This window comes from Perca fluviatilis, chromosome 11 (assembly GCF_010015445.1).
Source record: "Perca fluviatilis chromosome 11, GENO_Pfluv_1.0, whole genome shotgun sequence".
Lineage (NCBI taxonomy): Eukaryota > Metazoa > Chordata > Actinopteri > Perciformes > Percidae > Perca > Perca fluviatilis.
In genome coordinates, this window is record NC_053122.1 from 1,390,992 (window position 1) to 1,463,080 (window position 72,089).

Here is a 72,089-nt window from a genome sequence, read left to right on the forward strand (position 1 = left end):
TGTGTGTGTGTGTGTGTGTGTATGTGCGCGTGTGCGACTGTGCGTCTCTCTCACTGTGTGTCTGTGTGTGTGTGTGTGTGCAACTGTGCCTACAATAAAGCACGTAGCAAGAACCATAACGCATGTGAACACATAAAATATCTGACAATGTTTTTTAACATTCTTTACACAAGAAACACATTTCACATGTGAAAAATGATTTAGTTTATTCTTAAATCTTTACAACGATGCTTCACAGGGTTAATTCAGTGAAGAATCTCTGTATCATTATACACAGAAGTATTGAACAAAACAAAGTGACACACAAATACAGACAAACATTCTCATTGGTCGGATGCTGCCAAGTTCACATGTTTGGCTATTCTTTCTAGCCTTCTACCTTTAACAACAACAGTACTGTGTCAAACATGACAAACCTTTTGAACCTGGATCCTATTATCTCATGTTTCTGTGTCTAAGTGACTGATGGGAACAACAATCTTTGACTTTGGTCCAGTGTTAATTAGTTTCCGTCCACTGAAAGTTCTGTTGTTGCTGCTGACAGACTCAGATTATAATTCTAAGTGTCTGACAACATTATGGGATGGATCCCTACAGAGATAGACCTTTTAGTTAAAGAGTAAGATCCTTTTAGTTTAACATGAAACAGCCCCAAAATCACCATCACCAAACTCCACCAGACTGTAAAACAGGACTTTTAGGTATAGAGCCAGCATATCTCCACCAGACTCGATGTAAATAATCAGGACTTTTAGAGCGTGTATAGAGCCAGCATATCTCCACCAGACTCCATGTAAATAATCAGGACTTTAAGCGTGTATAGAGCCAGCATATCTCCACCAGACTCCATGTAAATAATCAGGACTTTTAGCGTGTATAGAGCCAGCATATCTCCACCAGACTCCATGTAAATAATCAGGACTTTTAGCGTGTATAGAGCCAGCATATCTCCACCAGACTCCATGTAAATAATCAGGACTTTTAAGCGTGTATAGAGCCAGCATATCTCCACCAGACTCCATGTAAATAATCAGGACTTTTAGCGTGTATAGAGCCAGCATATCTCCACCAGACTCCATGTAAATAATCAGGACTTTTAGCGTGTATAGGGCCAGCATATCTCCACCAGACTCCATGTAAATAATCAGGACTTTTAGCATGTATAGAGCCAGCATATCTCCACCAGACTCCATGTAAATAATCAGGACTTTTAGCGTGTATAGAGCCAGCATATCTCCACCAGACTCCATGTAAATAATCAGGACTTTTATCATCGTAAAACACACTTCATTCAAAGTGGACAGAAACTAAATAAAACTATCAAAAGCCGTCTTGGTTCATCTTTCCACTGTTCCAACAATCACCACTATGGTTTGGTTGAAATAAACCCTTAATTCACCCATTTACATGTGGAGATATGCTGGCTCTATACACGCTAAAAGTCCTGATTATTTACATGGAGTCTGGTGGAGATATGCTGGCTCTATACACGCTAAAAGTCCTGATTATTTACATGGAGTCTGGTGGGTTTAGCGCTAGCATTGCAGCCCAGTTCACGGCTGTCGGTTCCAGCATTCTCCCTCAAAACTGGACCAAATTCAAAGAGTTTTGTTCACATCAGTCACTTAGACACAAATGCAGAGCCAAATAGGGTTGGAACAAGGTTTGCAAAAACCCCAAACTACCCTCTAATAAATGTAAAATGTGACCTTAGAGCTCCAGATTTCCTGCACAGACTGTCACCACTAAGGCACCTGAATGTCAAAGGAATATTCAATAACAAAGAACATAGTCTACATAAATCAGTACAGATTAAAAGACATGAGTTTAACACCAAACTGCATGTTTTACATTAAAGTGTGAACAACTTCACAGTTATATACAGTAAGTCAGGATGCTGACATGGATTCACGTTAGAACACTTCCTCAAACTAATCATAAGAAAAATAAAGTCTCATTGTCCTGATGTTAATTATTAACAGCTGCCGTCGGAGTCACTAAATGCTGAACAAATGTTTTTTCATGCCTGCACTGTGTGCTCATGTTTAAGGCGACACGTGTATCAGAGGCCATCTAGCGTCTAGCAGGCAGGTACTGGACCGCGGTGCTGGAAAGCCCGTTCAGACCAAAGAGACCAGACGAGATGAAACCATTGACATATATAAAAGGATGAAACTTGCAACTTCTCGCAACTTGTCGGGCTGCAGCGTTCTGAGAGCTGCCGGTAACGAGACGAGTGTGCGTGTGTGTGTGTGCGTGCGTGTGTGTGCGTGCGTGCATGTTTGTGTGTGTGGTGTGTGTGAGCGTGCATGTGTGTGTGTGAGTGTGTGCGTGCGTGTATGTGCGTGTTTGTGCATGTGTGTGTGTGTGGTGTGTGTGAGCGTGCATGTGTGTGTGTGAGTGCATGCGTGCGTGCTTGTGTGTGTGTGTTTGTGCATCTGTGTGTGCGCGTGTGTGTTTGTGTGTGTGTGTATGCGTGCGTGTGTGTGTGTGTTTGTGTGTGTATGCGTGCGTGCGTGTGCGTGTGTGTGTGTGTGTGTGTGTGTGCGTGCGTGTGTGTGCGTTTGTGCAGTTTCCTCTTGCTTTCAGTCTTTGTGCTAAGCTAGGCTACACATGCCCTGCACCTTTCTGGAGAGGATCCAGAGACACAGACAACAACTAGGTTTACCGAAATGTTGGACCGTAGTACCATTGACAAAAGAGAAACATCTGTACAAACTACACAAGTGATTAAAACATTAACATAAAACATTGTAATGTGCCTTTAAAGTTACTGGAAAGTTCAGTTTAGTGTTGTTTTTATAGGCTGATGTCAGTGCTCAGTTTCATATTTGCACCTGGGTATAATGTGCTGTTCCTATAAGAGAATGGCTCGATACACAGTGAGAGACATAATGACATTATGAAATGCCGGACAGTAAATAAGGTGCACAGGAATCAACTGTCACCCTCTAGTGCACGGTTTAGTCCAAGACTGACTAGATATTCCCAGTAGACCATAAACCATCAAGGCAAAAAATATCACTTTTTATACTGAAGCCGAGGCCGTCCGTGTTTCCAATTCTCGAGATCATGAGATAATTAACTTGAGATCACATTTTCTACAGATTGAAAACAAATTAAACTGATCAAAATATAACTCCGAATGCTAACACATCTCCACCCAAAGCAGAAAAAAACAGACCGCTTAATTCTGCAGATTTTCATTCTGGATCATCACTGAAAACTGTAAAAAAAAAAAAAAAAAAAAGCACACACGCACGCACACACACACAGACAGACACAGACATACACACACACACTGCAGTTAGACCGTGTGCAGTTTGTAGCGGAAGCGAACGTCGGCGGCGGGCAGCATGACGCCCAGCCCGGCCCGGCCCAGGTCCTGCGTGGCTCGGCTCTGATCCTCCTCCAGCTGCAGATCGAAGTAGAGCAGCAGCAGACACAGGAACTGTTTGATCTCGTTGACGGCGAAGTACCGGCCGGGACACATGGAGGAACCGGAGCCGAACGGCATCAGGTAGTACTTGAGCTTCTGTCCGTCTTTGTAGAAGTCCGTCTTCAGTCGGCCGTCCTGAATGTAGCGGTCCACTCGGAACGACTGGCACAAATATGACAACAGACACTGTTAACACTGGTGTTATTCTTCAACGTGCTAACAAATAACAAGCATGCTTCCATACAACAACAACAACCTTCTGCAAGTAAAATGAATCGTCAGTTTACTACTTTATTATAATTGTGTGTGTAGTGCAGTCAGACCATGTGCAGTTATCCCATGTGCAGACAGACTATGTGCAGACAGACTATGTGCAGACAGACTATGTGCAGTCAGACCATGTGCAGTTATCCCATGTGCAGACAGACTATGTGCAGACAGACTATGTGCAGTCAGACCATGTGCAGACAGACTATGTGCAGTCAGACTATGTGCAGACAGACTATGTGCAGTCAGACCATGTGCAGTCAGACTATGTGCAGTCAGACCATGTGCAGTCAGACCATGTGCAGTCAGACTATGTGCAGTCAGACTATGTGCAGTCAGACTATGTGCAGACAGACTATGTGCAGTCAGACTATGTGCAGTCAGACCATGTGCAGTCAGACCATGTGCAGTCAGACCATGTGCAGTCAGACCATGTGCAGTCAGACTATGTGCAGTCAGACTATGTGCAGTCAGACTATGTGCAGTCAGACTATGTGCAGTCAGACCATGTGCAGACAGACTATGTGCAGACAGACTATGTGCAGACAGACTATGTGCAGTCAGACCATGTGCAGTCAGACCATGTGCAGTCAGACCATGTGCAGTCAGACCATGTGCAGTCAGACTATGTGCAGTCAGACTATGTGCAGTCAGACCATGTGCAGACAGACTATGTGCAGACAGACTATGTGCAGACAGACTATGTGCAGACAGACCATGTGCAGTCAGACCATGTGCAGTCAGACTATGTGCAGTCAGACCATGTGCAGTCAGACCATGTGCAGTCAGACCATGTGCAGTCAGAATTTGTGAGCGTGTAAACAAGAAGTAACCGAAAAACAAGTACGAGTTGGAAAAAATCAGCTTAATATGGGACTTTAGTTGATTGCTGGGTGCTACCTGCGGCTGGTCGTAGATGTCGGGGTCCAGGTGCATACTCTGGGGGTACAGGGCGATGAAGTCTCCCTTCCTGACGCCCAGCGAGCGCTCGGCGTCCAGCCGCAGACTGAAGTCCTCCTGAGCAACGCGGATGTTCATGGAGGCCGAGGACAGACGGAGACTCTCGTTGATGGCGCTCTCTGTGGACAGAAGTATTCAGATCCTTTACTGCAGTAAAAGTACTAATACTACACTGTGAAAATACTCTGTTACAGTAAAAGTCCTGCAGTGAAAATGTTACTTAAGTAAAAGTCTGTAAGTACCATCAGGAAAATGTAGTTAAAGTATTAAAATACTTGTAGGTCGTTATATTGTCGGCTAGTTTACTTTAGAATCAAACATCAGATTTTATAAACTACATTTAACTAGTAACTAAAGTAACTAGTAACTAAAGCTGGAACAGATGAATGTAGTGGAGTAACTAAAGTAACTAGTAACTAAAGCTGGAACAGATGAATGTAGCGGAGTAACTAAAGTAACTAGTAACTAAAGCTGGAACAGATGAATGTAGCGGAGTAACTAAAGTAACTAGTAACTAAAGCTGGAACAGATGAATGTAGAGGAGTAACTAAAGTAACTAGTAACTAAAGCTGTAACAGGTGAATGTAGCGGAGTAACTAAAGTAACTAAAGCTGGAACAGATGAATGTAGTGGAGTAACTAAAGTAACTAGTAACTAAAGCGTGGAACAGATGAATGTAGTGAATAAAAATAACTAGTAACTAAAGCTGTAACAGATGAATGTGCGAGTAACTAAAGTAACTAGTAACTAAAGTAACTAGTAACTAAAGTAACTAGTAACTAAAGCTAGAACAGATGAATGTAGCGAAGTAACTAAAGTAACTAGTAACTAAAGCTGGACAGATGAATGTAATGTAGAGTAACTAAAGTAACTAGTAACTAAAGCTGGAACAGATGAATGTAGTTGAGTACTAAAGTAACTAGTACTAAAGCTGGAACAGATGAATGTAGTGGAAGTAACTAAAGTAACTAGTAACTAAGCTGGAACAGATGAATGTAGTGGAGTAACTAAAGTAACTAGTAACAAAGCTGGAACAGATGAATGTAGTGGAGTAACTAAAGTAATAGTAACTAAAGTAACTAGTAACTAAAGCTGTAACAGATGAATGTACGAGTAACTAAAGTAACTAGTAACTAAAGTAACTAGTAACTAAAGCTGGAACAGATGAATGTAGAAGTAACTAAAGAAACTAGTAACTAAGCTGGAACAGATGAATGTAGGGGAGTAACTAAAGTAACTAGTAACTAAAGCTGGAACAGATGAATGTAGATAACTAAAGTAACTAGTAACTAAAGCTGGAACAGATGAATGTAGAGGAGTAACTAAAGTAACTAGTAACTAAAGCTGTAACAGGTGAATGTAGCGAAGTAACTAAAGTAACTAGTAACTAAAGCTGGAACAGATGAATGTAGTGGAGTAACTAAAAGTAACTAGTAACTAAAGCTGGAACAGATGAATGTAATGAGGTAACTAAAGTAACTAGTAACTAAAGCTGTAACAGATGAATGTAGTGAATTGCTAAGTATTAGTAACTAAAGTAACTAGTAACTAAAGTAACTAGTAACTAAAAGCTGGAACAGATGAATGTAGCGGAGTAACTAAAGTAACTAGTAACTAAAGCTGGAACAGATGAATGTAGTGGAGTAACTAAAGTAACTAGTAACTAAACTGTAACAGATGAATGTAGTGAGTAACTAAAGTAACTAGTAACTAAAGTAACTAGTAACTAAAGCTGGAACAGATGAATGTGGTGAGATGTAAAGAAACTAGTAACTAAAGCTGGAACAGATGAATGTAGAGTAACTAAAGTAACTAGTAACTAAAAGCTGGAACAGATGAATGTAGGGAGATAACTAAAGTAACTAGTAACTAAGCTGGAACAGATGAATGTAGCGGATTAACTAAAGTAACTAGTAACTAAAGCTGGAACAGATGAATGTGGAGATGTAAAGTAACTAGTAACTAAAGCTGGAACAGATGAATGTAGAAATGCTAAAGTAACTAGTAACTAAAGCTGGAACAGATGAATGTAGTGGAGTAGCTAAAGTAACTAGTAACTAAAGCTGGAACAGATGAATGTAGAAGTAACTAAAGTAACTAGTAACTAAAAGCTGGAACAGATGAATGTAGAGGGAGTAACTAAAGTAACTAGTAACTAAAGCTGGAACAGATGAATGTAGTGGAGTAACTAAAGTAATAGTAACTAAAGCTGGAACAGATGATTAAGAGGTCTAAAGTAACTAGTAACAAAGTAACTAGTATTCAAAGTGGAACAGATGAATGTGGCAGTAATTAAAGTAACTATTAACTAAAGCTGGAACAGATGAATGTGAGATAGTAATAAAGTAACTAGTAACTAAAGCTGGAACAGATGAATGTGAGAGTAACTAAAGTAACTAGTAACTAAAGCTGGAACAGATGAATGTAAGTAATTAAAGTAACTAGTAACTAAAGCTGGAACAGATGAATGTAGCGGAGTAACTAAAGTAACTAGTAACTAAAGCTGGAACAGATGAATGTAGCAGAGTAGAAGTAGAAAGTGACATGAAAAGAAAAGACTCAAGTAAAGTACAAGTACCTCAACATTTGGACTGAAGTACAGTACTGGAGTAAATGTACTTTCATCAAAAAGTATTTTTCCAGAAATGAGTCTTGTAAACAAACAGAGGGTCGTCTTATTTTCGGGACAATGTGATAATATCCCTGATGTAATATCTGTTTGTAGCTTTTTTGGACACTTTTGTCCCTTTTTTGACACTTTTGTTTACACTTTTTGTGACGTTTGTAATTTTTTCTGACATTTGAGTCTCTTTTTTTATGCTTTTGTTCGGCGTTTGTCTCTTTTTTCCACGCAGTTCATAAAAAACAAGATCAAGGTTGTGTAATATTCGGGTCTGTAATATAATATCTGTAATGCATCTGTAATATAATGTCTGTATAATGTCTGTAATGCATCCGTGTGTGCACGTGAGACTGTGTGAGTGTACCGAGATAAACGAGCTTCTCCAGCTGCTCCCTGTCGAGCGCCAGGTCCGTGTCGCTGCTGAACTCGACGCCGTCTAGCCTCAGGACGGCGTGGATCTCCTGGCGGACGCGCTGCAGCGCCGCCGGGTGGCTCACCAGGTAGTACACGGCCCAGAAGGTGGCCGGGATGGTGTTCCCCACGGACGCCCACAGGATGGCAAAGTGATGCGCTGAGAGCCAGGGACAGAAAATACAATCAACAAAACGTCATTTATAAGGGCTGGGACCACATGCTTTTGTCCCAATTTGATTCTTTCACAATACCTGGGTGCTGACTCCATTTGCATTTCAACTTTCATTTACTGCGATTCTAGAACTTCTGTTTTAAAACAACAGTTTGAAACACTATACTGGCGTGCTACACTAATCCTTGTTTTCCTTGGATTAGTGTGGCATCTGAATCATGGTTGCAGCTGCCGCAGTCCTGTTGTGACCTGCAGTGCCCTGGTATGCCCTGCTACGCCCCGCTACGCCCAATTCCCTTTGAAATTGTAATTATCCTCCAGTGTTTCCTTTAGGATTTTTTTTAGCAGTGGGGGCAGGTCCGAAAATCACCAGTTACCTTAATTTAAATTTGCAAGACCAGGCTTAAATGAACGGACGACCTAAGTTATATGACTTACAGTTCTCAAGAACGTACACACACCATCTCAACTGGCTTATCATCAGGACAGCGTCTCTTTTTCCTTTCTCCCTTTTTCTGCCGAGTGTCGAGTGTTCTCCGACATGAACTCTAACAACACAGACCCTATTTCTGATACCGCGGTGGAGGGGCAGAAATGTTGCCGTGGGGGGGCCGCTATGGTCAAATCAACATAGAGGAAACACTGGTCCTCTGTCACTAACAGACAAGTTCGCAAACTCTCACTTGAAGCACGAAAATGTATTTAAAAACAAAATAAGTTTAGTTTTTTATTATTATCATTTTTAGGGGGGCTGAGATGAAATTTAGGGCGGCTTGAGCCCCCCTAAAAAGGATCTAAAAAATCGTAAAAAAAGTTCCCCTGGAGCCCTGGTGTACCTGCTTTATCGACGTCTCTCAGCGCGTCGTACTGCTCAAACAGCCCCGAGCGCGTCCTGATGAACTCCGACGTGTTGGACCAGCACGACATCCTGTGCGGCAGAAAGTAGCCAATCAGCTTGTCGCGGACGGCCTTGGTGCGTCCCAGCAGCCAGACGGGGATCCCGGCGATGAGCAGCGGGAACATGTTGTCGAAGCGGACGAAGTCGTCCCGCAGCGCGCTCATGCCGCTGTGGCGGCTGGCGGCCGCCGGCCGGCCGTACATGGTGAGGAAGGTAGCCTCGAACATCACCGAGTTGCAGAAGTCGTACATGCTCGCGCTGCGCCAGTCGCCGCGCTCGCCGCCCATGTGATCCTGGCGCAACACCAGCATGAGGTTACCCATCATGCTCTCTGTCAGCGTGGACAGGTTGTCTCCCTGGAGCAGTTTGAAGGAGCGGTGGATCTGCTCCTGCAGGGCCGGGACCACGAACGGGTAGCCGAAGGTGACGGGCGCCACCTTGGCAGCGAACTCGTGGAAGTCCAGCTGGCGGCCGTGTTTGATGATGCTCGGATACAGTAACGGGTCCATGATGAACGTCATGTATTTACCTGACCAGGGGATAGGACAGCATTATCCAAATATGTTATTTTGACAATCCCCGACTTTCTCCACTTACTGTCCAGATTTTTTATAATCGTTTTACGGTTAGGGCTAGAAAATATACAGCTACGGAGACGGCAGTTAAGAAGAAAAGAAGTAGGTAGGGAAGAAGGAAGGATAGAAAATAAATACTTAGGGAAGAAGGTAGGATAGAAAGGAAACACTTAGGGAAGAAGGTAGGATAGAAAAGAAGTAGGTAGGGAAGAAGGAAGGGGTAGGATATAAAAGAAGTACTTAGGGATGAAGGATAGAAAAGAAGTACTTAGGGAAGAAGGTAGGATAGAAAAGAAGTACTTAGCGATGAAGGATAGAAAATAAGTACTTAGGGAAGAAGGTAGCATAGAAAAGAAGTACTTAGGGAATAAGGTAGGATAGAAAAGAAGTACTTAGGGAAGAAGGTAGGATAGAAAGGAAACACTTAGAGAAGAAGGTAGGATAGAAAAGAAGTACTTAGGGAAGAAGGTAGGATAGAAAAGAAGTACTTAGGGAAGAAGGTAGGATAGAAAAGAAGTACTTAGGGAAGAAGGTAGGATAGAAAAGAAGTAGGTAGGGAAGAAGGAAGGATAGAAAAGAAGTACTTAGGGAAGAAGGTAGGATAGAAAAGAAGTACTTAGGGAAGAAGGAAGGATAGAAAAGAATAGAAAAGAAGTACTTAGGGAAGAAGGTAGGATAGAAAAGAAGTACTTAGGGAAGAAGGAAGGATAGAAAAGAATAGAAAAGAAGTACTTAGGGAAGAAGGTAGGATAGAAAAGAAGTACTTAGGGAAGAAGGTAGGATAGAAAAGAAGTACTTAGGGAAGAAGGTAGGATAGAAAAGAAGTACGTAGGGAAGAAGGAAGGATAGAAAAGAAGTACTTAGGGAAGAAGGTAGGATAGAAAAGAAGTACTTAGGGAAGAAGGTAGGATAGAAAAGAAGTAGGTAGGGAAGAAGGAAGGATAGAAAAGAAGTACTTAGGGAAGAAGGTAGGATAGAAAAGAAGTACTTAGGGAAGAAGGAAGGATAGAAAAGAATAGAAAAGAAGTACTTAGGGAAGAAGGAAGGATAGAAAAGAATAGAAAAGAAGTACTTATGGAAGAAGGAAGGATGTACAATTAAAGTTATAAAATGGTGTTGGTGCCTTAACGGTGCCTGAGTCAATACTTTAAAATAAAGAAGAGCACTGCTTGTGTATTGCCTTAAGTGAAGAAGTTAAACACCAACCTGCTAAGTGAACTGTGAAAACGTCTCCATACTTCCTCTTGTGTTTTTCCAGAAACTTGTGGGCATCTTGTCCAAACTCCAGAGCCTTTCCAATGAAAGGAATCCAGCCTTTAATGAGTGGAGGTTCGTCGTCCCTTCTGCAAACACACACAAACGACAAGTCAGGTTAAAGTCAAGGGCAACTATGGTTGGGTATCGTTTTTCAACCTGGACCCTATGTTCCTTTGTGTTTCTGTGTCTAATTCAATTCAATTCAATTTTATTTATAGTATCAAATCATAACAAGAGTTATCTCGAGACACTTTACAGATAGAGTAGGTCTAGACCACACACTATAATTCCCTTTAAGAGAGATCGCTGCAGTCGGCAGCGGAGAAACAAGCTACAATATAAGTTAATGGGACAATTGTGCAGCTTGTATTTACGTCCAATAAAGTTCTGTTTTTGCCACTGACAGACTCAGATTAATATTCTAAGTGTCTGACAACATTATGGAAAGGATTTCTAAGGAGGTTGACCTTTCTGTTAAAGAGTAAGATCCTTTTTTTAATAATATATATATATATATATATATATATATATATATATATATATATAAACAGCCGCACAAAATTAGGTCGCTAAACCCACCAGACTCCATGTAAATAAACAGTAATTTTAGCATCGTAAAATACAATTCATTCAAAGTCGACATAAACAAAAAAAAAAAAACTATGAAAAGCCGTTTTGGGTCGTCTTTTCACTTTAACCAACCATCACAACTCTAGTTTTGGTTGAAATAAACACATAGTTTACAGATTTACATATGAAAATATGTTGGCTCTATACATGTTTAAAGTATTGTTTTTTTAAATGGAGTCTGGTGGGTTTAGTGCTAGCAACTTCAGAGCTGTTTCTGGTTAAACAGAAAGGTCTTAAAGAGGTTTTAAAGGTCTATCTCTGGAGGGATCATCCCATAATGTTGAAAACAACAGTCGACATTACAGAACGGCTAGTCAAAATTAAATGATTTAAATTTTTAATATAACATTAACTTATTTAAGTTGTCAGCTGCTGTTAAACAAAAAGAAGAACACCTAGGGACAGTAGAGATGATCGTGAAACATTTTTGTTTGTGTCAGATCAGAAAACTCACCAGGGGGCGATTTTTCATGCGATTAATTTGCATGTCAATATATTCTTTAAGACTGTTTTTGTCAGTCAAACTTTCACACAGAATCCCAGCGAAAACAAAGAGACGTAATTTCTGTATGCGCTACAAAAAAGGGCATCAAACCAATCACATTGCGCGTACACTTCTGAAGATTTACTTTACAACAACATTGAACGCAGCATTGGGTCCCATCGGTGTTGTTTCTCCGGTCAGCTTATCTCCTCTGTGTCTTTAGCTGCAGACTGTTGGACGTCGCACTGTTGGAATCGTTTCCAGTGAAATACAGTCACACGTTACACCGTTTAGCTGCTAGCTAACGGTACGCTAACGTTACCTGCTGCCAAGTCACAAAGCAACCCCCGGACATTTCAAACCAAAACAGGGGCAGCAGTGTTTCCAAATCTCTCAGTTTTAGGGGCTCGGAAATGCTGCAGTAGTGCGGCTACCAGGCGTAAACGTAGCAAAAGATATTAGTATTTAAACCGAAATGAGTAGTGTGGATATACACTACCGGTCAAAAGTTTGGGATCACGTAGACATTTCCATTCCACTCCATTATAGACAGAATCCCAGCTGAGATCAGTTGCATTGTTTGTTTTAATCAGGCCAGCAGTTTTCAGATTACATTATGTGCTTACATAATTGCATAAGGGTTCTTGACTGTTGTAGAAAGACATGGCTGATCTTTAATGCAATATCTAAATTGTCCATTATCAGCAACCATTCATCCAATGTTCCAAAGGCACATTCTGTTTACTAATCTGATATCATTTTAAAAGGTTAACTGAGAAAACATTGGAGATCCCCTTTTGCAATTATGTAAGCACATAATGTAATTTGAGAACTGCTGCCCTGATTAAAAAAACAATGCAGCTGATCTGAGCTGGGATTCTGTCTAGAATGGAGTGGAATGGACATTTCTAAGTGACCCCAAACTTTTGACCGGTAGTGTAGCTTTAACCCAGTCCAGTTGCCCTTGACGTTAACATTCCTTGGATAACTCTTACCTGGATGACTGAGAACATTCATAGTCAAAAGATAAATCAGTTTCACAAATAAAATAATGGTTACCGGACTTTGGCCTTAAGGTGTTCCAGTTCTGAGGAACAAAGTGTTCGGAGAACAAACCTGTTATTAATTAACCATTTTCTCTTTGGTCCAAACACAAGCAGAGTTCAACATTGAATTATTCTCAATGTTTTAATTCTCCTGCTACACTCACTGTTCACCGTAAAGCTGAACCTTAGGGCACACACACACACACACACACACACACACACACACACACACACACACACACACACACACACACACACACACACACACACACACACACACACACACACACACACACACACACACAGTAGGACTGGGTACCGAATTCATCAAAAACATCGGAATAAGGGAAAAGCAACATAAATGTCTAAAATAAGCAAAAAAATGTCAACAGAAGCAAAAAAGCTTCAAAAGTTAGTTGTGTTCTGGTTTTAGGAAGACGAAGACAGTTGGAGAACAGTTAGCTCTAAAACAGGATGGAAAGAAGAGACAGAAACTTCTAAGAAAGCGGTGAAAAAATTGGTATAGAAACGACTAAAGCGTAAAAAGATAAGAGACCACCTCAAACAGGTGTGTGTTTGTGATCTTTGAATGTAAATGTGTTTCTATTATTTCTCTGTGTTCTCTGGTTGTTGATGTTAAAGGTCTTACTTCTCCTTTCTTATCTCCTATATTATTGACTTTATTTCTTTCTTGGCGTAGACAGATCTCAGTGTGAAGAGATTTTATCTGAGACAACACTGGTCCGGTTCTTCCCGTGTTTACTGGGCGGTGGTTTCCTCTGGAGAGGACGCCCTGCTGCTGCCGACCCACTCCTTCTCCAACACAAAGGCCTGGCACAGAAACAACTCCGATATCCATCAGTCTGACCCCTACTAAAGATATTTAAGTAGCTCAACTAATTTGAAACAATAGAAATTAGGATTTGATTGGAAATTCATCCACATATTAATGAGATGAGATGTTCTGATAACATTCTTTCCTTCCTGATAACGATACCTGAACTTGTGTATCGGCCGATACAGAGTACATATACATATATATACAAAAAATACATATATTTATAATTTTTTAACAGCTGTATACTACTATCTCTGTATGCAGCATACAGCACCGGTTGAACTAGTGGCCTAACGGTAAAACTAGTGGCCTAACGGTTGAACTAGTGGCCTAACAGTAAAACTAGTGGCCTAACAGTAAAACTAGTGGCCTAACGGTAAAACTAGTGGCCTAACGGTTGAACTAGTGGCCTAACGGTAAAACTAGTGGCCTAACGGTTGAACTAGTGGCCTAACGGTAAAACTAGTGGGCTACAATTGAACTAGTGGCCTAACGGTAAAACTAGTGGCCTAACGGTAAAACTAGTGGCCTAACGGTAAAACTAGTGGCCTAACGGTTGAACTAGTGGCCTAACGGTAAAACTAGTGGCGTAACGGTAAAACTAGTGGCCTAACGGTAAAACTAGTTGGCTACAATTGAACTAGTGGCCTAACGGTAAAACTAGTGGCCTAACGGTTGAACTAGTGGCCTAACGGTAAAACTAGTGGCCTAACGGTAAAACTAGTGGCCTAACGGTTGAACTAGTGGCCTAACGGTAAAACTAGTGGCCTAACGGTAAAACTAGTGGCCTAACGGTAAAACTAGTGGCCTAACGGTTGAACTAGTGGCCTAACGGTTGAACTAGTGGCCTAACGGTAAAACTAGTGGCCTAACGGTAAAACTAGTGGCCTAACGGTTGAACTAGTGGCCTAACGGTTGAACTAGTGGCCTAACGGTAAAACTAAGTGGCCTACGGTAAAACTAGTGGCTAACGGTTGAACTAGTGGCCTAACGGTTGAACTAGTGGCCTAACGGTAAAACTAGTGGCCTAACGGTTGAACTAGTGGCCTAACGGTAAAACTAGTGGCCTAACGGTTGAACTAGTGGCCTAACGGTAAAACTAGTGGCCTAACGGTAAAACTAGTGGCCTAACGGTTGAACTAGCGGCCTAACGGTTGAACTAGTGGTACTAGCAGTGGGTAAGCGCCTTTAATAGCCTAGTAGTCGGTTGACGTCAGTGTTCAGACTGCTGTATAGTGATGTAAAAGTTCAGCCAGATACAAAGGGGCCAAATCATTTAAAATATCGGTGATGCTTCGTACAGTTGACAAGTTATGTTGTTCCCGTTTTCTTGTACCGGTTAGAAGGCAAGTGGCTGCATTGTGTACTAGCTGCAGCCGATTTAGTAATGACTGATCGATCTCCAAGTATAGAGAGTTGCAGTAGTCTGATGGAGGCGTGATAAAAACAGGAATGAAACAGGTCAAATTTGACCCGAGGAAACACAACACAAGGGTTAAACTGCATGTAAACACCCTGTCTGAGTGTGAGCAACTGAAACTGTTCATAATCTGGCACATTGTTATGTTAGTTATGACAGCAGTAGGGGAGTAAGTGAATAATAATGTAATCTGAGATGCATATTGCACAACGTGTTATATAACGTTATCCAGAAGTGTTCATTAGCGGTGTGTGATATCTGAAAAGATGAAGCTGAAGGGAAAAGATTGCCAATAAAGGAAACTGTTGCAAAAATACTGTTGACACACACACACACACACACACACACACACACACACACACACACACACACACACACACACACACACACACACACACACACACACACACACACACACACACACACACACACACACACACACACACACACACACACACACACACACACACACACACATATATTGTGAGCCATTTAGAGCTGCAAACATTAATCTGTACCATCTGGTTCCTAAAAGTTAGTTGAGAGAATTAAAACTGTGTCCTGAACGTTTCCAGTCTGGTGTTTCTCTGATACTATCAACCTGATTTATTTTCCTCAAACTAAACAAGTAGTTACATGTCTGAACTCGAGCTGCAGACACAGACATCTCAGGAGCTTATTTCAGGTTTATTCAGACACTTTTTTGTCGTTTTTGACTCTTTTTTTCTCTCCGTGCAACAACAGAAAGACAATTAGAATCAGGTTTAATATTCAGAGCTGCAGAGATGAATGAACTCTTCTCATGATAGATTCATCTGTTTGAGTCTCCGCATTTCTTTCCTTCCATTATTACCTTTTCTTTCATCCTTATTCTTGCCTCCTCCTCTTTTCTTCCCTACCTTCTTCCCTACATACTTCCTTCCTTCTTTCCTTCCCTCCTTATATACTTAAAAACGTACATAAAGATTATATCTGCAAAGATGAATCGATTAGATGTCAACTATGAAATTAATCAACTATTCTGATAATCCATGAATCAGTTGGAGTCATGTTTGATGATAAACTTGTGTGATGTCAGCTTGTTAAATGTGAATATTGTTCTAGTGTCTTCTCTCCTCTGGGAAAGGAAACTGAAGATCTTTGAGTTGTGGACAAAAACAAGATGTGATGACGTCATCTTGGGCTTTTTGGGAAACACTGATCCTCATTTTAGAGACAGAACAAGTCATCCATTCATCCATTCATCCAGAAAACAATCAGAGTGAAACTACTCTGTAGTTAGCTGCAGCCCTACATGGTTCCTCGGGTCAAATATGACCCATTTTCAAAGGTTTTTATATCAGTAATATGGGTTCCTTTCAACCAAATATCCACCAAACAACATGGATGGACGTTGTATGGAAGCTACACAACGTCCTTCGCAGGTTAAATAAATGGTCACTTTTATTGAATTAGGAATTTGGGGTGTTTTATTCAATTTTATAGCATTTTGAAAACAAATGTTGAAATGGTTTTAAAACAGCATCATGAAACTAAACTTTGACACAAATCCGTCTGTGATTCACTCAACATCCTCTGATATCAACTATTAGTCAGAATAATTCATCATTTCTGCTTATTTTTAACTCAATCATTCAAATTAGGTTTATTTACCATGAATGAAAGAAAAAAAAAAAACGTTGAAAAAAAGTGACAAAAATGTAACAAAAAGTCAAAAGCATCGTAAAAAGTAACAAAATCATTTAAAAAAAACCCATTTTGAGTTTTGACCCGGAAGGACCAGTTCACGGTCGACTGGCAGACAGAACGAGGCTTAAAGAGGGATTCTATTTGGGTTAAAGAAATACCCCGGCAGGTTGTTGTGCAGCAGATAGTATAGTACAAATCACACACACACACACACACACACACACACACACACACACACACACACACACACACACACACACACACACACACACACACACACACACACACACACACACACACACACACAAAATAAGCTTTGAAGAAAGCGACAAAAATGTCCCAAAGGAGACAAAAACAGCTGCCAAAGCATCCCAAAATGGGTCAAAACACTAGAGTAGCAGGGACTTTATTTTGAAAGATGCAGTGTGTGATTGGGTCTCTGCGGGAAAAAAAGTCGAAAAGAAAACAAAAAAAGCTTCTTCTTTTTTTAAATGTCCACAAAGTCGAAAAAAAGAGAGGAAAAAGCATCCAAAAAAAAACAACTTAAACATCCAAAAAGGGTCAAAAGACTGTACTACAAAGTCTGATCTTAAAAAATAAATTAAATAAAGCTTTGAAGAGAGCCAAATATGGGTTTCTTTGAACCAAAATGCCCCAAAATAACCTGGATGCATGGATGGAACCCAGACAACTGTCTTTGCACTTAAAATTAATGATTACTTTTATTGAGTTTTGGGTGTTTTATTCAATTTTATAAACATGTTTAAATGATTTTATAACAGTATCGTGACTAAACTCTGACATCAACCAGTCTGTGATCCACTCACCATGCTCTGATCTTAACTTATCTTAATAATTCATATTTTCTTCTTTTTTAACTCAGAAATTAGGTATAATGTCATATACATTGACATTATATATAAACACTCTTTTCTACCTGCAGTCAATGTATATGACATTATGCCTAATTACTACATCTTAATTCTATAAAGAACCACAGATAACTTATTGACTTTTTATTTTTAACTATTTATTGATTGTTTACTATTTGTTATTATTTTTAACTATGCCTGCAAGGTAGGCAATCTCTGTAGTGTGTGTGTGTGTGTGTGTGTGTGTGTGTGTGTGTGTGTGTGTGTGTGTGTGTGTGTGTGTGTGTGCTATACTATCTGCTGCACAACAAACTGCCCCACTGGGGACAATAAAGTAACTTGAACTAAATTAGGTTTATTGACCATAAATTTAAAAATAACACGTTGAAAAAAGTGACAAAAACGTTTTAAAAAGTGTCAAAAGCATAAATAAAGAGCCAAAAACGCTGGAAAAGCCCCCATCAAAAATTCAAATTCAAGTTGATGGTGGACAGAAGACAACACGAGGGCTGATTTGGGGCTGAACTGTCTCTTTAACTCAGAGTTTTGAACGCTGGACTTTGACTTGTACTGGAGTATTTACACAGCGTGGGAAACACGAGTACTTTTGCTGCAGTAATCAGAGTACTTAACAGACTACTTACTGCTGTTGAAAGCACTTAATTGGAAATCGCTTTGGATAAAAGCCTTAGTTAAATGACATGTAATGTAATGTAATGTAATCTACTTGTATGTGTAACTGAGCTGTTCCTGCAGAAACGAGTAATCAGAGTACTTGTTTGTGTGACTGACCTGTTTCTGCCGCGGAGGAGGCAGAAGAAGAAGAGGAGGGAGAGCAGGCCGAGCAGCAGCAGCAGCAGCGCGGACATCTTTCTGCCTCTGTCCGGAGAGACGGTCCCTGCTAACACACTGGCACCTTCAAAATAAAGGCCCTGCAAACACACTGGCACCTTCAAAATAAAGGCCCTGCAAACACACTGGCACCTTCAAAATAAAGGCCCTGCAAACACACTGGCACCTTCAAAATAAAGACCCTGCTAACACACTGGCACCTTCAAAATAAAGGCCCTGCAAACACACTGGCACCTTCAAAATAAAGGCCCTGCAAACACACTGGCACCTTCAAAATAAAGACCCTGCAAACACACTGGCACCTTCAAAATAAAGGCCCTGCAAACACACTGGCACCTTCAAAATAAAGGCCCTGCTAACACACTGGCACCTTCAAAATAAAGGCCCTGCTAACACACTGGCACCTTCAAAATAAAGGCCCTGCTCCTGCAAACCATAGACTGTTACAGTGTATGCTGCAAACTGATGTCTCTGTCCGGAGAGACACTCCCTCTTTCTACACACTCACACACAACAGAGTTACACACTCAAGACACAGTCCTTCAAAATAAAGGCCCTGCTGCTACTTTAGGGTTTTGAGTTTGATGCTTTTTGGATGTTTTTCCGCTTTTTTCTGACATTTTTGAGAGAGAAACTCCCTCTTGCCTGCTGTAGAGCAGGACTTTAGTGTCTTTATGCTTTTTAGGATACTTTTTCCCCCGCTTTTGTCAACATTTTTGTCTCTTATTTCGAGGTTGCAACATCCTATCGATACATTTTTCAATCAAACGTTTTTGTTGCTTTTATTGCGTTTGTCACTTTAGTTTTTTAGGCTTTAATTGCTTTTTTTTCGAAATTTGCAATCACACAATGCATATATGTATATATATGTATGTATATATGTATGTATGCATATATACACATATATACATACATGCACATATACATACATGTATGTATATGTGCTATGTATATATATATATATATGTATGTATATGTATGTATATATTTATTCATATTTATCGGCTCTGCCTGAACGTTCTCATGAGGTTACAAGAATGTACAAGTCTCTGCAGACGAGTTGTTGTTTCCTTTATAATTGTATTATTTATGAATTGTTTAGTATGGTTGTTGTTGAGTTGTTTGGCTGCTGTGTGTAGTCTCTGGGTTGCTGTGACTGTACAGGGCACTGAGAGCGTGTTTAGAGCTGATTTCACACTTTAAATACATCTGATTGGTTGATTGATTACTGAGACATTCAACTTTCTGTTTTTGGACATTAACTAAGGAAGTATGGAGGGAAGGAAGGAGGAAGGGAAGGAGGATGGGAAGGAAAGAAATGCAGAGAAGGAAATAAGGATGAAAGAAAGGAGCAACAAAACCTTCAAAAAAGGCAACTAAAGAGTAAAACAAAAAGCACCAAAAAGGTTTAAAAATAGTTGACAAAACTCCCGAAATAAGTGACGGAAAAGAGACAAAAATGATTACTGAGACATTGAACTTTTATGACTCTCTCTTGGCTGCTGGTTTTGGGACATTTTGGTAGTTCCCCCGCCCCCCCACCCCCCTGCCGTTCTTGCAGCTGCAGAACATGACTCAGCGAGACTCAGAGACATTCAGACGCTCAGAAACATCAACCAGATGTTATGAAAGGTCTGATAGCTGGAGGACAAGAAGTCATGGGGGGGGGGCAATAACTCAAACACTGCTGGGAACAGAGAGAGACAGATGTTGACAAAAAGGTCAGAAGTTTTTGGGGGGAAAAAAAGGAAAAAAGTCTCGACAAAAAGTGTGAAAAACTGTTAAAAAAACTTCAGTAAGATGCTGAGAAAGCTGCAGAGAGGGGGCTGAGCCAGATGGAAGCTAAAATGTTTTGGGGGGGGAATAAGGACAAAAACATTGTTAACCCTTGTGTTGTCCTTCGGGTCCCAGTGACCCGAAGGACAACACAAGGATTATGTACTTCCGTTTACTTTGTTGAGAATTGCTCTCTAAACAAGGGTTAATACAGCACCTTAGTTCTTGTTTGTACAGCATTTTGGTCAGCTTAAACTGTGTTTAAATGTGTTCTAGAAATAAACTTTACTTACTTACTTTACAAGAAACAGGGTTTAGAGAGCAATTCTCAACAAAGTAAAGGGAAGTACATAATCCTTGTGTTGTCCTTCAGGTCACTGGGACCCGAAGGACCACACAAGGGTTAAGAAACTACGGCTGTCAGGAGATTTCCTCAACATTTAAAAAAAAAAAAAAACTATTTTTGACACTTATTTCAAAGAATTTGATTTGAAGGATGATTCATTATGACATCATCGTGACATCACAGCAGCTCGCAGTGTTTCTGAGTGAATCAGCAGTCGGTGAAGCCGATGACTCGGCAAAACTTTCCTCACCAGGGATGACTGTAAAACGACAAAGAAATTGCCCCAAAAACGTGTGTGAATAAAGCTGGAATAAGCTCCAGTGAGACATGGAACCAAAATCAATCTGGTTCATAAATAAATACCAGAGTGGAAACATTCAGGACACACAGTTTATTCTCTCACCAACTTCTGGGAAACCATCCCACAACACACGGTACAGATGATGAGGATGATGAGGAGGAGGAGACTGTGTGTGTGTGTGTGTGTGTGTATAAATATATCTGTCTTTGTGTGGGTGTGTGTGTATGTCTGTCTTTGTGTGCGTCTTTGTGTATATCTGTGTGTGTGTGTGTGTGTGTGTGCGCATGTGACTGGTGTGTGTGTCTGTCTTTGTGTCTTTGTGTGTGTCTTTGTGGGTGTGTGTGTGTCATTGTGTATGTATTTGTCTTTGTGTGTGTGTGTGAGAGACTGTGTGTGTGTGTGTATATATATCTGTGTGTGTGCGCGTGTGTGTGTGTGAGACTGTGTGTATGTGTCTGTGTGTGTGTGTGTGTGTATAAATATATCTGTCTGTGTGGGTGTGTGTGTATGTCTGTCTTTGTGTGCGTCTTTGTGTATATCTGTGTGTGTGTGTGTGTCTCTGTGTGCGTGTGACTGTGGTGTGTGTGTGTCTGTCTTTGTGTGTGTGTGTGTGTGTATGTTTGTGGGTGTGTTCTTTGTGTATGTATTTGTCTTTGTGTGTGTGTGAGACTGTGTGTGTGTATATATATCTGTGTGTGTGTGCGCGTGTGTGTGACTGTGTGTATGTGTCTTTGTGTGTGTGTGTGAGACACCGTGTGTGACTGTGTGTGTGTGTGTTTGTGAGTGATGAAGATGATGATGACGAACACTCACATTGTTTGCAGGTTTTCAGTCAAATATCAGGATTTTCAAAATAAAATCACATTAATAAAAATAAATTAAAATGTACCACACGTGTGAATAAAAACCTGAGTTGAGATCAGTTCATGCAACAACAAAACAAGAGTTCATCGTGATTCATAGACATTAACCTTTAATAATAATAATAATAATAATAATATATGATGTAACAGATCAAAGAGGGTTTTAAAATATAAAACCATATTTGTTATTAATAAAGGAATCAACATGTTAGTCGATACGTACCGATTATTTTCTGGATGAATGGATCGGTGTTTGGTCTCTAATGGCGTGTTCATCTCTATGGGAGCAGCCGTGCAATGCATGCTGGGAGCATCGCGGGGAGTTTGGAGAAGTGGGGCGTTGAGTCGCCAGCTCCTCATTTGCATAAAGTTGAATCCAGCCAACTTTATGCAAATGAGAAGCTGACAAAACGCTTTTAAACTGACCGTTAAGCAACTGCACGACCTATTTCTCTCTTCAAATGTTTTCAGAAACACGTTTCGGTGAACTATGTTCATAAAATAAGAGATCGGATTCTAAACGAGCCGCCATGTGGGAGCAGCCAGACCCGCGTGACACGTTCGTCCAATCAGCTGCAGCCATTGCGGTTGTAGGAGGGCGGAGCCTGTTTTCTTTGCTTGTCATTGGTCAGTGAAGAGAAACTGGAGGCGAGCCCACTAGCGTGTAAGGCTCTCCTGCACACTGGCTGCGTGGTGTGAGCGTGTCAGCTGCGTGGCGTGTCCGTTTTTATTTGGGCTACCATGGTAACAGGTTAGAGCGTGCACGCTGCCTGCCTGACACGCACGTCTCAGGAAACACGTGCGTGCTAGAAATAGAACAGACGCCTATTTTTCATGCTATATGCCAGTGTGTTGGAAGCGCAAAATACATTTAATAGATGACATGTTGATGTTTGAAAGTCTCGAGGTTTTGATATAAATGCAAATATATAAATGTCATTTAAAAATAATAATTATGGATTTTCAAATAGGTCACCAGTGAATCCAGAAGGAAATATTCTGGAGCCTATTTAGCCGTCAATACTGCCGACGTTGTCTTTGCTGTAATCAGATCAGAATATATTTATGTTTATGTTTATGGGAAACATCCATGTGTCCAGACAAGACTAGCAGCAGCAGCAGCGCCGCGTCAGACACCTTTCTGGTGGGGAAAGACGTAGAGAACGCCACGCAGCTGAAACGCCACGCTCACGCCACGCAGCCGGTGTGCAGGAGCCTTAATGCTGGGAAGCGTGGCGATCCCGTCCGTGAAAACAGCGCGTACATGGACACGCACCGCGAGTTTGATCGTATTTGGCTCATTTGTGTTTCATCTCATTACTCAGGAACCCACCGGTATAGAGCTGTAACAACCTCTCTTTCAGTCATCATATAATATGATGACCTTTATATAATGTCATATCTCACGTCTTTTAAATTAAACTACAGATACACAGGAAATAACTTGTCTGTCAGTGAGCGTGCTGGCAGTCTGGTTTGGAGAGTTTGTGTTGTTATTTCCGGTTTCCCTCCCCTGCGTCCTCTGATAACAGCTGACAGTAGACTGATGTTACACAGCTCTGTGACAGCTCCAAAAAACAACAATAATCCCAGAGGGAAAACTTTCCCTGGGTGTGTGTGTGTGTGTGTATATATATATGTGTGTGTCTGTCTGTCTGTCTGTCTGTCTGGGTGTGTGTGTCTGTGTGTGTGTGTCTGTGTGTATCTGGGTCTGTTGGTCTGTCTGTGTGTGTGTGTGTGTATATATATATATATGTGTGTGTCTGTCTGTCTGTCTGTCTGTCTGGGTGTGTGTGTCTGTGTGTATCTGGGTCTGTTGGTCTGTGTGTGTGTGTGTGTGTATATATATATATATGTGTGTGTGTCTGTCTGTCTGTCTGTCTGTCTGGGTGTGTGTGTCTGTGTGTATCTGGGTCTGTTGGTCTGTCTGTGTGTGTGTGTGTCTGTGTGTGTGTGCCTGACTGACTGCGTGTCCCGCTGTAGACACAGCTGAGAAGGCCAGACCCATGAACCTGGGTGTTTTATTTTGAAATGTGTTTTATTTTGTAAAGTCTCTGGCTGTGCTGTGGCTTTCCTGTATGTGATTACCCGCCTGGCTTGACCCGTTCGCCTGCGGCTCGCGCAAGAAATAGAAAAGACGCCGAAAAGATTGCTGCAGCGGCGGGTCAGATAACACGGGCGCCAAAATAAAAATAGCTCAACCTCTACAGCACTTCGTGGCTATTGGCGGTGCTTCCTCTACTTCTCTGATTCTTGAAGAAGTCCTTTTTAAAGTTAAGTTATGTCGTGTTCTTTAAAATCATTTATCAGGACACCTAAAACGTGTCTGAAGAGCTTGTTTTATAATCTAGTGATAAAGCAGACGCTCTGAAACCAGAACGCGCATTTGAAGGATTTTTATGTTTTCTAGTTGTTTCCACTGATTACGAGGCCACGCGAAACAAGTGTAATGAAGCATGATAATATTTGGAAACCTCCAACAGAAGAGTGTTGAGAGCCTATGATTGAAATAACAATAAATAATATAAAGCTGAAAGTGGATCAGAGGAACTGAAGGCACGTCAAACTGTGGAAGAAAAGTCAAATAAGAACAATAAAAAGGTAAGAGGACGAGACGGGACGTCCTGTTCAGTTCACACACACACACACACACACACACACACACACACACACACACACACACACACACACACACACACACACACACACACACACACACACACACACACACACACACACACACACACACACACAGCAGTTCACTTCCAGCCCGTTAAGACAACTTGGTTTGGAACAGAGAGACCCCGTTGAGACACGATGTTAGTCGTGAGTATTTATGGACCGTTTTCGCGTATCGCATCGCTCGGCAACCATGTGGTTTGTCTTTTGTGGCGTTGCCGTAGCTAGCTGTCAAAGACGGCGGCCGTTCGGCACGTGCGCAACTCACATGGTGTCTTGACGGACCGGTTTACAATGGCGTTAACAGTGGCGTGTTTCCATCATCCTGCTTTCGCTCTCACTGTTCCAAGAAGATGGTCTCATGTTTCTCGTCTCCAGAAGTAACGTTGAGTTCCTAAATGGGACAAATGTTTGTCGCAGGAGAGGTTTCCTTTTGAGAGGCAACCGTGTCCCCTTCTCTTTGATTTAATACCCTCAAATTAGTCAAAAGGTCCAGTTCTGGCCTCTTAAAAAACAATACTGTACCATTAAGGGAACATATTCAAAAGTGCAGTGGTAAGAACAGAAGAGTTCTTGTCTCGTACCTCCACGGTTGAGTGTGTGTAACAGACAGCGGTGAGATTTGGCAGCCGGGTAGGTTTAGGTTCTGAGACGAGGCGGGTTAGGGGTTTTTAAGCGAGTCACCAGTAAAAAGAGCGGGACAGGAAGTTGGTGGCGGTGCCCAGCCAGCTGCTCCCGTCCTGGCCCGATCCCACGCGGGTCACCGCCTTGTCGGGCTCCAGAGACGGACTCTCTTCCTCCGGCAGGTAGTCCGGCAGCGCCGCGTTCTGCTCCACCGTCACCGAACCGTCCGTCGCCAGCGGGATCAAAACCTGGAGACGACAACCACAGTTTAAACCAGGACTAGGGACTAGGAGGGACTAGGAGGGACTAGGGACTTCTAGACTACCAAAATATTAGCAGACGGAATGGATCAAATTCTGACAGTGAGATGAGTAGGGCTGTGCTCGATTGAAGAAATTGTAACGACTAATCGATTAGTTGATTTAATCGACAGATCTGTAAATCTGAGTTTCTCCACAAAGAGTCCTGCTAAAAGCACCACTTTAATTCTTGTGTTTACCAGAGATGTGCTCGTAGGTTTCTTGGAAATAAGTCATTCAGCATGAAAACAGCATCAGACATGACTAATGGAGTACAGAGATCTAAGCTGACTAAGACCAGAACCAGCGATTACTCCACTGATCCACTAAGAGGGAGCAGCCCTAGAAACAAGTCATCTCCCGGAGTATCACTGATTTCCTGACGTCTCTTTCTCTGTGGAGGTCTGAGGGAAAACCTCTTTTTGCACCATGAGCGTCACGTTACAGATGCAGAAGTCGTAATTTCACCTTTTGGCTGCTATGTTGAGTGTGGTTAAAAGCCTGGCACACTTCATCTGGGCCTGATCTAACAATATGTCTCTCAACGACAACAATATTAAAACAGTTTGTAGATTTTTACATGTCTCCACAATTCAAACCAACGGCCAGATGTTAGCGCAACATCACGGTGTTTTGGTCCATACAATTGTGAATTTTTTTGTCTGGTTTTGCTTCTGTGCAAAGTAGTTGTTGCCTAACGTATATAGAATTATGTATAATAATTTGGGATGTAACAATACACTCAAGTTAAGTCCCCGATCAGATTTTCTCAGGATGTTTTTAACAGAATGAGCTGCAGACATCTTCCTTTATTTCTATAAACTGTGCAAAACTTCTTAAAACAGCAGATGTTCAAATCCCACATCAGAAAAACTTAATGAACAGAGACAAGTCTCTTCAAATGAATCAGGGATGCACCGAATCCAGGATCGGGCTTCTGATCCAGCTGAATATTGGCCTTTTTGACGGGATTCTGGTTTCTGCTGAACCTTAAGATTTTTTTCCCGGCGAACCGAACCCTACGCTGTCACTACGCTGGTCGCATTCATGTGTTTACTGTGTTCATCGACTGAGGACGGGAGGAGGATTCAGCACAATCTCAACCTGTCTGCCTGTCTGTCTGCCTGTCTGTCTGCCTGTCTGCCTGTCTGCCTGTGTCCCTGAAAAGATTGCTGCAGCAGCGGGTCAGATAACACGGGCGCCAAAATAAAAATAGTTCAACCTCTACAGCACTTCGTGGCTATTGGCGGTGCTTCCTCTACTTCTCTGATTCTTGAAGAAGTCCTTTTTAAAGTTAAGTTATGTCGTGTTCTTTAAAATCATTTATCAGGACACCTAAAACGTGTCTGAAGAGCTTGTTTTATAATCTAGTGATAAAGCAGACGCTCTGAAACCAGTACGCATTTGAAGGATTTTTATGTTTTCTAGTTGTTTCCACTGATTACGAGGCCACGAAACAAGTGTAATGAAGCATGATAATATTTGGAAACCTCCGACTAAAGAGTGTTGAGAGCCCATGATTGAAATAACAATAAATAATATAAAGTTGAAAGTGGATCAGAGGAACTGAAGGCACGTCAAACTGTGGAAGAAAAGTCAAATAATAACAACAATAAAAGGTAAGAGGACGAGACGGGACGTCCTGTTCTTTGTTCACACACACACACACACACACACACACACACACACACACACACACACACACACACACACACACACACACACACACACACACACACACTTAAGACAACTTGGTTTGGAACAGACAGACCCTGTCGAGACGCTTGCACTACGCTGGTCACATTCAGTGGATTCAGGATTCAGCCCAACCCCAAAAATCTGGATTCGGTGCATCCCTAGTTTAAACCAGGACTAGGGACCAAGAAAAACAAGGGACATATGAAGAAAATATGTGTTAATAACTAGTGTTGTTACGTTACAGACTGACCTCGTCTCCGTTCTCTCCTTTCACCACCTGCTGCGCCGTCATCACGTTGGTGGACGCGATCGCAGACGCCAGAGCCTGAAAATCATCATCGTTAGGAGTCAGCGGTGGAAGAAGCAGGGCACAAGCACCAGAGCAGGGGGAATGAGAGGGAAAGCAGAGCAGGAGGAAAAGAGGTACAACGCAGGGGAATGAGAGGGGGAGAACACCAGAGCAGGGGAAGAGAGGAAACACCAGAGCAGGGGAATGAGAGGGGAAACACCAGAGCAGGGGAATGAGAGGAAACACCAGAGCAGGGGAATGAGAGGGGAGAACACCAGAGCAGGGGATGAGGGGGAACACCAGAGCAGGGGAACACCAGAGCAGGGGAATGAAGGGGGAACACCAGAGCAGGGGGAATGAGAGGGGAACACCAGAGCAGGAATGAGAGGGGAGAACACCAGAGCAGGGGGGAATGGGAAACACCAGAGCAGGGGAATGAGAGGGGAGAACACCAGAGCAGGGGGAATGAGGGGGAAACACCAGAGCAGGGGAATGAGAGGGGAAACACCAGAGCAGGGGGAATGAGAGGGGAAACACCAGAGCAGGGGGAATGAGAGGGGAAACACCAGAGCAGGGGAATGAGGGGGGGAACACCAGAGCAGGGGGAATGAGAGGGGGAACACCAGAGCAGGGGGAATGAGAGGGAAACAGGGGGATGAGAGGGGGAACACCAGGCAGGGGGGAATAGGAGAACGCAGAGCAGGGGAATAGGAGGAGCAGAGCAGGGGGAATGAGAGGGGGAGAAATCACAGAGAAATAAAGATTTCAACAGAGGCAACAGCAACACAACGTGAGCGGGCTCACCTCGGCCTTCAGGTCCGATCGGATTCGGACGATGCATCTCTTGACGGTCATCTGGAAGGTGAAGCTGATCACTCCTCGGATCTTCAGCAGGGCGTCTTCACACAGACTCCTCCGGCTCTGAGCCACAGGAACACAACATTATTACATATAGGATACATTATTACATATAGGATACATTATTACATATAGGATACATTATTACATATAGGATACATTATTACATATAGGATACATTATTACATATAGGATACATTATTACATATAGGATACATTATTACATATAGGATACATTATTACATATAGGATACATTATTACATATAGGATACATTATTACATATAGGATACATATGTAATATTACATATAAGATACATTATTACATATAGGATACATTAAATAACAGGATACATTATTACATATAGGATACATTATTACTATAGGATACATTATTACACATAGATATAGGATACATTACTATATAGGATACAATATATTACATATAGGATACATATTACATATAGGATACATTATTACATATAGGATACATTATTACATATAGGATACATTATTACTTATAGGATACATTATTACATATAGGGGACATTATTACATATAGGATACTATATAGGATACATTATTACATATAGGATACATTATTACTTATAGGATACATTATTATTACTTATAGGATACATTATTACATATAGGATACATTATTACATATAGGATAGCATTATTACATATAGGATACATTATTACATATAGGGGACATTATTACATATAGGATACTATATAGGATACATTATTACATATAGGATACATTATTACATAGGATACTATATAGGATACATTATTACTATATAGGATACATTATTACATATAGGATACATTATTACATATAGGATACATTATTACATATAGGATACTATATAGAATACATTATTACATATAGGATACATTATTACATATAGGATACTATATAGGATACATTATTACATATAGGATACATTATTACATATAGGATACTATATAGGATACATTATTACATATAGGATACATTATTACATATAGGATACATTATTACATATAGGATACATTATTACATATAGGATACATTATTACATATAGGATACATTATTACATATAGGATACTATATAGAATACATTATTACATATAGGATACATTATTACATATAGGATACTATATAGGATACATTATTACATATAGGATACATTATTACATATAGGATACTATATAGGATACATTATTACATATAGGATACTATATAGGATACATTATTACATATAGGATACTATATAGAATACATTATTACATATAGGATACATTATTACATATAGGATACTATATAGGATACATTATTACATATAGGATACATTATTACATATAGGATACTATATAGGATACATTATTACATATAGGATACATTATTACATATAGGATACATTATTACATATAGGATACATTATTACATATAGGGGACATTTATTACTTCAGTCTTCTTCATAACAGCGCTACTCAAAGGCCGCACAAAAGTCAATACAGACCCAAACATGTTCCTATTTCCATGTTGTGATTTGTTTAGTCACAGAGTGTACAAATACCAAGGTCACATGACACACAGCCATCTTCTATGTCACGATTGTGAGTTTCTGTTGTTCTGTTGTAGTTTTTCCTGTTTGATTTTGTAGTTTCTCTCCCTTGTTATGTCTTGTTTGACTTGGGCGGAGGGATATGCTCGCAGCACCTGAGAAGCCCCGTGTTGAGGAGCAGAGAGTAGCAGTGCTTCGCCCTTCTGAGAATGGATGGCTAAAACACAGGACTTTCACCCAGGAGAGCTGGGATCGAGTCCCGCGTGTGGTGTTTTTTAACCTTTTTTTTTTTTTTTAAGCCTTCCCCGATGTTTCTTTCCTAAACCCAACTGTTTATTGTTTTCCTAAGCATGTGACATTGGTCACCGTTGTGTTTTTGTCGTTTTTTTGTGTTACTAAAGCCTTTCCCAATGTTCTTTTCCTAAACCTGACGCTGGTCTTGCTATAGTACGGCCCGTTCTTGCGATACCACGCCATGCTGTACATACATCTGTACATATGCAGCGTAGACGTACACGTTGATAACTCAGAATGCGTACAGATAACACGCCACTTGGCTTTAGGAAAGTGGCGTGTATGTTTACGCGAAGTCATGATGTCATGTTGTGTTATTTCTACATGCTGTGACTATATACATTACAACATGGAAATAGGAAAATGTTGGTGTTATTGGGAGTAGTAGGCTAGATGGAGCTGGTTATACCAGGATCTGTGCTAAGCTAGGCTAGATGGAGCCGGTTACCTCCAGGATCTGTGCTAAGCTAGGCTAGATGGAGCCGGTTACCTCCAGGATCTGTGCTAAGCTAGGCTAGATGGAGCCGGTTACCTCCAGGATCTGTGCTAAGCTAGGCTAGATGGAGCCGGTTACCTCCAGGATCTGTGCTAAGCTAGGCTAGATGGAGCCGGTTACCTCCAGGATCTGTGCTAAGCTAGGCTAGATGGAGCCGGTTACCTCCAGGATCTGTGCTAAGCTAGGCCTGTCATTTCTTTCTCTTTTACCCTAATCGATATGTTTATTTTGGACCATTGCCTTTTTATTTTTTATTTACTTTTGAGTCTTCATTTTTTTCGTTGTTGAAAAACTTCATTTAGCCTGCGGGTGGGTGCATCAGACAGAGTTACCACACGCACGGAGAGGAGGAGGGTATGTATGGACTTATCTAACTCTGGGGGATACGCTGAATAAGACAAAGTCCCAATAAGTCGGCATGTTCCTTTAAGGTGCCGATCTCTACCGGTTCTCCTTCCATTTGTTTTATTTCTCAGCCTGTAGCTGATGAATGAATGAATGAATGAATGAATGAATGAATGTAATAATGATTTCACGGCTCACCGAGTCGTCCAGCCCCTGGATGTGCAGGATGACGGTCTTGGCCCTCTTGTTGCTGGAGCCCAGGAAGAACTGGGCTTTCCGCCGGCTGCTGACGGACGTCTCGGCCTGCTCGGCGCCGTCGCTGCCGAACGCCTGCAGCAGCTCGTAGATCTCCGACGCCAGCAGCTTCGTCTCCCCGGGAGTCGTCGACCTGGACCACAGAACAACACCAAACTATAAACTAGATAGATAGATAGACAGATAGATACTTTATTGGTCCCCAAGGGGAAATTCAAGGTCCCAGTAGCTCAAAGACACCACACACAACATACACATACATCACAAACAGGATGATAAAATGACAGCTCCATGAACTACATGAACAATATAAGAAAAGATACCAAATAAAAAAAATCCACATACAGTCTGCATGGTAAGGTGCTGTAGGAGAGGGGGTGTCATGGTAGTAGTGCAAATAAGTCCAAAAGTGCAAGGATAAAGTCTGGAGACCAGCATTAAATATGGATAATATAAAAGAATAAAGCAGTAAACAGTGGGCCAGTGGACAGTCAGGACTAGAGGTGGGAATCTTCACTGATCTCCAGATTCGATTATCATTATCATGTCATGTCAAAACATTCTGCAGTGCTCTAATACTAAATAACTTGGATACATAAAACTACAGCACTGAGCACATGGCACCTCCTGAATGTGCAAAAACATACCAGAATATGTAAATAGAAAGGTTGTTAGGCCTACATTCCATTATAAACAGAAATAATCGATTATGAGCCGGCCGATTATCGATGCTGCATCGTCCACGTCCACGAAGGGAGTGGTGGTGGTGGTATGTTGGGAACTATAAGCCAGTCTACTTTTACCTTCACTAACCCCCGAGCTACAGTGTATGATGGGATGTGCACACTGTACTCTTCTGTAGCAAAGGTCAGACACATCTGAGCATCTCAACACTGGCACTCATGTTGCATGTTCTGCATTTTTGCTTTTCTATCATCCAGAGAACAAAAGAAAGAAACAAACTAAAAGAAACACCAATTTGCCAATTTTTTGATTGAAAACTGCGCAACTAACAAGCAAAAATGTTCTTTAAGGAATGAATTCTGAAGTTTGTTTCTGTTTCCCAAACTGTCCCTGAGGACCTGAGACCAGATGTTTATCCTGTAGCCAACCTTTCTGGGAAACCTTGATAGACATTAAGCACTAGCATTATTTCTGTGCATGAATTAATCCATAAGGAATTTCTCAACACCAAACCCTACACTAGCCCCTGCGCCCCCTCTCCTTTTGCACATGGACTATGGACTGTCTGACTACCTCTCATCACTATGCACCTTATTAATGCACCTCAACAATGCACTATATATGATCATACTGCATTCTGTCTCAACTACTATATGGACTGTCTGATTTCTCAGAACTCTATGCACACTTTATTTGCTAATGCACTTTAATAATGGACTAACATGATCATACTACATTCTGTGTTTTATGTCTTTTTTAAGCACTGCTATGAAGAAAAAGCACTTTTCCTTACTCGTGCAATGACACACAAAGTAGAATCTAATCTAATCTAATCTAGTGACAGCTCTACTTCAGTTTCAGTTCCAACCTGACTGACATTGAGAAAGAGGACAAAAAGAACTGAGTGGACTCACTTCTGCATGACGTTCTGCAGGCTCAGCATCATCCCCAGCTCCCCCTTCAGCTTCTCCCGGTTGGCTCGGCATTCTGCCAGGTACCGGATCGCCTGGGAAACAACCGCCAATCACAGTTAGACACATGGCCGCTGTATGCTAAGCCGGGGGTTTTCCCTGCCTTTGTGAGGTTAAAGCCGCGTTCAGACAGCCTGCGTCGGCCGTCAGACAGTCCAGCAAGGAAGCCGGTCTTTCTATTCATGTTGAATGAGTGTTAACCCTTGTGTTATCTTCCTTTCGACCATGCAACTTTTTGTTTTTCTTGGTCAAAATTTTAAATGAAACTCTCTGCTTTCTCTAGACTTTCTTGCTTTCCCCCGATGTTTTTGTCCCTTTTTTCAACGCTCCTTTATCAATTATTTTCTTCAAATGCTATAAACTTTGGGCAGTGGTGGCCTAGTGGTTAAGAAGCGAGCTTGGGTCTGGGAGGTCGCCAATTCAATTAGGCCTCCTTACTCATGAAAATGTGACGTTTCTTCAATTTAAAAAAGCAATTTTCCCCAAAGATTTTGTTTCTCTTTGTAATCGTGTTGTGTCCCTTTGTGGTTTGCTTTTTTGTTGCTTTTTGTCCCTTTAAACCAGGGCTGCACCAAATCCAGGATCGGGCTTCTGATTGGGGTGAATATTGGGCTTTTTGACGGGGTTGGGTTTCTGCTGAAATTTAAGATTTTTTTTCCACCGCTTGCACTCGGCGCGCTACGCTGGTCGCCTTAATGACGGCGCCGTTGGTTACGGGAAGGTGTTTACGTAGGTGGAGCGTTCAATGCAGCAGGCTGTGAGAAAGTGGACATGGAACTGGTGAGCAGAAAAAGTTGTTGTTCGGCAGTACTTTCAGTCAAAAGAAGGCCATTCAAGTCCAACTACATGTTCAATCTGGTCAATGCTGATTGGTCTGGTGGTGGCGAGGACCCTAAACTATACACAACATGGCCGCTGTTACAACATCTGGTCTGAAACATGTGAAAGAATACGAGTTGTGCACGAAGGAATCTCCAGACAGCAGCCAGAATGCAGCAACTTCAGGTACGGCAAAGGAAGGACAGTCCCTGTTTACTTCATTCATGTGTTTACTGGGTTCATGGACTGAGGATGGGAGGAGGAGTCAGCACCATCTCAACCAGCGGGTTCAGGGTTCAGCCAAAACCCCAAAAATCTGGGTTTGGTGCATCCCTACTTTAGATGTGCTACACTAACACACAGATGTTTTGCGTGTAACAGACACTCACCAGCAGGGCGGAGTAGACGACCTGAGGGTTGGGGTTGTCCAGGAACAGGATGAGTCCCGGCAGGCAGCCCTGGTCCTGTACGATGGCCCGGCGGTTCATGGGGTCAGCGGCCAGGTCCCGCAGCTGGTTGACCACGGCCAGGGCGTCCGGCTCCGCGCTCATCATGGCCGACAGTCACTCCCCCATGCAACGATTCACTGAGGACGGCAGCAACAACACAGTCACTCACACGGAACAAATACTAAATGATGTACAAGTTCATCCCAGACTCATAAAAGAACAAAATATGAACACTCATTTGTTCCTCTGTCAATATCTCTGCTGAATCAACACAGGAGGGCAAAGAAGGGACAGTTCCCCACTTTCATCTATATATTTATGGCTATTTAAGACCATGCTTGGAGGGCCCCCCTCATATTAATTAATTATCTATTTATGTTTTTAGTTTTTTGTCTTTAGGTTGTTGTGTTGTAAATGTTGGAGCTTGTATTGCAAGCCAAATTTCCGTGTCTATGGACAATAAAGTGCTCTCTATCTGCGCTCTCTTTTTTTCTTTTTCTTCTTTTTTTTTTTTTTCTCTCAAAAAAAAAAAAAAATTCAGTCAAAAAAGGTCAAAAGTGCCAAAAAAAAGGGTTGAAAGTGAGATTCGCTCCCCCATGCAAGAACCAACTGAGGACAACAGCAACAAAATATTCACTCGGATGGAACAAATACTTAAGGTGGAAATGAAGAAGAAAAAAAGCGTCAAAAAGGTATCATAAGTGTTAATAATACGCCCAAAAACCCTGTCGAAAAAGCAGCAGCGAAGCACAAAGAAATGGTGGAAAAAACACATTGAAAGAGACAACAAAAATACAAAAAAACAGCAGAAAAGTGGTGAAAAAAGCTCAGAAAGCATCAAAACACTGATCCACATTTTTCACTATTTTCTGGCGTTTGAGACTAAAGAACTCATCCATTCATCCAGAAAATAATCCACACATTAATCCAGGATGAACAGAAGTTAGTACAGCTCTTAGGTTACGTTGGTCTGGTTTGTGCTCTTATTTTTCCTGATTTATGACATTCAGCCTGAAATCTTTTTGTTGCCAGATTTGAAGAAGTTTATCTTGGTTTAGACTGGTTTATTTAGCCCAGTTTAGCCTGACTCATCCTGGTTTTGGTCCATTTTAGTCATGGTTGGCCTGGTTTGTCCTGGGTCTTTATGTGTGGATTTTGTCCTCCATACATACATAGTTTGGTTATTGGTATTAAGACATGAAAGAATGTAACCCTAACCCTTTAAGACCCTGACCCCAGATTATAAAGTATAAATCTGCAGCTTCAGTACTTATGTACAAAAGTCTGGAACCACTTTAATCAGAATACTGAAAGCAGCAGAACTGAGAACACTTTTATATCTGTTTATTTATCACAAGTTATATCATTATCACCGTATTTAAACATGTTATCGCATATGTTCCTCGTATCGTGCAGCCCTAGTAACTAAGTACTTTAAACAAACATGAACCTGATGCATTATTAGATATATCTGAGGGTTGCTTCTTGCTTGTACAATCTACAGAGAGAATCTCTTTTACACCGAGATACACTGGTGTTGGACCTCCCTAATCTTATTGATATCGGTGCATGCGCAAGTGCCCAAGTGTTTGTTAGTTCTCTTATCGCTCCCAGGACGCCACACGGCTCCGCCAACCCTCCATTAAAACATTAGGACTACATGTAGAAATTAATCTAGCTTTTCGTCAAAAAAAAAAAAAGGGGGCAAAAAGGCGTTGAAACTGTCAAACCAATGTGGCTGGGTCTGCTCAGTTGGTAGAGCAGGTGCACATATGTAGCAGTGGGCCGCGGGTTTGACTCCAACCTGTGGACCTCTTTCATGTCTTCAGCTGTCCTGTGAAAATAGTTATCCATGTTTTTTGCCCCTAACTAGGATTAGGCACTGGTTAGGTTTGGGTTAAGGTTAGGTGCCTTGAAGTCAACGGTTGCAGCGCTGCCTTGAAGTGAATTAGGCAATGGTTATGGTTATGGTTATGGTTAGGTGCCTTGGAGGCAGCGGTCGCAGCGCTGCCTGGAAGGAGCCGTTGGGGGCAAAAAACACCATTGAGCGTGAAAATAAAGGCCTAAAAATGCCCCCAAAAAATTATCTTTAAAACAAAGAAAGTGTCAAAATAAAAGTGTAAAAGAACAAACAAACAGTGTCAAAAAAGACATTGAAAGTGTCCAAAAAATGCTGCAAAAAAACGGCTGAAAAGCACCGGAAGTGTAAAAAAAACAAAACAACGCCAAAAGTGCAAAAAGAAATGGCTAGAATGCATCTAAAGTGTAAAAGAAAAATGACCACCTAAATCCACCTGACTGGATTAATCTTAATTAAACATGAACAATGTTTGTGTGAATTAGGGCTGCACGATGTATGGTTTCGACATATTCGGTAACGTAATCGCATCGGTTCAGGAAATCAGTGGCGATACTTGGCCCTGATTTGGCCCTGATTTGGCCCTGACTCCAGAATCTCTCAGAGAGCTGACACACCTGTAGCTTTTCCCTCTTCTGTCCAGATTTCTGACATCAAACACTGCCACACTGAACTCAAACCAAAAATCTGTCGATTTAGTGTTCATGTGCGTGATGTGACAGACGGCTGAGAAGATTTAAACATCCCATAATCAATACTGCATAGCTTACATCCATTTCAACATAATTCAATCTGCAGCATCATGTGGACCAACCCTTTTTCTCCACAAGCATTAAACTCAAACACAAAGCTGGCAGTGTCAACATTTATGACACTATTATTATTATTATTATTATTATTATTATTTTATATTGGTGGATGAAACATGCCGAATCCACCAGAACATTGTCGCATATATTAAAAGGTATTCAGAGATGTATTTAGGGCGTGTGGACATGTTCTGGTGAACAGAAACGCATTAAATCGTCAGATTTTAACATTAACTTTGGTGCGCCATAATACGACCGGAAGCGGGTGTTGTCACCCAGCCGGACCGGTTGTCAGACGGTGTTTTTCGGATTAAAACAGCTGTGTGAGCCGCCAGCTCTGGAGGAATGCTAATGCTAATTCTAATGCTAATGCTGACAGCGCTTACCTCAGACGGGCACTGCCGGCACCTTGCAGCGGGCTAACCGGCTAACGTTAGCGGTTAGCTGTCCGGTTAGCTTCCCCTTTATCAGTCTCACGTGACACTCTGAAGACGGACTGCGCTGATTTACGGGTTGATTTCTGCCACATTTAATAAGAAAACCTATTTCTGATGCTGATGACAGGGACAGTAAATAAACTGTGGCGATTCTTCCTGCTGAAGGCAACCAGGGCGGCCACGTGTCAACGTAAAGACCTGTGATTGGATGGCGAGCCGCCACCACACCCTGCTGACCAATCAGCGGCCGTGTTGGGAGAGTTAAAGGGCCAACGCCCTGCAGCTGCCATAGACAGTATGGCAGCTGCTGACAAAGTTTAAATGGCTCAGTAGGAGGTATGGAATGCCTTTTTGTTCAATATTATATTAATAAATAAATAAAATAAAAAATATGTAAAATAAAAAATATGTCTATAAATAAATGTGAATATAAATATATAAATGAGTCAATATAGTTTAATATTGTAATATAATAATTTTATTTTATTGCAGGAAAGTAGAAATACAAACATTTAAATCGGATTAGTCTGTTCATTAACACAATCAGTGTGTTTTATGTAAAAGAGAATAATGAATAATCTCCTTATTGATTATGATCAGGATAAACAGCTAAATGTGATTATAGGTTTCTTTACAAATGTCCCCAAAGAGAACAAAGTATGGAGGATAAAGGAGGTCTGGTGATTTCTCTCTTCAGGCCCATGCAGTGGAAGAGAAACAACAATCTTTGCCTCGTTTGTGGTAAGTCAAGTAACTACTGTCACAGTATCCACTGCTCAAGACACAACTTTATCAATGTACAACAGCAAACAAATAGCATTACTGCAGAAGTTACCTTTGATAATTAATGTTAATTTAATGTTAGCTGTCAGTCTCCTCTCCCCGTTTGTATTGACTGACATTCATGGTTGCTTGCCGTAAAAAACAATGTATGCATCAATGTATGTAATGTTATGTTCAGCGTATACAATGTTAGCTAACGGTTAGTCTATACCTGATGTTCCACTTCCGGGATTGCGCCGTTGCCGCCGGTAATTCCGCCAGATGTCCCTCTTTTCTGCTGGATGTCCGTCCCCTTCCTCTGTCTCTGTGTCGGGGTTCTAACCTCCGGTGGATTTGTGAGGACTATGGTTAACTGCTCCTCAGATCTCTGCAGGGTAAATCCAGACAGCTAGCTAGACTATCTGTCCAATCTGAGTTTTCTGTTGCACGCCTTAAACAACTTCTGAACGTATACATGTTCCACCAAAACCAGTTCCTTCCTGAGATTATTTTGCAGAGGCACCGTGGCTCCGTCCGGAGCTTAGCCCCGCCCAATACGATTGTGATTGGTTAAAAGAAATGCCAATAAACCAGAGCACAAGGGCGGACTGGCCATCTGGCATACTAGGCACTTTCCCGGTGCCTGGTATGACACTGACAGAGAAAGCGTCAGTGCCAGAGAGATTGACCCTAACGTTTGTAATGGGAAAAATTACAATTAAGCACAATTCCTTATATTTTTATGTTTTATTTCTACTTTAATTCTCTCACAAATGCTGAAAGAGTTCATCTCATTCCCACATGTAGATTCTGATTCTAACTAAGGCCGGTTACACACTGGAAGCGTTGCGCGAGCGTGTCAGCCGCGTGGCGTGTCCGTTTATATTTCGGCTCCCATGGTAACAGGTTAGAGCTTACACACTGCCGGCGTGAGACGCGTGCCTGCTAGAAATAGAACCAATGTCTATTTTTCACGCGAGACGCGAGTGTGTTGGAAGCGTTTCCAGGCAAAATAGAATAGGAAAATATGTTTATATGTCATTTAGACACAAATACATATTAATAAATGACATATTGATGTTTGAAAGTCTAGGTTTTGACATCAATGTAGATATAAATGTAATCAGGGTTCAAAATTAACTTTTTCTCCCACCAGCCAAATGGCGAATGAATGTTCAAATTTGACGAGCCACTCAATAGATTACCATTGTTTTTTCGACATATGAGTGAAGCAAATCTACCAGCCACTTACATATTTTACCAGCATTTGGCTAGTAGATGGTGCTAATTTTGAACCATGAATGTAATACAAAATTTCAGAGAAAAGATTTTCAAATATTGCACCTGTCATACAGAACAAAATATTCTGTAACATATTTTGCAGTCAATACTGCCGACGTTGTCTTGCTTTAATCAAATCAGTAGGCTATATATAAATGGTAGGATAGGCTACAGGGATATAAAGGGAGGAAAGCATGGGGGACAATATTAAGGGGGGAGGCCTGGTAGGATGGCATAACAACGTAGTGTGTGTTCTGAGTGACGGTCCAACATCAGAGAGGCTGTAGAGTCTCTTTACAGCTACACTAAGTTGTTCAGACAGCCCACTTACCCATTTTTCAGAGTTTGAATCTGTCGGCACTATGTCCCGAGATCAGCCCTCCCTGTACCTAGCAGCAGGAGCAGCGCCGCGTCAGACACGCTTCTGGTATGTAGGACACAAAAAAATCCACGCAGCTGACACGCAGCTGAGACGCAACAGAAACCCCACGCTCGCGAGACGCGTGCAGTGTGTAACCGGCCTAAGTGAGACGTCAAGTCTGGAACATAATGTGAGCACTGTCTGTCTGAACAGATAGGGGCTACAAGGTCACCTTAAAACCATCTCTAGTTTTCCCATGCCAGTTAAGATGTAACTGGGGGGTGAAAGTCGTACAGGGAGGAGGAGGTGAGATGGCTCCGAGATGTCTCTTGTATTTCTTGATTGTCTTCATGTATATCAGATTGCCTGTCAAAATTGTAGTGTCATAATTAGCCAAGTGTGTGTGTGCTGTCATTCTGAAGATGCATATAAGCCTGGTGTTCTGTTCACTCATTTGAGAGACTGACTCCACACTGGGCTGCAGCCTTTTGTGAAATCATGTTGCTCCTATATTTGCAAATATATATTTTTAATAAAATACAAAAACCCAACTTGGTTTTAGTCTCTCTTATTTGTTTCACTTTACTAAACTTTGAAAACCTTTACCCCTGCTGCAACAGGAAACTTCCATTACACGTTACATAAACTACACTACCCAGAGGGCACTACGTGACTTACCTCAGTTCGGAAAAGCTGTCTGATACCGTAACAGATTTTTCTGAAAACCTAGAAATTAAAAAGTGTGTCGAGTTTATAAGTCGTTATGTTAGCCTGGCTTCAGAAAGGTACTAAAAGAATGCATGTGCCAGAGCCAGACACATCAACAGAGGTACGATTCATGAGCTTCAAACGTTAACGTTAACGTTGATGTGAGCGGAACAGCTAGCGTTAATGAGGAGTCTGCAGCTACCAACCTTAACATTACCTTAGTCAATGACACCAATGTCAACAATAACGTGAGTAACGAAACACATGGATAGCCTGACTGTTGGTCAACGGACCAAATGATGTATTTTTGCTCCACAAACAGCTGGCTCGTTTTTAAAGATAACAAACTGGGCTGCAACACATGTAGAAGCATCCCGTCACTTGCTGGCCAGACAGAGAGATGACTGAAGCTGTCAAGAGAATCACATTACAATTCAGAGACAGTAATATTGTATTATAACTAATTACTCTCAAATGACAGTAGTAATCAATAATGTATTACATTTTGGATGTAACTTGCCCAACACTGATGAGGAGTATACCGTTTTATTGTATTAATAAATGGCATGTTTTTTTGAAGTATTTAATGTGTCAACTCTCACTGATTCTTGCTTACTGATTACATGGGGTTAAGTAGTAGTTTTAAGGAGTAGGAGTTAGTATACATATTCAGGGGAGCGCAAGGACTGGTTGTATTTGTGATCTTACGTGGTGGGCCGATCTGGGCCAAAATGCCGGGGCCGATTTTTGGTCCCAGTCTGTCCCTGCCAGAGCACGTATTTCTCCCATCCAGGAATGCTGTGTGGACTAGACAGACCTTCCTCTGCAGTGCTGTCTACAGTGAACCTGAAGTTAGAAGAGGCAAATATTAGTAACAAATTAACTAGAACCCTTTTAAAAAACGTGTCAAACATGGGAGTTTACTGGGCTTAGAATAAGGTCACAGTACAGCCGGAATAAACAAACGCAACTACATCAAATCAGTAAGTTAGTACAATTTCAGCCTAAAAACATGTTCTTAACTAAAACATGCAGACAGTGAGCCGAGCAGCTTTAACCTCCACTACATCACTGGTTATCAGGATGAAGGCGCCCTCTTGTGTCCTGCATCAGTTTTTACATTTCACTTGTTAACCTGCTGGGATGTTCACTGCAGGAAGACCTGTCCAAACTTTAAACAACATCAGTAAAGAGACATTTAAATAGATGGAATATCTCACTGTGTCAGCTTGTTCACATCAGTCACACCCTGTAACACTGGTGCTGCATTCAAGTCTCATTGAAAACATGGGAGAGAAGATTTACAGCTCTCAGGTTGTATATAGTATTTGGGAATGTGAGATTTGAGGCTAAATGCGTTCACTGAGTTTTTGAGTTCTTATAAAAAAATACTTGTAACCAAATGTAAAGAATCAACTACACAATACCGATCTATTGTCATATGTCATATGAGTGTCAGGACTTTTAAGCCTATGTAATAAATCATCTTTATTGACTCAGTTCACAAAGAAAATGTTGGTTGTAAAAAGTAACAAGTGATAGAAAACTCTGCTCATTTCTCTGTGATAAAGCTGTTTTAGTGAGAAAAGTAGAAAGGACCGAGACTGACTGACTCTAAACATGAACTCTGAACTTTGTGGTGTTTCAGGAGGAAAACTGCCTCAGTTATAATCTCATATCAGTTTCACATTTTCTCCATCAGCTTTGTATGAAACCCTGGAATCAAAACAAGAAGAAAATACTTTGTTAGTTAGTTTATTCATCATGTAAACCTTCAATTTGTTCACACATCCTATCAGTAAAGTCTGTTCTATGAAATGTATGTACAGATTCACTTCATCCACACAATCAGTTTATATAAATCTCAGATATGTTAAAGACAATAATGAATAATTTCCTTATTGATTATGTTCAGCATAAACAGATACATGTGATTATAGATTTCTTTACAAAGAGAACAAAGTATAGAGGATAAAGGAAATCTGGTGCTTTCTTCAGACCCATGATGTGGAAGAGAAACAACAACATACAAATACATCGATACAAATATTAATCAAACATTTAGAGAGCAAAGAAGTTTTCATTCTCAGTTCAGGTCAACAAACATCATCATGAGCAGTGATAGCCTCCGTGGCTAAACAGACACAGGAAGAAGCATCACCTAAAGAATCTCAAACATTTACACAACAACTAATGACAAGATGTCAAAGGACATCCCATAATGTTTGACTGACAGCTGATTTCTGTGCAGTGAAGAAATGCCACACCAATCAGCTCTCAGCAACAAACATGGAGACTGAATAAGTTGAAGAGTTAAAACACAGAGATTAACCCTTAAATGACTTCTGTCTATTTCAGTTTACAAAACTCAGCTGTGTGTCCATAATAAAGATAAAGTCCCGCATAGAGCGGCTGAGTGAATGTGGTCTGGACTCTGTGGAGGAGAGTCATGGTTTCAGAGACGCTGTAGAAGGACAGAATACCTGCACTGTGATCCAGGTACACTCCTACTCTGGAGGACACAGGACCTGAGATGGGAGTTTGGACATTGTTGTACCAAAATGAATGACTATTATTCTCACAATCAAATGCCCAAGATTTGTCATTTTCTCCAAATCCACAATCCTCCCCTGCTCTGCTGATATTCTTGTATGCGACTGCTACATGTACTCCTTCCCCTCTCCTCTCCACCTCCCAGTAACCACGTCCAGTCAGACCCTCTCTACTCAGGACCTGAGGCCATACAGTGAATCTGTCTGGGTGACTAGAATAAAGCTGATGTTGTCTCATATATGTTGCTTTCCTGTTCCCATCAGATAATAACAGATGTGTGTTTGCAGTGTTTGGATCCAGTGTGATGTCACGTGAATATTTTAAGAAGTCAGCTCTGGTTTTGGGCTCTGGTTGTGGCACTAAAACGTCCACCTCAGTCCCTGTCAGTGAGCAGTTTGTCCACTTCTCTCTCAGGACATCCTGTAGTTTATCTCTGACTTCTGACACGGCCGCTATCACGTCCTCAAAGCAGCTCAGAGGACGGACATCGATGCTGGATGCTGATTGGCTGAGTGGTGACGGTGAGGGGTAGTTATTTAGAAACTGGTTGTGATCCTCTGTGTGTGAGAGCTTCTTCAGCTCAGTGATCTCCTGCTCCAGCTTCTCCTGAAGGTCTTTGACTCGACTCACTTCTCTTTCCTGCTGGGATCTGACCTGCTGCTTCACATCAGAGCTTCTTTTCTCCATGAGACGGATTAGCTCAGTGAAGATCTTCTCGCTGTCCTCCACTGCTTTATCAGCAGAGAGATTCATGGCCTCCACCTGCTGTTGAAGCAGCTTCACATCTTTCTCTCTGTCCTGGATTCTCTGCTGGATCTTTAGTGGACTCCCCTTGAGCTTTTTCTGCCTCTCAGTCCTTTCTGCTGCAGCTGGAACTGTGTCGTGGCCTTTATGTTCATCCATTAAGCAGAGATAACAGATAAGCTGCTGATCAGTACGGCAGAAAATCTTCATCACCTCATCATGATGAGAGCAGATGTTCTCCTGGAGCTTCTTGGAGGGCTCCACCAGCTTGTGTTTCTTTAGTTGAGGAACATCATAATGAGGCTGGAGGTGTTTATCACAGTAAGACATCAGACACATCAAACAGGACTTGTGTGCTTTCAGTTTTCTCCCAGTGCAGAAATCACAGACCACATCTTCAGCTCCAGCATAGCAGTGATCAGCAGGAGCAGCTTGGAGTCCAGTCTTCTTCAGCTCCTCCACTAAATCTGCTAACATGGTGTTTTTCAGCAGGACAGGCCTCGGTGTGAACATCTGCCTGCACTGAGGACAGCTGTGGATGTTCTTATGATCCTCTCCATCCCAGTGGCTTTTAATACAGTTCATGCAGTAGTTGTGTCCACAGGGAGTAGTCACCGGCTCCTTCAATAGATCCAGACAGATGGAACAGGAGAAATTTTCCATGTCCAGGTGAAGTCCTTTCTGCGCCATTTCTGTTCTCAGTGACAACGCTCATCTGAGTCTCTCTTCCTGATATGTGACACTAGTCTGAGCTGTGTTCTGAACAGCAAGTCATTGTGCAGTGAACGGGCTATCAGATTTCACACTTTTTTCACACTTCAGTTACACTCACTGAAGGGAAGTAACAAGGAAATACATTATTACATGACTTCTCAATACTATACTATGACTTTTTTTAACACTATGACTTTTTTCAATACTATACTACTACTTTTAAACACGAACACAAACAAAAAACCTTGCCTTCTCTAAAAAAATAGTGCTTAACAAAACCATACATGTGTGGCACTGACCAGTAAACCTTGTGTATCTATACAAAGTTAAAGGCATACTATGCAACTTTACTCGCAAGCTGTATTTCCAATGAGTCAACCTGTAGGGGTACCAAAGCTGGAAAAGTTGCATAGTGTGACTTTAATGTGCGTGTTAAAATGTACAGGCTACCCCAACTTACCTAAGGTCCGCAACCTCCAACCACATACAAGTCTAAACACAAAACAACAGCTACAGGTCAACCGGCAAGGAGAGCAGAGGCCTGTACTACGAATCCAGATCAACCTGCCCTGGATTTCTTTCACTTACCCAGCTTCACCTACCCTAACAACCGCGGTCCTGCATAAACTGTGTGACGACGGTGGTCAACAACTATTTAAAGCAATTGAGGGCTTCCCAATCCAGCGGCACGCACGTTCACATAAGAGAGGCAGAGTTTGCACAGCGTGAACAATTGCAAACATCTACCAGAGCCACATATTTTACATAAGAAGAGCAAACTATAATTCTACATAAATATGAAGAACACAGACATGGTTTTGCAGGCAAAACGCAATACAGTCGCTGCTTCCTAAAACAGGAAGGAAAGCTAGCAAAAAAAAAATATCCGACGCTGTAGATGCGTGAATCACAACTCTTATCAATATCACTTCCCCATCAGTCAGGACCAAGATTTAACCATAATTACACTTGTCGCTGCAGCCTATTATTGCACTTGCAACCCTGGCAGTGGGAAGCGATCGTGAGAGCAAATAAAATATATAAAAACATAATTCAAAGACGAGTAACACGAGTAATAGTGATGTTTCCCGTGAACCTCCTGCTATGAGGCATGTATCGAAGAAATTAACCAATTTGGAATGAAGCTTTGTATTGGAGCTTGATTCGTTTTGAGATAATCACGTGACCAGTGACGTCCGAAGCTTTGTTTCACACACACCCACGTGACTGCTTCAAAGTTGAATTCAAAGGTTTAACAATAGTGCAGTAGGAGAGTCAACAGAGTCAGGAGAGTTAGAGTCAGAGAGTTAGAGGCAGAGAATGAATATAGAGAGATTATTATAGAGATTATTAAAGTGATTAGAGAGTTTATTGCAGGTAACTTTATAGCAAGAAGACAGTTCTTTGCAAGAGTAGAGACTTTATTGCAGATAAGTTTATAGCGAGTAGAGAGTTTATTTCAGGTAAATTCAGTAGTAGTAGTGTATAGCGTTGATAGAGTTTAGCGAGGATTAGACATGTAACCTGTTGCGAAGAGAGGCCGTTCAGAGATGTGGGAACACTTTGATTTAATTTCGCCCAACAAGGTTGGCAATAGGCTATGTTATTTTATTGCTTATATTAGGCTATGCGGCTCTCCATAATGCGAAAAAGTCTGCATTTAATTTAGCTACAACCTAAGTTATACTGTATCTTCATAATGAAATTGTTGGTGACTATAGGCAATAGGAACTTCTTAATATTCACATCTTTCATATAAATTCGGCCAAGTGCTAGTCTATTCTACCATTTGAGGTATAGGCTTGGTGTAGCCTATCGCATAAAATTGCATGAATATCCCGTATATTCCATCGCATTTTTTAAGAAAACGTGCCGCATAATCAAGGATTTTTGCCCGCAACAATCACAAAAAACCCCCGCATTTTTCTGGAAGGACTGATTAATACATTTGTTCATTTGTTGTATTGTCCATCCATCCATCCATCCATCTTCGTCCGCTTATCCGGTGTCGGGTCGCGGGGGGAGCAGCTCCAGCAGGGGACCCCAAACTTCCCTTTCCCGAGCAACATTAACCAGCTCCGACTGGGGGATCCCGAGGCGTTCCCAGGCCAGGTTGGAGATATAATCCCTCCACCTAGTCCTGGGTCTTCCCCAAGGCCTCCTCCCAGCTGGACGTGCCTGGAACACCTCCCTAGGGGAGGCCCCCAGGGGGCATCCTCACCAGATGCCCGAACCACCTCAACTGGCTCCTTTCGGCGGGCAAGGAGCAGTGGCTCTACTCCGAGCTCCTCACGGATGACTGAGCTTCTCCCCTATCTCTAAGGGGAGGCGCAGCCACCCTCCTGAGGAAACCCATTTCGGCCGCTTGTACCCTGGATCTGGTTCTTTCGGTCATGACCCAGCCTTCATGACCATAGGTGAGGGTAGGAACGAAAACTGACCGGTAGATCGAGAGCTTTGCCTTCTGGCTCAGCTCTCTTTTCGTCATAACGGTGCGATAGATGGAATGTAATACCGCACCCGCTGCGCCGATTCTCCGACCAATCTCCCGCTCCATTGTCCCCTCACTCGCGAACAAAACCCCAAGGTACTTGAACTCCTTCACTTGGGGTAAGGACTCATTCCCTACCTGGAGAAGGCACTCCATCGGTTTCCTGCTGAGAACCATGGCCTCCGATTTAGAGGTGCTGATCCTCATCCCAACCGCTTCACACTCGGCACTGTTCCAGACTTCCACGCAATGTTGAAGAGACGTGTCAACCAGGACAGCCCCTCCACACCCAGAGCCTTGAGCATTTCTGGACGGATCTCATCAATCCCCGGGGCTTTGCCATTGTGGAGTTGTTTGACTACATCAGTGACTTCCGCCCGGGAAATCGACGACAATCCCCCGTCATCCTCCAGCTCTGCCTCTAACATAGAGGGCGTATTAGTCGGATTCAGGAGTTCCTCAAAATGCTCCTTCCACCGCCCTATTACCTCCTCAGTTGAGGTCAACAGTGTCCCATCCTTACTGTACACAGCTTGGATGGTTCCCGCTTCCCCCTCCTGAGGTGGCGAACAGTTTTTCCAGAAGCACTTTGGTGCCGACCGAAAGTCCTTCTCCATGTCTTCTCCAAACTTCTCCCACACCCGCTGCTTTGCCTCTTTCACGGCAGAGGCTGCAGCCCCTTCGGCCCGCCGGTACCCTGCAACTGCCTCCGGAGTCCTCTGGGATAACATATCCCGGAAAGACTCCTTCTTCAGTCGGACGGCTTCCCTAACCACCGGTGTCCACCACGGTGTTCGTGGGTTACCGCCCCTTGAGGCACCTAAGACCCTAAGACCACAGCTCCTCGCCGCAGCTTCAGCAATGGAAACTTTGAACATTGTCCACTCTGGTTCAATGCCCCCAGCCTCCACAGGGATGCACGAAAAGCTTGTTGTATTGTAGGAAATAGAAAGGACAGGATTGATGAAGCACTTGGCCAAGAGCCCATTCAAGCCAATTTCCAATTTTTCCAAATTGAGATCGGCCACCAAAGCGCAGCAACCCGTTGATGCCGCCGTCGCTGCTACATCACCTGGATCGTTGGTCTGATTGGTTGAAGGACTATCCAATAGCCCCCAGAGGCATTTGAGCGGCATCCGTTGGTGACGCCCCCTTTGGAAATGGACTGTGAATGAAGCTTGCTCAGACCCATTCTCAGTTACAGCTGATTATATAAATATATTATATATATAGCACTTTTCTCTTTATTTCTCTTAAAATAATTTTTAATGACATATGGATAAATATGGAAGATTTAAAAAGGTCTTAAGAAAATCAAATCAAAGAAAGAAAAAGAAAATCAATACACATTAAGTTTGTATCAAGTATTCATTTTTTAATAATGCATTTACTGCCTTTTAATTGAAATAGAATATATGGTAATTTGTCCATGCTAGTATTGATTGTGTTATATGAATGTATTATATTTCAGTGTTGCATCAGCAGAGGGCAGCACAGACCACCCAATAAATCAGGGGTTCTCAAGCTTTTTTCAATAATGTTCCCCTAGGGGGACACATACCCCCATTTGAGAACCACTGCAAAAACGGATGTGTAAAGAGGAGCTTCTTCTTTTTTTAAATAGAAATAGCTGTTGTCTTCACACATAGGCTCAATCGGATATTACACAGACTTAAGCTAAAGAGCGTTTAATGTCTGCTCCAACTGATTCAGACATTTACGTTCTCACATGCAGCTCCTCTGCGTAATGTTAGAGACGTTGTGTTAAAGGGGCTCAGGAGTCACCTAGTTTTAGTATTTGGAGTTGTTTGAAGGCAACTTTTGATGTAGCTGGGGTGAGTAATAGAGGCCGACCGATATGGGTTTTTTTCTCTGGCCGATGCCGATGCCGATGCCGATCTTTAGAAATCAGGGTCAGTCGATGGCCGATAAATGTTGCCGATTTATTTTGACCGATATCTGGTCGATATGTACTTATTTTTAAACCTATATTTGAAAGATAAAATGTAACACTAATAATAAAGATACACAAAATTTCTCAACAAAAGCATTTATTGAACACTTCACCAATCTACACTTGCATACTTAAAATATAACATAACAAAAATATATTAAATAAACGAAACAGGTAAGAAGAAAATAAACGTCAAATAAACTTTTCAATGAAAAAATAAAGTTTAGTGCACTTAGCAGCATTTATCAATATTCTGAGAACACAAATCTGCAAACTTTTCATAAATAAAATAAATTAACAATTTTAACAATAGTTAAACCAGCAGCATTTCTTTGTTTTAGGTCTGAAGAAAATGTATAACACTTGATTACAAAAAAATTGGCTTGATATACTCGGATATCGGCTGATGTAAAAAAATGGTCCGATTAATTGGCCGACCTCTAGTGAGTAACCAAAGTATAGTAACACGTTGTTAGTAATTAGTGATGACCCATTTCGAGTAACTTGCCCAACACTAGTGACAGGGGCCACTGGTCCAAAAGGTTGACGTTTAGATTCAGCAGAAGTCTGCAGCCTCGCTGACATCGCTTCTAGGGTCAGCTGTGAAGAAGTTAACTCCTGGATTGACAATATCTAGGAAAACCACAAGAACTCCGAGCTGTTAATCAGTACAAGACGAGCAGAGTCTCAGAGATTAGACACATGCTACTCTTGTAAACTGACTGGATGAAATCACGTTGAGGATCTGCAGATCTCCTCTGCTGCAGTGACAGACTCTGCTCTGTACTACTGTGCTGTGAAGCCCACAGTGACAGCAATCCCACAGTCTCTGTACAAAAACCTGACAGCTCCTCACTGAACTTTTACACACTCCAGCTCCTCCTTTGGGTGGCTGATGTGCTGTTGAGAGTTCCTAAACAGATGATGAAGAGGAAGGACCAATGATGAGAAGGCCCAGATCCATCAGAGTATCAATGCTCTTCCTCTCTCTCCTCCCCTCTCACTGCAGACATGAAACACTGGCTGACTAACATCCTGATTCTGACTCTCTGGCTAGGTAACTCTTTAAACTACTGATTGTTCTCCTTTAATCAATCATCTCCAGGGATTCCTCTCTTCATCTGCATGCTCTCTTCTTCCCCAGAGTGTAAAGGAGAAGACAGTGTGACCCAGCCAACAAGAGATGTCATTACTACTGAAGGAGAGACAGTTACTCTTAACTGTACATTTGAGACCAGTGACACATATCCCTATTTGTTCTGGTACAAACAAGAAGTCAATGATTACCCAAAGATGCTGCTGCGACGTGTAAAAACAGATAATTCTAAAGAGCAAGAGAGAGTTGATGCTACAATCAAGGAAAAGTCCTTTCCTCTGAAGATCCAGAAGCTTCAGCTGTCTGACTCTGCTGTGTACTACTGTGCTCTGAGGCCCACAGTGACAGGAAACACCAAAACTCTGTACAAAAACCTTTGGAGCAAAGACAACACAATATTTCACAACATCCACCAGAGGGAGTCACACACTGTTAAACTTCAATATTTTTCATGATGTAGTCTAGAATCACTTTATGGAGAGAGTCAGGGAGGAGCTGAGCTGTTACTGAACTATAGAAGAGAGAGGAATTTCTATATTCAACAGAGATCAATACACAAACCATCAACATTACCTTTATTCAACATGATGTCACTGCAGCATTGTGTGTTTTCTCTGATGCTTCTCTCCATTATAACAGGTATGTTAGATTTTGCAGCTTGAAAAAGTTTTATTCCAATAACATATGAATGTGAATCATTAACTAGGTCTGTCTCTACATGAAATAACATAATTATCTCTTCGTTTAGGTATCATCTGTGAAGAACTCACTCCAGTAGAGAAAGAAAAGAACAGTTTAGAAGGCCACTCTGTTACTCTGTCCTACAGATACTCCAAACAAGCTGGATATAATGATTATTTCTTCTGGTATCGACAATATCCAGGAAAACCACCAGATTTTCTCATCTTTCACTCTGTAACGCAAGTTGAAACAAACTCTAGACTGTCTGCTTCAGTCAGTGAGGATAAAACCAAAATGGTTCTTCGGCTCTCCTCTGCTGCAGTGACAGACTCTGCTCTGTACTACTGTGCTGTGAAGCCCACAGTGACAGCAAACCCACAGTCTCTGTACAAAAACCTGACAGCTCCTCACTGAACATATACACACTTCAGCTCCTCCTTTTATTAAACAACAGTGCCATCAAGTGGACACTGACAACATAAATCACTGAATAAATGCAATATTTCATTGTTTACACTGATTATTCGTGCTTACAACTTCATGAAAAAGATGTAATCCAGTTCATTGTTGTTGTGAATCTTAACTGTTGTTTAGACAGAAGAACTTCACAAGAAAGTTATTTTTCTCTACAGTTTGTGTTTTTCATTGTTGATAAGTGTTACTTAACAGACATCCTGTTGTCTTCTCCAATACAATCTTTGAGACTCATGACAATCATTTAAATATGCCAAATGTTGATGTAAATGTTTAGAGTCCTTTAACCAGAGGTGCAGACTTCAGTCACAAATTTGATGACTTTAGACACTACTCGAGAAGAAAAGACTTGCAACTCCACTTGGACTTTAACACCAATGGCTTATGACATCACTTGGACTGGAGCCTTTTGACTTTAAAGACTTGATACCTTTCCCCAAACTGAAAGAGGAAAAAGTATATTATTTTAAAAGGTGTTCGACAAATAAATTAATTTCCGTCTATTCTTGAATCAAGTAATGTTATTAATTCCCAGCAATGCGATACTTCATGAATGCATCATTGCCCAGATCCACTATATCCCAACCTGACAGATCACAGAGAAGCATGAAGAAGTGAAGTTATGTGGCTGAGTGGCAGTTGGAAATGAAGATAATTCTGTTTACATATAAAAACTATGTGGTGGCCAACAAAAAATGGATTGCAATATGAAAAACATGCTGGTCAAACATTCAAAATGGATATGCAACAACTTCAAACTTCATTTAATAGTAGCGTCACGAAGTACGTCATGGCTCAATCATTTCATTAACAGAGGAGCTATGTTGGCCATTAATGTCTATTGTTGTGGCTTCCTTGGGTTCCCTCCATAATTCATAAGTTGATGTTCACCCAAAATGAGATGACCAATCGACTTATAAAGTAAATGGCTACGTGCTGCAATCTGCTGACGTTATAGCAGCAAAACCGCTGGGTAACGTAAAGTTACTCCCTTCATTTAAAAAAAGAAAAAGATTTCCGACTCTATGTGATCCAGTTGGTGTGTTTTGAACCTGAGCTATAGGTACGTTTATTCAAACATTTATTTTCTCTTTCACACATGCATTTACATAGCCTGACGTGGTCCTACTCAGATTCTAGTCAGAATGTGAACTTCCCGACCTCAAATTTTGTGGGTGGGGCTAAATTCGGCTGGCTTCCAGGCTAGCATTTACAGATTATTTATCCATAAAGTAAGTGACTAACTTTACTACTAACCCTTGAACTCTAGGACCTATTTGTGACAGACTGACACAATATCACTGTTTTTGTTCTTCTTTTACATTTATCTTATTTTATTTAGACATAAAACATTATAAAAGTCTTAGAGTGCAGAGTCAGAGTTAATTATTTCTTCTACTTTACTACTAGTTTAGGCCTCGAAACACAACTTTTTTTTAAGATTATTTTTTGGGGCTTTTCCCCTTTATTTCAAGTGAGAGTGGATAGACATGAAAGGGGGAGAGAGATGGGGGATGACACGCAGCAAAGGGCAACAGGTCAGATTCAACCCGAGCCGCTGCAGGACTCAGCCAACATGGGGCGAACGCTCTTACTGGGTGATCTAGAGGCCGCCCCTCGAAACACAAAGCTAAAGCTGCAGTAGGTAAGATTGTAAAGATCCAGGACTTTGCCAACAAATTTGAACATCGACAACTTCTCAGTCTCTCCCCGCTTTCTGCATCGATCTTCAGATCTTTAAAATCCCGCAGCTCACGCCACCTCTGAAATGCCACTCCGATATTCACCGGAGTTTTGGAAAACCTTTCTGCAGCTCGTACGCGGGAAGGGGGGAGGGGAGAACGCTGTTATATGCGTGTACGTACCTCAGCAGCGATTGACAGGCAGATAGACCCCCTGATTGGAGAAAATCAACCGGGAGCGGTGGAATTTTGCCAATGGTACTACAGGCTGTAGGAGGTGCCAGAGGAGTTGGGTTTTTTATTTTACATAATTCATGTAGTTCTACTGGAACATAGGGTTAGTTTCAGCAACTATGACAGAAAGTTAGTTTTATAAGACTTACCTACTGCATCTTTAAGGAATTGTAAAGTGAGAAAAGGAGATAGGCACAACATGTGTTAGGTGTAAAGTAGTCAGTAGGGGGAATAACCCAGGGCTGTGATCAGGTTCCTCCTTCTAATCCACCAACTTAGTGTTGATGGAGACTAAACAGAGAGATCACAGCCTTCTTTATACTTGCTGTAGCTCAGAGTTACTCCACACTGCAGATATGAAGCCTCTGTTCATCTCAGTGTTGCTGGCTGCTATGAGCCTTGGTATGAACACAACTCTGTTTCTTTGATATCAATCCAACATTGATATGATTCTTTAACAGCACACTGATTCTGTTTGTTGCTGTTTTACAGAATGCAGAGCCCAAAAAGACAATGTGCTGCAACCAGAAGGAGATGTGACTGCTACTGAAGGAGAGGCAGTAACACTTGGCTGTCAATATAACAGCAGTACAACTAATAATAATCTCTTCTGGTACAAACAGGATGGAAACAACAGCCCCAAATTCATTCTGAGCCGCTTTCAAGGGGATGAAGGGAACACAGCAGACGAGTTCAAGGAGAGATTTTCATCTACACACAATTCCAAGTTAAGATCAGTTCCTCTGAAGATCCAGAAGCTTCAGCTGTCTGACTCTGCTGTGTACTACTGTGCTGTGAGGCCCACAGTGACAGGAAACACCAAAACTCTGTACAAAAACCTTTGGAGCAAAGACAACACAATACTCCACAACATCCAGCAGAGGGAGTCACTATCTGCTGTTTCTGTCCATCCTCACAGGTAAGTTAGATTATACAGCATGAAAAGGTTTCTGAGTATCTGAATGTGAATAATCTTTTTAGACTTTTACGTCTAATAACAGAGTTATCTCTTCCTCTAGGTATCAGCTGTGAAAAACTCACTCCAGTAGAGACAGAAAAGAACAGTTTAGAAGACAGCTCTGTTACTCTGTCCTACGGATACTCCAAACAAGCTGGATATACTGATTATTTCTACTGGTATCGACAATATCCAGGAAAACCACTGGAGTTTCTCATCTTTCTCTTGGGAACGCAAAATGCTGCAAACTCTGGACTGTCTGCTTCAGTGAGTGTGAGTGACGATAAAACCAAAATAGATCTGCAGATCTCCTCTGCTGCAGTGTCTGACTCTGCTGTGTACTACTGTGCTGTGAGGCCCACAGTGACAGGAAACACCAAAACTCTGTACAAAAACCTTTGGAGAAAAGACAACACAATACTCCACAACATCCACCAGAGGGAGTCACACACTGTTAAACTTCAATATGATGTAATTTAGAATCACTTTACCTTAGAAGAGTAATTGAAAGAAGTGAAAATCCAGAGCTACGAGGAGACGGAGAGACTCAGGGAGAAGCTGAGCTGTTACTGAACTATAGAAGAGAGAGGAACTTCTATATTCAACAGAGATCAATACACAAACCATCAACATTACCTTTATTCAACATGATGTCACTGCAGCATTGTGTGTTTTCTCTGATGTTTCTCTCCATTCTAACAGGTAAGTTAGATTATGCAGCATGAAAAAGTTTTATTCCAATAACATCTGAATGTGAATCATTTATTATGTCTTTTACTACATCCAGGCATCAGCTGTGAAGAACTCACTTCAGTCCAGAAAGAAGAGAACAGTTTAGAAGACAGCTCTGTTACTCTGTCCTACAGATACTCCAGACAAGCAGCTGGTAGTGATGAGTTTTACTGGTATCAACAATATCCAGGAAAACCACCACAGTTCATCATCTTTCACTTGGGAATGCAAAATGAAACAAAATCTGGACTGTCTGTTTCAGTGAGTGAGGATAAAACCAAAATAGATCTGCTGATCTCTTCTGCTAAGGTGTCTGACTCTGCTGTGTACTACTGTGCTGTGAGGCCCACAGTGACAGGAAACACCAAAACTCTGTACAAAAACCTTTGGAGCAAAGACAACACAATACTCTACAACGTCCATTAGAGGGAGTCACACACTGTTAAACTTCAATCAAAATGTAGTCTAGAATCACTTTACAGAAAGACTCAGGGAGGAGCTGAGCTGTTACTGAACTATAGAAGAGAGAGGAACTTCTATATTCAACAGAGATCAATACACAAACCATCAACATTACCTTTATTCAACATGCTGTCACTGCAGCATTGTGTGTTTTCTCTTATGTTTCTTTCCTTCCTCACAGGTATGTTAGATTATGCAGCATGAATAAGTTTGATTCAAATAATATCTAAATTGGAATCATTCATTGAGTGTCATACAACATGAAATAACCGTTATCTTTTACTTTAGGTGTCATCTGTGATGATCTCACTCCAGTAGAGAAAGAAGAGAACAGTTTAGAAGGCAGCTCTGTTACTCTGTCCTACAGATACTCAAAACAAGCAACTATTGCTGATCGATTCTTCTGGTATCGACAATATCCAGGAAAACCACCAGAGTTCCTCATCTTTTGTTTAGGATCGCAAAATGAAACAAAATCTGGACTGTCTGTTCATGTAAGTGAGGATAAAACCAAAATTATTCTTCAGATCTCCTCAGCTAAGGTGTCTGACTCTGCTGTGTACTACTGTGCTCTGAGGCCCACAGTGACAGCAAACACCAAAACTCTGTACAAAAACCTTTGGAGCAAAGACAACACAATACTCCACAACATCCACCAGAGGGAGTCACATACTGTTAAACCTCAAGACACTGACACATTGTTGAGATATCTTCAACAGATGATGAAGAGGAAGGACCAATGATGTGATGGCCCAGATCCATCAGGGTATCAATGCTCTTCCTCTCTCTCCTGCCCTCTCACTGCAGACATGAAACACTGGCTGACTAACATCCTGATTCTGACTCTCTGGCTAGGTAACTATTTAAAATACTGATTGTTCTTGTTTAATCAATCACATTTTTTGATTCATCTCCTCCTCTGCATGTTCTCTTCTTCCCCAGAGTGTAAAGGACAAAACAGTGTGACCCAGCCATCAGGAGATTTCATTACTACTGAAGGAGAGATAGTTACCATTGGCTGTACATTTGAGACCAGTGACACATTTCCCACTTTGTTCTGGTACAAACAAGAAGTCAATGATTACCCAAAGATGCTGCTGCAACGTGTAAAAACTGATAATTCTAAAGAGCAAGAGAGAGTTGATGCTACAATCAAGGAAAAGTCCTTTCCACTGAAGATCCAGAAGCTTCAGCTGTCTGACTCTGCTGTGTACTACTGTGCTCTGCAGCCCACAGTGACAGGAAACACCAAAACTCTGTACAAAAACCTTTGGCGCAAAGACAACGCAATACTCCACAACATCCACCAGATGGAGTCACAAACTGTTAAACTTCAATATTTTTCATGATGCAGAATAACTTTATTGAGAGAGTCAGGGAAGAGCTGAGCTGTTACTGAACTATAGAAGAGAGAGGAACTTCTATATTCAACAGAGATCAATACGACACTAATAATGGACACTGAGAACATAAATCACTGAATAATTGCCATAATTCATTGTTTACACTGATTATTCATGCTTACAACTTCATGAAAAAGATGTAATCCAGTTCATTGTTGTTGTGAATCTTAACTGTTGTTTAGACAGAAGAACTTCACAAGAAAGTTATTTTTCTCTACAGTTTTTATTTTTCATTGTCGATAAATGTTACTTAACAGACATCCTGTTGTCTTCTCCAATACAATCTTTGAGACTCATGACAATCATTTAAATATGCTAAATGTGATGTAAATGTTTAGAGTCCCTTAACCAGAGGTGCAGACTTCAGTCACAAATTTAATGACTTTAGACTCTAGTCGAGAAGAAAAGACTTGCAACTCCACTTGGACTTCAACACCAATGACTTATGACATCACTTGGACTTGAGCCTTTTGACTTTAAAGACTTGATACCTTTCCCCAAACTGAAAGAGGAAAAAGAATATTATTTTAAAAGGTGTTCGACAAATAAATTAATTTCCGTCTATTCTTGAATGAAGTAATGTTATTAATTCCCAGCAATGCGATACTTCATGAATGCATCATTGCCCAGATCCACTATATCCCAACCTGACAGACCACAGAGAAGCATGAAGAAGTGAAGTTATGTGGCTGAGTGCCATTTGGAAATGAAGATAATTCTGTTTACATATAAAAACTATGTGGTGGTCAACAAAAAATGGATTGCAATATGAAAAACATGCGGGTAAAACATTCAAAATGGATATGCAACAACTTAAAACTTCATTTAATAGTAGCGTCACAAAGTACGCCATGGCTCAATCATTTCATTAACAGAGGTGCTATGTCGGCAATTAACGTCTATTGTTGTGGCTTCCTTGGGTTCCCTCCATAATTCATAAGTTGATGTTCACCCAAAATGAGATGAGCAATCGACTTATAAAGTAAATGGCTACCTGTTGCAATCTGCTGACGTTATAGCAGCAAAATCGCTGGGCAACGTAAAGTTACTCCCTTCATTTAAAAAAAGAAAAAGATTTCTGACTCTATGTGATCCAGTTGGTGTGTTTTGAACCTGAGATAAAGGTAGGTTTATTCAAACATTTATTTTCTCTTTCACACATGCATTTACAGATTATTGATCCATAGAGTGACTAACTTGACTACTAACCCTAGAACTCTAGGACCCATTTGTGACAGACTGACACAATATCATTGTTTTTGTTCTTCTTTTACATTTATCTTTTTCATTTAGACATAAAAAATTATGAAAGTATTAGAGTGCAGAGTCAGAGTTAATTATTTCTTCTACTTTACTACTAGTTTAGGCCTCGAAACACAACCTTTTTTTAAGATTATTTTTCTCGGGCTTTTCCCCTTTATTTCAAGTGAGAGTGGATAGACATGAAAGGGGGAGAGAGACGGGGGATGACACGCAGCAAAGGGCAACAGGTCAGATTCAACCCGAGCCGCTGCAGGACTCAGCCAACATGGGGCGAACGCTCTTACTGGGTGAGCTAGAGGCCGCCTATCGAAACACAAAGCTAAGCAATTGTAAAGTAAGAAAAGGAGAGAGGCATAACACGTGTTAGGTGTAATGTAGTCAGTAGGGGGAATAACCCAGGGCTGTGATCAGGTTCCTCCTTCTAATCCACCAACTTAGTGTTGATGAAGACTAAACAGAGAGATCCCAGCCTTCTTTATACTTGCTGTAGCTCAGAGTTACTCCACACTGCAGATATGAAGCCTCTGTTCATCTCAGTGTTGCTGGCTGCTATGAGCCTTGGTATGAACACAACTCTGTTTCTTTGATATCAATCCAACATTGATATGATTCTTTAACAGCACACTGATTCTGTTTGTTGCTGTTTTACAGAATGCAGAGCACCAAAAGAGCCCGTGCTGCGCAACCAGAAGGGAGATGTGATGCTACGGAAGGAGAGGGTAACACTTGGCTGTCAATATAACAGCACGTACATACGATAATAATTATCTCTTCTGGTACAAACAGGATGGAAACAACAGCCCCAAATTCATTCTGATGCACATTCAAGGGATGAAGGGAACACACCAGACGAGTTCAAGGAGAGATTTTCATCTACACACAATTCCAACTTAAGATCAGTTCCTCTGAAGATTCAGAAGCTTCAGCTTTCTGACTCTGTTGTTTACTACTGTGCTCTGCAGCCGACAGCATGGGAAACACAAAAAAACCTTTCAGCAAGTACACAAAACCTTGGCTAACATCCACCAGAGGAGTCACAAACCGTTACCGGTAATAAAACCCCGGATAATTTGCACCTAACCACCCCCGTTATATCTGTTCTATTTTTTTACGCGCATACTGTTATTTTTTTTACATCTATACATCGCCATATTCTACTGCTCTTCATATATTCTAAACTATACTTATCCTTGCTACTACTTATAATCTTACTACTTTATACTGTACATAACTGCACTTAAACATACTGTACATATTGTTTATATTGTTCATTAATTTTTTTTTATTATCACATTGAATATACATATACACGTGTTCATATTTTACATATATATTTTACTTGCTTTTTATTAACACTGCAATTTATAATATTATATTCTTGTCCTGTCTATTCACCAGTTGTCTATACTTTATATATCACATTGCACTTTTCTGCTTTTTTGCACTTCTGGTTGGACGCAAACTGGATTTCGTTGTCTTTGTTCTTGTACTCTGCACAATGACAATAAAGTTGAATCTAATCTAAATACAATACTCCACAACATCCACCAGAGGGAGACACACACTTATAAACTTCAATATTTTTCATCATGTAGTCTAGAATCACTTTACGGAGAGACTCAGGGAGGAGCTGAGCTGTTACTGAACTATAGAAGAGAGAGGAACTTCTATATTCAACAGAGATCAATACACAAACCATCAACATTACCTTTATTCAACATGCTGTCACTGCAGCATTGTGTGTTTTCTCTGATGTTTCTCTCCATTCTAACAGGTATGTTAGATTATACAGCATGAACAAGTTTCTGAGTATCTGAATGTGAATAATTTTTTCATGAAATAACAGTTATCTCTTCCTTTAGGTATCAGCTGTGAAGAACTCACTCCAGTAGAGACAGAAAAGAACAGTTTAGAAGGGAGCTCTGTTACTCTGTCCTACAGATACTCCAAACAAGCGCTTGGTGCTGATTATTTCTACTGGCATCGACAATATTCAGGAAAACCACCAGAGTTTCTCATCTTTCTTGTGGGAACACAAAATGCTGCAAACTCTGGACTGTCTGCTTCACTGAGTGTGAGTGAGGATAAAACCAAAATAGATCTGCAGATCTCCTCTGCTGCAGTGTCTGATTCTGCTGTGTACTACTGTGCTGTGAAGCCCACAGTGACAGGAAACACCAAAACTCTGTACAAAAACCTTTGGAGCAAAGACAACACAATACTCCACAACATCCACCAGAGGGAGTCACACACTGACAAACATCAATATGATGTAGTCTAGAATCACTTTACCTTAGTAGTGTAACTGAGAGAAGTGAAAATCCAGAGCTACAAGGAGATGGAGAGACTCAGGGAGGAGCTGAGCTGTTACTGAACTATAGAAGAGAGAAGAACTTCTATATTCAACAGAGATCAATACACAAACCATCAACATTACCTTTATTCAACATGCTGTCACTGCAGCATTGTGTGTTTTCTCTGATCTTTCTTTACATTCTAACAGGTATGTTATATTATGCAGCATGAAAAAGTTTTATTCTAATAACATCTGAATGTGAATAATGTATTTAGTCTTCTATAACATTTACAACATGAAATAACAGAGTTATCTCTTCCTTTTAGGAGTCAGCTGTGAAGAACTCACTCCAGCTGAGAAAGAAAAGAACAGTTTAGAAGACAGCTCTGTCACTCTGTCCTACAGATACGCCAAACAAGCTGATAACAATGATTATTTCTTCTGGTATCGACAATATCCAGGAAAACCACCAGAGTTCATCACCATTCACTTTGGAACGCAAAATAAAACAAACTCTGGACTGTCTGTTTCAGTGAGTGAGGATAAAACCAAAATGATTCTCCAGATCTCCTCTGCTGCAGTGACAGACTCTGCTGTGTACTACTGTGCTGTGAAGCCCACAGTGACAGCAAACCCACAGTCTCTGTACAAAAACCTTTAGAACAAAGACAACACAATACTCCACCACATCCACCAGAGGGAGTTACACACTGTTTAACTTCAATCTTTTTCATCATGTAGTCTAGAAACACTTTACCTTAGATGTTTAGCTGAGAAAAGAGAAAATCCAGAGCTACGAGGAGATGGAGAGACTCAGGGAGGAGCTGAGCTGTTACTGAACTATAGAAGAGAGAGAAACGTCTATATTCAACAGAGATCAATACACAAACCATCAACATTACCTTTATTCAACTTGCTGTCACTGCAGCATTGTATGTTTTCTCTGATGTTTCTCTCCATTCTCACAGGTATGTTAGATTATGCAGCATGGAAAAGTTATGCTTCAATAATATCTGCATGTGAATCATTTGAGCATTGTACAACAATAAATAACAGAGTTATCTCTCCCTTCAGGTATCAGCTGTGAAGAACTCACTCCAGTAGAGAAAGAAGAGAACAGTTTAGAAGGCAGCTTTGTTACTCTGTCCTACAGATACTCCAAAGGTTCTGCTGATTATTTCTTCTGGTATCGACAATATTCAGGAAAGCCACCAGAGTTCCTCATCTCTCATCTGGAATCAGGAGAAATAATGCAAACTACAAACTCTGGACTGTTTGTTTCAGTGAGTGAGGATAAAACCAAAATGGATCTTCAGATATCCTCTGGGTCCGTGTACTTTTTTGTTCATTCGATTTTCATTTCATAAACAGGTATTGAAAAACAAAAAACAATTGTTATTTGATTTTCGTTTTAAAATACAACATTCAAAATTGAAATACAAGGCATGTTTTCCTTTTCATGGTCAACAGGGGATGGGATAAATTTAAAATATGCTTTGATTTTCATTTTATATTTTATATAACAAAAATAAAATCACTCGATAACAGAAACGAAAAAAGTCTTGTTTTTTCATATTCAGAGACCGGATGTTGTCATTTCCAAGGCAACAGCGCCAGTCTAGCCTACCAGTGTTGCTTTCAGCCCAGGCTAAAATTACTTTGGAAACCTATACTCTTGATAATGCTTGGGGGGGATTTTATTTCATAATGTCACATGTATTTATTCCCCTCTCTCCCTGCCTCCCTCTGACTCTCTGTCTCTACCCGCCGCAGACAACTTCGCCCCAAGAGAGTCGAACCAGCTGAGGAAACAGACTTTCAGTTCATGGCTGTAATGTTACCGTTACACCACCGTTAACAATACCAGCAAACTTTCTGTTGCTGCCGTTAAGCTTGCTGATCTGGCAGGGGGTTCGGGATCAGATCATGGGGATCAGACCTCCGGTGCTGGGTCTAATATTCTAATATTAGCTGCTGCTGCAGCTAGCTAGCAGCTAGCCACCAGACCTGTAACCTCGGTCCTCACGGTTCGCTCCCCGGGACTGACTCTGCAGAGCTGGCGTTACAATGATCAATGAGCAATGATCAAGGATTACCAAATTTCTCTCTCATAACCACTGAAAACTGTCAAAAATCTAACCCAAAGTCCAATGGACGTAGCTGACATTAAGGGTTTCTGCTTCATTAAGGGATATTGTAAGGAAAAAGCTTAATGTACCTAAACAGTGATCAAAAAATCTAACCCAAGTCATGGACGTTATCTGACTGATAACTGACTGATATCTAATTGATCATTGTTTAGGTACATTAAAGTTAAGCTTTTTCACGTTAAGCGTTTTAGAATGTCCCGGCTGCAGCTGAGGGAATCTGTAGCTTTTTGCCCCCCTTTACATAAATATACATATGGCTATGAAATAGATCATGAAATACATAAATGAGGAAATACACATGAACATAGGCATTAGTCATAATAGTTAAATAGCCTAAATACATGTGTGTTTTACTTATATTTATTTTGAGGGATTTTTATTTATTCCATCTATTTATATGCACGTTATATTTAAAGGAAGTTTGGTTATCTCACAGACTCAGACTAAAAGCAGCTAGTGCATATAAGTGCATCATAGCACATCACTATCTGCAAATAAAATAAAATATGAATAAATCACGAGCGCGGCAGATTCCCAGCTCAGCTAGAGCGGGTAACGCAGCTCTGCAGACGGACCAGATCGAGTCAGTCGTCCCGGGAAGCAAACCGCGAGGACCGAGGTTACAGGGCTGGTGGCTAGCTGCTAGCTAGCTGCAGCAGCAGCTAATATTAGAATAGACCCAGCACCGGAGGTCTGATCCCCGTGATCTGATCCCGAACCGCCGGTGACTCTCTGCCAGATCAGCAACAGAACGTTTGGGATTGTTAACGGTGGCGTAACGGTAACATTACAGCCGTGAACTGAAAGTCTGTTTCCTCAGCTGGTTCGACTCTCTTGGGGCGAAGTTGTCTGCGGCGGGTAGAGACAGAGAGTCAGAGGGAGGCAGGGAGAGAGGGGAATAAATAAATGTGACATTTTGAAATAAAATCCCCCCCAAGCATTATCAAGAGCACAGGTTTCCAAAGTAATTTTGGCCTGGGCTGAAAGCAACACTGGTAGGCTATGCTGGCGCTGTTGCCTTGGAAATGACAACATCCGGTCTCTGAATATGAAAAAACAAACCTTTTTTCATTTCTATTTCCGAGTGATTTTATTTTTGTTATATGAAATAGAAAATGAAAATCACAGCATATTTTTAATTTCTCCCATCCCCTTTTGACCATGAAAAGGAAAAAAATGCCTTGTATTTCGATTTCAATTGTTGTATTTTAAAACGAAAATCAAATAACCATTCGTTTTTTGTTTTTTAACCCTCGTATTATGTTAAGGGTCAATTTGACCCATTTGCGTTTTTGTGTTGACCAAAATACTGGTTAACCTATCTTTTTCTTCATGAAATTGTATGACATTTCCACATTTAGGGTCATGAACTTGTTCATAAAATCTGGACACACTGATGTGTAGTGGAATGTCTGTTCAGAGTTTGCATACAAAGATGATGTTGCGGGTCATTTTGACCCGGAGACTTTCAACACCCATTTAGAACCAGGTTTGTGTGTGTGTGTGTTTGTGTGTGTGTGTGTGGGTGTGTGTGTGTATGTAAAGGAGGAGGAGCTTTCTCGCGCTTGTCCTCTTCTCTGTTGTAATGTCATCTCTTTGACACGTACACTACAAAATGAGCTCCAAAAGGTTTGCAACTGAAGAAGTTTTAGCACAGATTTTTGATGGTAATAGTGATGTAGAGGAAGAGATTTCAGAGTCAGAGGATCTTTCAGAGACCGAGAACAATGCTATTGACGATCCGGATTGTGAATTTTCCTATGATGAAGAGGATTCAGGGGACCAGTCTGGTGTAGTCTCTATAACCCAGTAAATAGTTACTCTCTGAAAAAATAACTCAGAATTTTAACCCAAACCCCCCCCCCAGAAACTGGGTTGAAGAAATAATACGTGTGGTCCTCCATGTTTCCTTCTTAAAACTTGCCACCGGGGCCGGGAAGCTACGTTACCCATTAGCAGCATTAGCAGCACCTGTGAGTACATCATGTGACAGCGAAAACGTGAAAGGTGAAGCAGTATGTCCCTCACCGGCTAATGTATTTCAAGATGGAGCATGAATATGGAGCGTGTACCCCAGTTCATGCGAATGCAAACGTAAAATTTCAAGCCAAAAGGAATACTTGGAATTGATGGTGGTAACTCAACTCACGTTACACAATGGACCTTTAAATATTTCGGGTCCATTGGGCGGATTAAATCTTGTATCACACTTAACCCTCATGTTGTCCTCGGGTCAAATTTGACCCGTTCTCAGAACTTCTCTATCAGAAATATGGGTTTCTTTTTAACCAAATTACAATGTACAAAGTACATTGCAAGTACTCCAATAATACTTTCATTGAATTTTGGGACTTCAATTTTATAGCATTTGAAAAAATTTAAATGGTTTCAAAACCTGACTAAACTTTGACATCCACACATCTGTGATCCTCCACCAACATAAGTTGCTCTAAAATTAGTCAAAATCATTCGGAATTTCAAATTTAGGTATAATCTCCTATAAATGAGATTTATTGGAGATTTCACTAGTGAAAAATAATCACTAGTGAAAAATAACATTGAAAACGTGGGAACAAAGTGACACAAAAAAGAATCATCAGAAACATCCACCATAGGTCTTCTTTCTCTTGACTGCTGTTTTATCTTTTCACCTTTCAGCAAAAGGTTATTCTCTGGCCCCGCCCACTGACATTTAACTCAACCAATGAGATGATTTCTGTCTCCAGAGGAGAAATGTTTGAGGAACTAAAAGCACAATCAGCTTGATGTCGAGAAGAAGGGCTGCACATCAGAGAGGCTGTTTAGTTTTTCATTCTACTGCAGTGGAAGAACATTGCTCATCTGCTGTCTGTTTGGCTTTAACAACTCCAAAGACATGTTGCTTTACCTGTTTTTATTTTTCTCTCCCTTTATAGGTGAGTGTTAGAACAGAGATCAAAGTCTCATATAACCTGCTGTATTAACCAGTTATTTCATAACTAGAGGTTTGTCTGTATAAGTTAATGATAACTGACGTGAATAATACTCATTTTGCAGCCCTGGGTTCCATGAACAGCATAAAACCAGAAAGTACTGAAGAACATATTGCAGAGGGCAGAAACGACAACCTGACCTGTACATATGAGGGTACTATCTACAGTATCCAGTGGTACCGACAATACCAGAGATCCAAACCAGAGTTCCTGCTCTACATCACAGAGGGAGGATCGATTCATCGAACTGGTTCTGATTTCCCAGCTCACATTGACAAAACAAAGAAACATGTTAAACTGGAGATCATCTCAGCTAAGGTGTCTGAGTCTGCTGTGTACTACTGTGCTCTGCAGCCCACAGTGACAGGAAACACCAAAACTCTGTACAAAAACCTTTGGAGCAAAGACAACATGATACTACACAACAACCACTAGAGGGAGTCACACACTGTTAAACTTCAATATGATGTAGTCTAGAATCACTTTACCTTAGTAGTGTAACTGAGAGAAGTGAAAATCCAGAGCACGAGGAAAAGGAGAGAAAAAAAGAAAAAAAAAAACCCCACAACCCCCCCAAAAGGAGCCCCCACTTTTATACATTTTTTTTTTGGCCCCCCTTTCCCTAAAAGAGAGAAATACAGAGCTACGAGGAGACGGAGAGACTCAGGGAGGAGCTGAGCTGTTATAGTAACTATAGAAAAGAGAGGAACTTCTATATTCAACAGAGTTCAATACACAAACCATCAACATTACCTTTATTCAACATGCTGTCACTGGATCATTTCATGATTTCTCTACTGTTCATTTCAATTATAACAGGTATGTTACTTTCGGCATTTTCTATGTTTGTTTGCAATGTTTCATAAATGTGATTCATTTCTTGAAAATTTTGTAACAATAACAGAGTTATCTTTTCCTTTAGGTGTCAGCTGTGAAGAACTCACTCCAGCCGAGAAAGAAAAGTACAGTTTAGAAGGCAGCACAGTTAATCTGTCCTACAGATACTCCAACAAAATAAATGCTAATGATAATTTTTTCTGGTATCGACAATATCCAGGAAAACCACCAGAGTTTCTCCTGTACATTTCAGGGCTTAGTTTTACGAGACCAGGAGAGTCTCTACAATCAGACACAATATTCTCTACAAAACTGTCTGAAGAAAAGCATCTGGATCTTCAGATCTCCTCTGCTGCAGTGGCTGACTCTTCTGTGTACTACTGTGCTGTGAGGCCCACAGTGACAGGAAACACCAAAACTCTGTACAAAAACCTTTGGAGCAAAGACAACACAATACTCCACAACATCCACCGGAGGGAGTCACACACTGTTCAGCACAATCACAAATTGTTGAGAGTTCCTCAACAGATGTTAAAGAGGAAGGACCAATGATGTGAAGGCCCAGATCCATCAGAGTATCAATGCTCTTCCTCTCTCTCCTCCCCTCTCACTGCAGACATGAAACACTGGCTGACTAACATCCTGATTCTGACTCTCTGGCTAGGTAACTCTTTAAACTACTGATTGTTCTCCTTTAATCAATCATCTTTATTGATTCATCTCTTCATCTGCATGTTCTCTTCTTCCCCAGAGTGTAAAGGAGAAGACAGAGGGATCCAGCCAACATGAGATGTCATTGCAACTAAAGGAGAGACGGTTACTCTTGGCTGTACATTTGAGACAACTGATCCAATTCCCACGTTGTTTTGGTACAAACAAGGAGAAAATGATTACCCAAAGATTATGTTGCGACATTACATTGTAAAAACTGATAATTCCAAAGTGCAAGAGAGAGTTGATGCTACAATCAAGGATAAGTCAGTTCCTCTGAAGATCCAGAAGTTTCAGCTGTCTGATTCTGCTGTGTACTACTGTGCTGTGAGGCCTACAGTGACAGGAAAGACCAAGGGCCCTATTTAAACGATCTGAAACGTAGTATCAAACATGAAACACAAGTACCTTTGTGGGCGGATCTCGGGTGCTGTTGCTATGATACCGGCAGGATGAATGACTCTTGCGCCCGACGCAAATCTAAAATGGGTTGGTCTGAAGAAGCTATGAGATTTTTCGGCCTAATGTGCAATAAACCAATCAGAATGTCATCTCACATTCCCTTTAAGAGCAGGCGCGCTTGTTCCATGGCGGATTGCTATTATAACGGCAGATTTGCCTGGCGCACGCCAGCGGGAGCTGTCCGGGATGCGGCAAAGTAATAAATGCCCGTCTTGATCGGGTGGCGATGTTGCTCCGGCCTCTCGGGTGCATCTCCTCAAGTCTGGAGAGGATTGCTGCAGCCATGGAGCGTGGGCCTCCAAACGCACCACCTGCTCCTGTTGTGCCCCTTCCTCCTCCCCCCACTCCATCTCCCTCCACCCACTACACCAGGAGCGCATCGCGCATTGCCACTCCCTGTCCAATCCCGCCGTAGTTCAACATCACGTCTCCTTAAGTCCTCTAATATTTACTCATTTATATCATCAACACATCCATGATTCATGGAAATGTGTAAAACACAAGCCACAAAGAATGCTGCGACTTTTTGAGGACTGTACTGTAAAGTGCCTCCTGACCTATCCAAACACCTGAAATGCATTTTCAGTAATATTGTTATATATTATATTATATATACTATTATATTATGAATGGTTTGCAAAAATGGGAATTGGTGCGTCCGTGTAGATAAAGTTGAGAAGCAAAGTGTATGCACGTTGTGCACACACTACATTATGGCCAAGCATGCGCCCATAAAATAGCATCTGAATAACGCGCTACTGACTTTAGACTAGCACCACTGACTTTAGACTAGCACAAATGACTTTAGACTAGCACCACCGACTTTAGACTAGCACCACTGACTTTAGACTAGCACCACTGACTTTAGACTAGCACCACTGACTTTAGACCAGGTTTTTCCTGGTCTGTGGCGGAATTGTTTTCTGAAACTGCAAAATAGCACCAGGGAACTTTTGCGCCGGAACATGCCTCCTCTATTTGCTGGATTGCCCCCGGGAGCGCAAATACATTCGCTAATTTACCGACATGTGTCTGTGGTGGGAAAAGTCCGCTGTGCGTCAGGTGCAAAATAGGAATCATACATGCGTCGTTGTACAAAGGCAATTGCGCTGAGTGCAAGATAGCGCCCCAAAACTCTGCTCAAAAACTTTTGGAGCAGAGACAACACAATACTCCACAACGTCCACCAGAGGGAGTCACACACTGTTAAACTTCAATATTTTTCATGATGGAGTCTAGAATCACTTTACAGAGAGACTCAGGGAGGAGCTGAGCTGTTACTGAACTATAGAAGAGAGAGGAACTTCTATATTCAACAGAGATCAATACACAAACCATCAACATTACCTTTATTCAACATGCTGTCACTGCAGCATTGTGTGATTTCTCTGATGTTTCTCTCCATTCTAACAGGTATGTTAAATTATGCAGGATGAACAAGTTCTATTCTAATAACACCTGAATGTGAATCATTTATATAATCTTTTACAACATTAAATAACAGTCATCTCTTCCTTTAGGTATCAGCTGTGAAGAACTCACTCCAGCTGAGAAAGAAAAGAGCAGTTTAGAAGGCAGCTCTGTTACTCTGTCCTACAGATATTCATCTGGTAATTTTTTCTTCTGGTACCGACAATATCCAGGAAAACCACCAGAGTTCATCATCTCCCATTCTGCTTCGGGATTTGTAGGAAACAACAATAGTGTAATTCCTGGATTGAAGATTAAAGTGGAGGACAAACAAATCCTCATGAATATCCCCTCAGCTAAGGTGTCTGACTCTGCTGTGTACTACTGTGCTCTGCAGCCCACAGTGACAGGAAACACACAAACTCTGTACAAAAACCTTTGGAGCAGAGACAACACAATACTCCACAACATCCAGCAGAGGGAGTCACACACTGTTAAACTTCAATATGATGTAATCTAGAATCACTTTACCTTAGTAGAGTAACGGAAAAATGAAAATACAGAGCTATGAGGAGACGGAGAGACTCAGGGAGGAGCTGAGCTGTTACTGAACTATAGAAGAGAGAGGAACTTCTATATTCAACAGAGTTCAATACACAAACAATCAACATTACCTTTATTTAACATGCTGTCACTGCAGCATTGTGTGTTTTCTCTGATGTTTCTATCCATTCTATGTTAGATTATACAGCATGAAAAAGTTTCTGAGTATCTGAATGTGAATCATTTTTTTAGACTTTTACACCTAATAACAGTTATCTCTTCCTCTAGGTATCAGCTGTGAAGAACTCACTCCAGTAGAGACAGAAAATAACAGTTTAGAAGGCAGCTCTGTTACTCTGTCCTACAGATACTCCAAAAAAGCAACTAGTACTGATTATTTCTACTGGTATCGACAAGATCCAGGAAAACCACCGGAGTTTCTCATCTTTCTCTTAGGAATGAAAAATGCTGCAAACTCTGGACTGTCTGGTTCAGTAAGTGTGAGGGAGGATAAAACCAAAGTAGATCTGCAGATCTCCTCTGCTGCAGTGTCTGACTCTGCTGTGCACTACTGTGCTGTGAGGTCCACAGTGACAGGAAACACCAAAACTCTGTACAAAAACCTTTGGAGCAAAGACAACACAATACTGAAAAACATCCACTAGAGGGAGTCACACACTGTTAAACTTCAGGAAAATCACAAATTGTTGAGAGATCCCCAACAGATGATAAAGAGGAAGGACCAATGATGTGAAGGCCCAGATCCATCAGAGTATCAATGCTCTTCCTCTCTCTCCTCCCCTCTCACTGCAGACATGAAACACTGGCTGACTAACATCCTGATTCTGACTCTCTGGCTAGGTAACTATTTAAAATACTGATTGTCCTCCTTTAATCAATCATAATTATTGATTCATCTCTTCCTCTGCATGTTCTCTTCTTCCCCAGAGTGTAAAGGAGAAGACAGAGTGATCCAGCCAACAGCAGATGTCATTACTACTGAAGGAGAGACAGTTACTCTGGGCTGTACATTCGAGACCAGTGACACATTTCCCTATTTGTTCTGGTACAAACAAGAAGTCAATGATTTCCCAAAGTATATACTTAAGCGTTACTCAAACACAAAAGATAATGCTCCAGAGTTCCACATAGAGAGATTTGATGCTACAATCAACAAGACATCAGTTCCTCTGAAGATCCAGAAGCTTCAGCTGTCTGACTCTGCTGTGTACTACTGTGCTCTGCAGCCCACAGTGACAGGAAACACCAAAACTCTGTACAAAAACCTTTGGAGCAGAGAAAACACAATACTACAAAACGTCCACCAGAGGGAGTCACATACTGTTCAACATTTATATTTTTTATGATGTAGAATCACTTTACCTTAGTAGTGTAACAGACAGAAGTGAAAACACAAAGCTACGAGGAGACGGAGAGACTCAGGGAGGAGCTGAGCTGTTACTGAACTATAGAAGAGAGAGGAACTTCTATATTCAACAGAGTTCAATACACAAACCATCAACATTACCTTTATTCAACATGATATCACTGCAGCATTGTATGTTTTCTCTGATGTTTCTTTTCATCCTCACAGGTATGTTACATTATGCAAAAGGTTCACTGCACCTTTTACTGAATGTGTAGTATAAATGAGTTTTGATGGTATAACATTGTTTTCTCTTCCTTTAGGTATCAGCTGTGAAGAACTTGCTCCAGCTGAGAAAGAAAAGTACAGTGTAGAAGGCAGCTATATTACTCTGTCCTACAGACACTCCAAACAAGCAACTGGTAGTTATGAGTTTAACTGGTATCGGCAATATCCAGGAAAACCACCAGAGTTCCTCATTTCTCACATGTGAGCACAAAATGAAACAAACTCTGGACTGTATGTTTATGTAAGTGAGGATGAAACCAAAATGGATCTGCAGATCTCCTCCACTGCAGTGACAGACTGCTCTGTACTACTGTGCTGTGAGGCCCACAGTGACAGCAAACCCACAAAAACACAAGCTGACTCACTGACAAGCTGCTGGAAGACTTTTTTCTACACTGTTGTACTGAACTTTGTAACTCCACTAGAGGGCGACATTATCAAGTAGGAGGTGCACTACTTCTGCACTGTGTTCAACCATCCAGTCAATAATAAGTGCTGCTGTGAAGAGAACAATTCTCAGACTAAATTTTGAACATCAGCTAGTTTCTCCTGTTGATTTAAAGCTTGTAGTGGAGATGGAACATTGGCTGTGGATTATTCTTGCTGCTCTTCTCTTTGGTAAGATATAAAGAACATCATGGTTTTATTATTTTTCTAAAGATTTATATAAACTGCAGTTCAGAGCAGAAATCTCTGAACAGTTGATCTGTTTCTGTGCAGAGTAACAAATGTAGAGTTGACATTTCCACTCTCTTCTCCTGTCAGCCTCATGAAAAGTTTTAGTCTAATGACTTCATTTTCTCTACTTTCCTTTTTTCAGGAATAATAGCTGGAGACAAAATCTCTCCTGTAGAAGATGAAGTCAGTAAAAGAGAAGGAGAATCTGTCACACTCAGATGCAAATATGAGACAACGTATAGCAATCCTGAACTCCACTGGTACAGACATCATTCAGACCTTCAGGCACCTCAGTTTATCCTCTGGAAAGAAGCTAGTAGTAGTAGTAAATATATCCCAGATCCGCGATTTGAATCCAAAACACCAGGGAAATCAACTGAACTGACCATAACGAGACTAAGCCTGGCAGACACAGGTCTCTACTACTGTGCTCTAGAAACACAGTGATACAAAGTGTAGAAGAGGCTGTACAAAAACCTGAACACAGATATCTGACTACTCTTCAAAGAGGAGGGAAGTGGTATTCAAACCCCAGCTTCATATCAGATGGATTCTGATTATTCCAGTTTTACCAGAGTCCCTGTGGTTACAGCTGCTAATGTAACACTGTGGGAGGATCCACATGAGCAGCAAATCCACATCAATGACAAACCAACTGTATGATGGTTCAAACACAAGACA

General features: G+C 41.2%; 3 protein-coding genes and 2 gene segments (V, D, J or C); 2 read left to right on the forward strand and 3 right to left on the reverse strand.

Annotated features, from left to right (window-relative positions):
- Positions 1 to 3,011: 3,011 nt before the first annotated feature.
- Positions 3,012 to 18,537, reverse strand: LOC120568022 (cytochrome P450 7B1). The gene is made up of 6 exons (XM_039815197.1): positions 18,377 to 18,537; positions 10,555 to 10,691; positions 8,712 to 9,302; positions 7,654 to 7,860; positions 4,607 to 4,785; positions 3,012 to 3,601 (listed from the first exon to the last, which is right to left on the reverse strand). The coding sequence occupies exons 1-6, from the start codon at positions 18,451 to 18,453 to the stop codon at positions 3,308 to 3,310; spliced, it is 1,485 nt and encodes a 494-aa protein (XP_039671131.1). The 5' UTR covers positions 18,454 to 18,537; the 3' UTR covers positions 3,012 to 3,307.
- Positions 18,538 to 24,164: 5,627 nt separating this feature from the next.
- LOC120568025 (armadillo repeat-containing protein 1-like) lies at positions 24,165 to 37,323 on the reverse strand. The gene is made up of 7 exons (XM_039815198.1): positions 37,092 to 37,323; positions 33,979 to 34,175; positions 32,714 to 32,805; positions 31,059 to 31,248; positions 28,116 to 28,232; positions 27,273 to 27,347; positions 24,165 to 25,273 (listed from the first exon to the last, which is right to left on the reverse strand). The coding sequence occupies exons 2-7, from the start codon at positions 34,141 to 34,143 to the stop codon at positions 25,082 to 25,084; spliced, it is 831 nt and encodes a 276-aa protein (XP_039671132.1). The 5' UTR covers positions 34,144 to 34,175; positions 37,092 to 37,323; the 3' UTR covers positions 24,165 to 25,081.
- Positions 37,324 to 42,243: 4,920 nt separating this feature from the next.
- On the reverse strand, positions 42,244 to 44,284 carry LOC120567872 (tripartite motif-containing protein 16-like). The gene has a single exon (XM_039814966.1). It carries the CDS (start codon positions 44,239 to 44,241, stop codon positions 42,604 to 42,606), a length of 1,638 nt encoding a protein of 545 aa, XP_039670900.1. The 5' UTR covers positions 44,242 to 44,284; the 3' UTR covers positions 42,244 to 42,603.
- An 8,887-nt stretch (positions 44,285 to 53,171) lies between these two features.
- Positions 53,172 to 53,674, forward strand: LOC120567879 (the record flags this gene model as incomplete). The annotated part of the segment is given in 2 exon segments: positions 53,172 to 53,279; positions 53,370 to 53,674. Coding segments are annotated over 2 exon segments (351 nt in total), but the record flags the coding sequence as incomplete, so codon positions are not given.
- A 5,723-nt stretch (positions 53,675 to 59,397) lies between these two features.
- LOC120567883 lies at positions 59,398 to 68,927 on the forward strand (the record flags this gene model as incomplete). The annotated part of the segment is given in 2 exon segments: positions 59,398 to 59,469; positions 68,644 to 68,927. Coding segments are annotated over 2 exon segments (339 nt in total), but the record flags the coding sequence as incomplete, so codon positions are not given.
- Positions 68,928 to 72,089: the final 3,162 nt, after the last annotated feature.

What these genes read in the sequence shown, in the direction of transcription:
- LOC120568022 (XM_039815197.1), bottom strand. Translation starts at nt 18,453, where the DNA reads ATGTCCGCGCTGCTGCTGCTGCTGCTCGGCCTGCTCTCCCTCCTCTTC. An exon ending in TTTCACAGTTCACTTAGCAG is followed by an intron (nt 9,303 to 10,554) that starts GTTGGTGTTTAA and finishes TCCCCTGGTCAG; the next exon opens with GTAAATACATGACGTTCATC. An exon ending in GGAGAAGCTCGTTTATCTCG is followed by an intron (nt 4,786 to 7,653) that starts GTACACTCACAC and finishes TTCTGTCCACAG; the next exon opens with AGAGCGCCATCAACGAGAGT.
- LOC120568025 (XM_039815198.1), bottom strand. Translation starts at nt 34,143, where the DNA reads ATGATGAGCGCGGAGCCGGACGCCCTGGCCGTGGTCAACCAGCTGCGG. An exon ending in TCGTCTACTCCGCCCTGCTG is followed by an intron (nt 32,806 to 33,978) that starts GTGAGTGTCTGT and finishes GTTGTTTCCCAG; the next exon opens with GCGATCCGGTACCTGGCAGA. An exon ending in TCCAGGGGCTGGACGACTCG is followed by an intron (nt 28,233 to 31,058) that starts GTGAGCCGTGAA and finishes CCTGTGGCTCAG; the next exon opens with AGCCGGAGGAGTCTGTGTGA.
- LOC120567872 (XM_039814966.1), bottom strand. Translation starts at nt 44,241, where the DNA reads ATGGCGCAGAAAGGACTTCACCTGGACATGGAAAATTTCTCCTGTTCC.